The following is a 59,894-nucleotide window of genomic DNA, read 5'->3' as shown; positions in this document are numbered from 1 at the left end:
TGTGGGGTAGAGGGTTGGGGGGTACTAGGGCTTGAACCAGGGCCTCTACTGGCCTTTAGCTTTTTCACGCAAGGCTGACACTCTACCACTTGAGTCACAGCTCCACTTCCAGCGTTTTGGTGGCTAATTGGAGATAAGAGCTATGGACTTTCCTGCTTTGAGCCACATCTTCAGCTCTCAACCTCCTGAGTAGCAAGGATTATAGGTGTGAGTCACTGGTCTCAACTCTATACAACTATTTAAAGATAATAAAAAATTGCTGGTCACTGGTTGCTCATGTCTGTAATCCTACTTACTCAAAAGTCTTAGATCTGAGGATTGTAGTTTGAAGTGAGCCCAGGCAGGGAAGTCCACGAGTTTCTCATTAACCACCACCAAAAAAAAAAAAAAGTTTTAAGTGTAATTGAGGCTCCTCAAGAGGTAGAACGCTAGCCTTGAGCCAAAAAACTCAAGAACAGTGCTCAGGTCCTGAGTGCAAACCTCAGGACCAGCTAAATAAGTAATAAATTATTATTAATAACAGTAAAGATCCATCCCCAAAGGTTTTTTGGTGGGATAGACATGACATTTCTCATGAAAAACATAACACATAAACAGCACTCAAACACAAAGGAATTCTCCCAAAGCCAGACCAACAAAGGAGAACTTCCTACCAAATGGCAATTTCCCCAGCTTCTGTATTCTAGTTAATTTATGACTTCTACCCCAAACTGTGCCACAAATGGCCCTTGTGAGATGAGAATGTCCACAGGCAACTCCCCCAAATGGGTGGAATTAAGAGATCTTGACCAGATGCCTCACACCTGTAATCTTGGTGACTCAGGAGACTGAGATCTAAGGACCAAAGTCTGAAGCCAGTCAGGGCAGAAAAATCTGTGAAATCTTGTCTCCAATAACCAATAAAAAGCTGGAATTGGAGCTGTGGCTCAGTTGTAGAGTTCCAGCCTTGAGAAAAAAAAGCTTAGGGTCAGTGCCCAGGCCAAGTTCAAGCCCTAGTACCGACATGAGAGAGAGAGAGAGAGAGAGAGAGAGAGAGAGAGAGAGAGAGAGAGAGAGAGAGAGAGAGAGAGAGAGAGAGAGAGAGAGAGAGAGAGAGAGAGAGAGAGAGGGGAGAGAGAGAGAGAGAGAGAGAGAGAAAGTGAAAGAGAGACAGAGACAGAGACAGAGAGATAGAGAGAGAAATAGAGAATCTCATACCCATCAGAAGACTCCTAAATTTAACTAAATTGTCACTAATTTCAAAGCCTTTGTCCTTTCTCTCAGTCTTTCTCTTTGGTTCCTGAATTCCATGCCAATTTACAAATAATAGCAGTGAAAGACAAAATTAGTTAGGACCTAGGCCCACTGGACAGCATCTTAGCCTAGCAAACTGAAACCAGATGCAAAAGAGATACTGTTTCAGAATATCTTCCTCTACCCTTCCCTAGCCCCTTCTGTGGTTTCAAAACTTTCCTATGACCCTGGGGAGACGATTCGTAAAAGGGACCTGAGTAGGAATTAACAATCAATCACAATGTTGTGGGACCCGACCAATAAAACACCTAATTATAATAGAAGCAACCAATCAGAGTGCAGCCCAGAGTACAAGAACCCCTAGACTCAGAGATGTAGGAGACACACACAAGGCAAGAGAGAGCCACCTGAGGATGAATGAGGACAGAGGCAGCAACAAAAGACTTTTCTGAATAAAGTTCTTCACACTCACTCTCCAGCTGTTTGGCTTCATTCATGAAATTACTGAGACTCCCAAGAGGCTCGAGTTTGCAACACTGGCAGGCATTGCCTGCCACTGAACTGCAACACTAAACAGGCACTGTGTGCTACAGGACTGCACCTTTAGTGAGCCTTGTGGCTTATGCCGGAAAGGCAGTGTGGGCTGTGCACACCAATAGCAATAGCAGAAAATTCTGTATCAATGTCAGAGTTTGAAGGGAAAAATGAAATAGAGGTTATTAATAGGGACTGCTTGAGTTATTGTTTCAGAAATAAGCACAGTCTTAATGGGGGGGGGATAAAAATAGGGGGAGGAGGAGTATGGGCTTCTGGATGGTCTGATAGCTGATGGCCTTTGGCCTACTTATTTTTTTGATGTGCTGGAGTTTAGTCTCCAAAGTTGTATTTCTTCTTGTCCAAATGTTCTTTCATTCCTATGGTCAGCAAGATAAGGAGAAGAGTTCAGTGACCTTGGTTGGAACTGTGAAGACATTCTTCAACTCCCTCACATGGGGGAATGGGAATGGAGAGGAAGAGATAGGAAATGGAGAAAGAAAAAAACAAAACACCCTGTCTTGGGCTGGGAAGGTGGCTCAGTGGTAGAGCACTTGCCTTGCATGCCTGAGGCCCTGGGTTTGATTCTTCAGCACCACATAAGCAAAAAGAAACAAAGCCAGAAGTGGTGCTGTGGCTCAAGTGGTAGAGCGCTAGCCTTGAGCTGAAGAGCTGAGGGACAGCACCCAGGCCCAGAGTACAGGCTCCCCCCCCCAAAAAAAAACACCCTGTCTTTTTAAAACGTATATACCAAAAGCATCTTGGTTAGTTATAGAGCTGAAACTACAATTGTAAGCATATTTAGGTGTCTGATCCTGTCACTCTCTTAAATGATGCTGATGGGTTTCAAGGATCACCCAGCAGGTAACAAGGATGTCCAAGGTCCCACATACCACAAATACTGAAACATAAAGCTCCACTCCCCATTTCTTCCCTGGTGACAGTTTTTATTTTTATTTAAAAAATAATATTATTGGGGGCTGGGAAGGTGGCTCAGTGGTAGAGTGCTTGCCTTGCATGCCTGAGGCCCTGGGTTCGATTCCTCAGCACCACATTAAGCAAAAAGAAAAAAGCCGGAAGTGGCGCTGTGGCTCAAGTGGTAGAGCGCTAGCCTTGAGCTGAAGAGCTGAGGGACAGCGCCCAGGCCCAGAGTTCAGGCCCCACGACCGGACCCAAAAAAAAAAAAAATAATAATATTATTATTATTTTGGTGTCAGTCCTGGGGCTTGGACTCAGGGCCTGGGTGCTGTCCCTGAGCTTTTTTATTTAATGCTAGAACTCCACTACTTGAGCCATGGTTCCACTTCTGGCTTTTGGTGGTGAATTGGAGATAAGCATCTCATGGACATGCCTCCAACTGTGATTCTCAGATATCAGTCTCTTGAGTAACTGTGATTACAAGCATGAACTTGACCATTGAAAAAAACACACACACTCAGGGCTGGGAAGGTGGCTCAGTGATAGAGTGCTTGCCTCCATGCATGGCCCTGGGTTCGATTCCTCAGCACCATATAAACAGAAAAAGCTAGAAGTGGTGCTGTGGCTCAAATGGTAGAGTGCTAACCTTGAGCTGAAGAGCTGAGGGACAGCGCCCTGGCCCAGAGTTTAAGCCCTACAACACACACACACACACATACACACACACACACACACACACACACACACACACACATTTTGTATGTGCTGGCACTCGGGCTTGAACTCATGCTCTCACTTGGATTTTTCATTCAAGGCTGTTGCTCTACCACTTGAGTTACACTTCTATTTCTGGTTCCTTGCTGGGGTTAATTGTAGATCAGTCTCATGGACTTTTCTGTCTGAACTGGCTTCAAACCTTGATCCATATATCTCAGCCTGACAAGCAGCTAGGATTACAGGCATGAGCCACCAGTGCCCAAGTATGATACAATTTTTAAAAGTTCAAGAAGCAACTGAGCCAATGGGAGTGGCAGGAAAGAAGTATGTGAGCTGAGGAGGCAAGGTTCTACAGGGGTTGTGTGTAGATGAGATGCTGAAACTGGTCAACTCTACAGGCTGTGGCCCCAGCTCCTTCCATATTGTCTCTGTAGCCTAGACTGCTATTGGACTTGTTCTGGTTCATGGGAGAGTTTTGCTCAGTCAGCCTCTGGTAAGTGAGAACAATCCTTAGTGAGCAGGCTATAAGTGTCAATGTGGACCAGACTTTGGTCATAGTTCCAGATATATATGTGTATATATATATTTTTTCTCCCTAAAATGTGAGCATTTCTTTGTGCTGCTGTTCTGGGCCTTACAAACACTTGCAGTGAACCTGCCAGATACAATAATGATAACTAATATAATAATGGTTGACTGTATGCTGGGTTCTTTCTGAAGTGTTTTATCTATATTAAACTCTCATAATTTTCAAAACAAACCTATGAGGAAGTGGAATTATATTCATCCTTGTTCTGCAGATCAGGAAAGTGGAAGTGTCTGGTTTCAGATTCAGATAGATGATGCTCTGGGGCCTTCCATTGGAGATGGGAACATTGGAGGAGGAAGAAACCACAGATGAGTTAGACACAGAACTCCTGAGTTGCAGGAACAAAAGGCCATCAGAGGGGAAAAGTCCTTGCACTGAAGAACTAAAAAGAACTTAGCCAGGTGCCCGTGGCTCACACTTGTAATCCTAGCTACACAAGAGGCTGGGATCTGAGGATTGCGATTTGAAGACAACTCTGGGCAGAAAAGTCTCCATGAGATTTATTTTTTTTTTGGTCCAGTTGTGGGGTCTGAACTCTGGGCCTGGGCGCTGTCCCTCAGCTCTTCAGCTCAAGGCTAGCGCTCTACCACTTGAGCCACAGTGCCACTTCCAGCTTTTTTCCTTTTTGCTTATGTAGTGCTGAAGAATCGAACCCAGGGCCTCAGCCATGCAAGGCAAGCGCTCTACCACTGAGCCACCTTCCCAGCCCTCTATGAGACTTTTATCTCTAAGTAACCACTCAAAGACAAGAACTGGCACTGTGGCTCAAGTAGTAGAGTGCTAGCTTTAAGCACAAAGGGTAAGCTCAGGCCCTGAGTTCAAGCCCCAGAACCCCCCCCAAAACAAACCAAAAACATATTGACCTTTGAAAATATTAGAATCTTTAATCTCTAATCAAACAAAAGAAGGAAGAAGGGCTGAGCATCAGTGGCTATTGTCCAAACTACTCAGCAGGCTGAGACCTAGCAGTTTCAGGTCTGCCCAGACAAACTGTCTGTGAGACTCTATCTCCTATTAACAACAACAAAAAAAAACAAAAACAAAACAGTGCTGGATGACACCAGGAAGTGGAAAGATCTCCTATGTTCATACTGCCAAAAGTGATCTACAAATTCAGTGCAATTCCCATCAAAATCCTTATGATGTTGTTCACTGAGATAGAAAAACAATACAAAAATCCATATGGAATCATAGAAGACCCTGGATAGCCAAAGCTATTTTAGGCAAAAAAAAAAAAAAAAGCCATGTTGGAAGTATCACAATTCCAGACCTCAAATTTTACTACAGAGCTGTACCTACAAAAACACCTTGGTACTGAAGACCAATGGAATAGACTAAAAGACCCAAAAATAAACCCATATACTTACAAGCCACCTGGTATTGGACAAGGGAGACCAAAATATATGCTGGAAAAAAGACAGCTCTTCAATAATTGGTGTTGGGAAAAGTGGACATCCACATGTAGAAAACCAAAACTGGATCTTTGTTTATCACCTTGCACTAGTATCAACTTAGTATCAGGCCTACAACTTTGAAACGGTTACAGGATGGAGATGGAGAAACATCAGCACTTATTTGCAAGAAAAAATTTGAAGAGTCCCAGAGGCACAGCAAATAGGACATGTGACAAGTAGTATTACATCAAATAAAAATGTTTCCACAGGACTGGGAATGTGGCTTAGTGGTAGAGTGTTTGCCTAGCATGAAGCATTGGGTTTGATTTCTCAGTACCACATACACAGAAAAAGCCAGAGTAGTGTTGTGGCTCAAGTGGTAAAGTGCTAGCCTTGAGCAAAAGAAGCTCAGGGACAGTGCCCAGGCCCTGAGATCAAGCCCCAGAACTGGCAAAAAAGAAAAAAAAAGGAAAAAAAAGTTTCCACAGCCAGGTACTGGTGGCTCACACCTGTAATGCTGTAGCTACTCAGGTGGCTGAGATGTGAAGGCCATGGTTTAAAGCCAGCTTGGGCAGGAAAGTCTATGCAACTCTCATCTCCAATAAACTATTCAGAAAAAGCCAGAGGTGGTGGTCTGGTTTCAAGTGGTAGAGTGCTAGCCTTGAGCACAAAAAGGCTCACTGACAGTGCCCCAGGCCCTGAGTTCAAGCTCAAGAACCAGCAAAAAATTAAATTAAATTTTAAAAAGTTTCTACAGAGCAAAGGATATTGCTACTAAGTTAAAGAGACAGCCAATAGACTGGATGAAGATCTTTACCAGCTATATGTCTGACACTAATTTCCCCTAAAAATGAAAAAACCCAATTAATAAATAGGCAAAGAAGCTAAATAGAGACTTCTCAGGAGAAGTAAGAATGGTTAATAAACACATGAAGAAATGCTTAACATCCCTGGCCATAAGAAAATGCAAATCAAAACAATATTGAGATTCCATCTCACCCCAGTAAGACTAGCCAGTGTAGAGAATTTGCACAATAACAAATGCTGGCAGGGATGGAGGAAAGGGGAACGTAATCTAGTACAACTACTCTGGAAGGTGGTTTGGAGATTCCTCTAAAAACTAAGCCTAAAAGTCCCCTATGATCCAGCCATACCACTCTTAGGCATCTACCAAAGCATTACAAGTCAGGATATGATAAAGACACTTGCACATCCATGTTCACTGCTGCACTATTCACAATAGCCAAGTTATGGAAACAGCCCAGATACCTTACAATGCATGAGTAGATCAATGAAATGTGGTGCATATACACAAAAGAATTTGACTCATCCATTAGAAAAAACAATATGTTCTTTGCAGGGAAATGAATGGACCTAGAACCAATCATGTTAAACAAAGTAAGTCAGGCTCATATGTGGAAGCTAGAGCTAAAATACAACTAGGCATGATAACATACATAAGGCTCAATGCACTTACACACAAACATTTTTTTTTTTTTTTTTGTCGGTCGTGGGGCTTGAACTCTGGGCCTGGGCGCTGTCCCTCAGCTCTTCAGCTCAAGGCGAGCGCTCTACCACTTGAGCTACAGCGCCACTTCCGGTTTTCTGGTGGTTTATTGGAGATAGGAGTCTCACGGTCTCTCCTGCCCGGGCTGGCTTTGAACCACGATCCTCAGATCTCAGCCTCCTGAGTAGCTAGGATTACAAGCGTGAGCCACCAGCGCCCGGCTCATTTTTTTTTTTTTTTTTGCTAGTTGTGGGGCCTGAGCTCTGGGCCTGGGCACTGTCCCTCAGCTCTTCAGCTCAAGGCAAGCGCTCTACCACTTGAGTCACAGGGCCACTTCCGGCTTTTTCTGCTTATGTGGTGCTGAGGAATCGAACCCAGGGCCTCATGCATTGCAAGGCAAGCTCTCTACCACTGAGCCACCTTCCCAGCCCACACAAACTGATTAAAGGAGGGTAGACTAAAGTACTGTTTATCAAAGGAAATACATTTAGGGTGGGGGAAGAGAGGACAGGAATGGAGGGAGGAAGGATGAACAAATGCAGTCCTTGTATTCAAGGTACACTTAGTAAAAAATGAACTATATAACTTGGGGGTAAGGACAGGGAGGGAGAAAATGGGTGAGAACAAAGGAAGGGGTGACATTGTCCAAGAACTATTGTACTCATCCTGACTTATGGAACTGTAACCCCTTTATACAACTACTTAATAATAACAAATTTAAAAAAGAGAGAGAGAGTTAAAAAAAATACAGGCTGGACATGTTCAAGTGGTAGAGTGCCAGCTCTGAATAAGTAAACTAAAGGATTGCAAGGTCTCTGAGTTTGAGCCTTAGTACCAGGGGGAAAAAAGGAAGAAGGGACCAAAATAAAGTCAGAAAGAGAGGCAAGGGCTGCATCGTGTTGAGCCTTGTGAAGAGTTTGAAAGTTACTGGACTGTATCTTATTTACTTGGGAGGCTGAGAATGGAAAGATCATGGTTCAAGGCCAGCCTGGGCACAAAAGTTTGGGAGACTCCCTTCTTAACCCATAACTAGGCACAGTAGGATGTGATTGCCATTCTAAGCTACATGGGAGGCTGAAATTGGAGGATTATGGCTGTAGGCCAGCCTGAGCAGAAAAGTCCAAAGACTCTATCTCAGTGTAGGGTATAGGGAAGCTGGACACAGTGGCTGGGGGGGGGGGGGGGGAAGGAAGGGGGAGGGGAGGCTCCTGTCACCCAAACAATTACAAAAAGCCTAAAATCAGCAGATCAAGGTCCAGATGCCCATCTAGGCAGGAAGCAAGATTTTATCTAAAAAGCAACTAGCAAAAAGCAGGCCTGGAGGTATGACTCAGCAGTAGAGAGCTACTTACTAGCAAGCACAAACCCCAGTACTGCCAAAAAATAAAAATAAAGGAACTTACAGGAGATAGACACAATGAGAAGCCAGTAGAAAGATGAGGAAGTTCTCTTATGGTTGCTTCTCTTTTCTCTGCATGTTAAGAATTAAGATTACTAGCTGAGGATGGGGTGGTGGTATTGCTGTTTGTGGAGAGACAGGATATGAAATCATTTCAGAGTAGAAGAGAGAATTTAGAAGGTACACTGGGCAGTGCTGAGCCTACCTGTGATTTGTGATTATCATTTCAAAGTGAGATCAGTCAGCACAGTTATTTATCACCATCCATGTTGCTTAGAAAGTCTTGCTGGGTACTAGTAGCTCATACCTATAATCCTAGCTACTCAGGAGGCTGAGATCTGAGGATTGAGCTTTGGAGCCAGTCTAGGCAAAAAAGTCCATGAGACCCTTATCTCCAATTAACTACCAGAAAACCAGAAGTGGCGTTGTGGCTCAAAGTGGTAGAGCTCTAGCCTTGAACTGAAAAAGCTCAGAGATGGTGTCCAGGCCCTGAGTTCAAGACCCACAATTCACACACACACATGCATACACACACACGCACACACACACACATGTGCGCGAAGAGTTAGAGGATTGCTGGTTCAGGGGTATTAGAGACAGGGCTGGAGAAGAGAAGTCGTGGTAGAATGCTTGTATTGGGGAAACTGGAATGATACAGTTATTGATCATGACAGAGACTGTGGTTTGAGCATGGGAGTGAGGTGGAGTCGAGGAAAAGATTGAAATCGCAGAAGGCAAATAACTGACAGCTCCTGGCTTTGGATAGATTTGTCTAGAAAGATTCATGTTCCCCCCCAAAAGAAAACATGACTAATGAACAAGTAAATGTAAGCCCAAAGGCTTAAACCTTTTGTTGTTGTTGTTGCCAGTCCTGGGGCACTGTCCCTGAGCTTCTTGTTGCTCAAGGCTAGCATTCTACCACTTGAGCCACAGCACCACTTTTTCTGGATTTATATTCGGTACTGAACAATCGAACCAGGGTTTCAGGCATGCTAGGCAAGCATTCTATTACTAACCCATATTCCCGGCCTGACTTAAACCCTTAATGAAGATGGTAGAGATCAGAAGATTATTAACAACATGGAAGAGTCCAGGGAAGTAAAGTGTGTTGATATGCTTCAATGAAGCTTTACAGACAAGAGACATTTTTGTTATCATTTTTTGTTCTTCCGTCATCAGTTACAGGACTTGAACTCAGGGCCTAGCCTTGAACTTTTGTGTTCAAGGCTAGAGCTCTACCACTTTGAGCCACAGCTCCACTTTCCAGTTTTTGGTACTTAGTAGAGATAACAATCTCACAGACTTTCCTGCCCAGTCTGGCTTGCAACCAGAGATCCTCCTGAGCAGCTAGATTGTAGGTGTGAGTCACTGGTCTTGTCTATGTCTTAGATTTATTTATTTATTTATTTATTTATTTATTTGCCAGTCCTGGTGCTTGAAATCTGGGCCTGGGCACTGGGCACCAACTTTTGGCTTTTTCTGTTTATTTGGTACTAAAGAATTGAACTCAAGGCTTCATGCATGCTAGGTAAGCACTCTACCACAAGCCACATTCCCAGCCCCTTTAGATTTGTGTGAGTGTGTGTGTGTGCGTGTGTGTGTGTGTGTGTGTGTGTGTGTGTGTGTGTGTGTGTGTGTGTGCCAGTCCTGGGGCTTGAACTCAGGGCCTGTGAACTATCCCTGAGATTCTTTTTCTCAAAGCTAGCACTCTACCACTTGAGCCACAGTGCCACTTCTGGCTTTTTCTGAGTAGTTTATTGGAGATAAAGTTCTCTCAGATTTGTCTGCCTGGGCTGGCTTTGAACCATGATTCTTACATCTCAGCCTCCTGAGTAATTAGGATTACAGGCATGAGCCATTGGCACCTGGCTAACCTGATTTTTTAATATTATAGGATATTATAATCATTGCTCCATGGATGAGTGTATCCAAGTTTATGTGTCATTTAGTTTATAATGTAAGCAGTCTTAGTTTTAGAGATTTAGGCGTGTCCTATTTTTTCTCAATTATAAGTGAAGGAAAAGGTAGGAAGTGGCCCAGCTTGCTACCATGCCATGACCCTCAATAGTTTTGGCCTACTTGTGGGGTAAGGAGTGAATTTTCCTGAGGTATTCGGCATGGAGTGTCTGTCCAAGTATGGAAGACAACACTTCGTAGGTACCTGCATCCATAAGTGGGTTGGAGCTGGGGATAGGGCATGTATCATGGGTTCTAGTCCCAAACAGCCTCATGGCCTCAGGTCTGAGGCATACAAAAGGGAACCACAAACTGGGTGCCAACAGCTCACACCTGTAATCTTAGCTTCTCAGGAGGCTGAGATTTGAGGATCACAGCTTGAAGCCGGCCTGGGCAGACAAATCTCCAATTAATCAACAAGAAGCTGGAAGTAGAACTGTGATGCAAGTGGTAGAGTTCCATCCTTGAGTGGAAAAAGCCATGTAAGAGCACAAGGCCCTGAGTTTAATCCCAGAACCATCACAAAAAGAAAGTTGAAAAAAAATCTATATTCTGCTAAATGCTTTGGGCTGGGAAGGTGGCTCAGTGGTAGAGCGCTTGCCTTGCATGCCTGAGGCCCTGGGTTCCATTCCTCAGCACCACATAAGCAAAAAGAAAAAAAGCTGGAAGTGGTGCTGTGGCTCAAGTGGTAGAGCGCTAGCCTTGAGCTAAGAGCTGAGGGACAGCGCTCAGGCCCAGAGTTTAGACCCCACAACCAGACCCCAAAAACAAAACAAAAAAAAAATCTAAAAAAAAAAAAAAAGATTCTGCTGGCTAGCTAATCCTAGCTATTAAGGGGGCTAAGATCTGAGGATTGTGGTTCAAAGCCATGAGTAGGAAAATCCAAAAGACTCTTATGTCCAATTAACCACTAAAAAGCAAGAAGTGGAGAAATGGTTTAAGAGATAGAGTGCCAGCCTTGAGCAAAAAAGCCAATGGATAGTGCCCAGGCCCTTAATTCAAATTCCAGCATTGGCACAAAGAAAAAATTTCTGTTTATCCTCAATTGACTAAGAAACCAGATTTTCCCTTTGGGACTAAAGAAGCTGAAGTTTGAGAGGAAAGATAAGCTTGGCGGTGGAAATATGGCAGAGCAGATAAGCAATGCAATGAGTAAATAAGAAATGAGTAGATAATATCATGAGCTCCTACCCCAAGCCTGAGCAAAGCTAGTTTGTCCCCCTGACTCAGATATAGCCCACATGCTCTTTACATCTACAACTGAAAGGTACATAAGGGATGACAAGTGTGAATAGGGGAACTACAAGGTACTTTTAGGACTTAAAGGGGATCTGATTTCAATGTGGATCAGGAAATTACACCATCCCTAAGGAAATAAAGGCTAAATAGTTAATAGTTGAGCAAGGAAATGGGAAATTCCACACTGGAAGATCTTACCTATTTTTAGAGATGTCTGTCTGGAGAATTGTTAGATTGGACTTTGCCAGAAAACCACACCGACATCCAGGTACAGAGAACAAATAAACGTTTGTTGCTGGGAAAGGGGCCAGCCAGACCCCTTCTCACAAGGGAGAAGTAAGAAGAAGCATCAGATCTGAGGTGACCTACATAACCTAGGAGGTTTAGGAAAGGCTAGAAGGGGCTAGGAGGCAGAAACCGTGGTATGGATGTGAGGACCAGGGGCTTCATCATGGCGGACTAGGGTTTATGGCTTCTATCCAAATAGTAGATAAGGGGTCCTGCAGCTGCCCAGAGCTGAAGGGGCTCTTGTTGCCTTTTATGGTGGTAGCTGCCCCAGAGAAGTGCCATGCCAAGGTAAAGGGGGATTGGAGGTTGATTATTTACTGCCTTTACTAAATGGGCCTAGTGTTGCCTAGGAAGGGAGCATGCTCAGCTGTGGAGAAGGGAAGGAGTGTAATAAACTATGGGAAGGGAGCTCATTTTGCTAACAAGTGCAGAGAGGGACAACATATGGCCTGAGATCAGGCTCTGAGGTTGGCAGGCACCATATCCAAAGGGCATTGTTTGCCAGGGCACTAGTGGTTCATACCTGTAATCCTAGCTACTTAGAAGGCTGAGATCTGAAGATCACAGTTCTAAGTCAGCCTGGGCAGAAAAGTCCATGAGACTCTTATTTCCAATTAACTAGCAAAAAAGCTGAAGTGGAGGTATGGTTCAAGAGGCAGAGTGCTAGCCTTGAGCAAAAATGCTGAGAGGGGCTGGGAAGGTGGCTCAGTTGTAGAGTGCTTGCTTTGCATGCCTGAGGCCCTGGGTTCGATTCCTCAGCACCACATAAGCAAAAACAAAAAAGCCGGAAGTGGCGCTGTGGCTCAAGTGGTAGAGCGCTAGCCTTGAGCTGAAGAGGTGAGGGACAGCACCCAGGGCCAGAGTTCAAGCCCCACGACGGACCCCCCCAAAAAAATGCTGAGAGAGTGAGATTCTGAGTTCAAACCCCTGGTACTACCCCCCTTCCTCCCCCCATAAAAGAGCATTGCCATGTAGATCTAATTACTAATTTATAGAAACTAAAGGGAAAAAGAACTCCAAAAATTATGAGGATGCAATCAACTAGAATGAGAAGTTATCAGCACCTGAAAGAACAATGTCCTACAGAACAAATGATCCAGGCTCTCATCAAATCAGTAGCTGGTGGTTCATGCCTGTATTCCTAGATACTCAGGAGGCTGAGATCTGAGGATCATGGTTCAAAGCCAGCCGAGGTAGGAAAGTCTATGAGACTCTTATTTCCAATTAACCACCAGAAAACTGGAAGTAGCATTGTGGCTCAAAATGGAAGAGTGCTAGCCTTGAGCTGAAGAGCTCAGGGACAAGCATCCAGGCCCAGAGTTCAAGCCCCACGACTGACAAAAAAAAGTCCACCACTGACCAAAAAAAAGAAAGAAAGAAAGAAAGAAAGGGGGGAGGGAGGGAGGGAGAAAGGAAGGAAGGAGAGTCTATTACAGAATAAACAAGGAATAAGACATAGAACAGTCTATACAAGCAATGTATTGCTGAGTGCTAGTGGCTACTCAGGAGTCTGAGCTCTGAAGATCACATTTTAAAGCCAGCCTAGGCAAGAATCTGTGAAACTATCTACAACTAACAACCAAAGAACCATAAGTGGAGCTGTGGCCGAAGTGGTAAAGGGCCAGCCTTGAGCAGGAAGAAAAGCTAAGGATAGCACCCAGGCTCTGAGTTCAATCCCCAGCCCCAGTACCTACACACACACACACACACACACACACACACACACACACACACACACACACACACACACACACACACAGAGGCAATGTATAGATCCCATTTCTTAATTGGGACCTATTGTGAAAGGCATCTTTGAGGTAACTAAGAAATGTTAGTGTGAACTGGGCACTAGAAGATATTAAAGAATTACTGTAAGGCCAGGCACTAGTGGCTCATACCTATAATTCTAGCTACTCAGGAAGCTGAGATCTGAGGATCATAGTTCAAAGCCAGCCAGGGCAGGAAACTCTGTGAGACTCTTTTCTCCAATAAACCACTCAGAAAAATGGAAGTGGTGCTGTGGCTCAAGTGGTAGAGTACTAGCCTTGAGCTGAAGAGCTGGGGGACAGCACCTAGGCCCTGAGTTCAAGACCCATGACCGACAAAAAGAAAAAGACATAGATATAGAAAAAGAATTACTGTAAGTAGGCACTGGTGGCTCACTCTTATAATCCTAGCTACTCAGGAAGCTAAGATCTGAGGATCACGGTTCACAACCAGTCTGGGCAGAAAAGTCCCCATAAGACTCTTATCTCCGGGAGTGAAGCTGTGGCTCAAGTGGTAGAGCACTAGCCTTGAACAAAAGAGCTCAGAAATGGCTCCCAGGCTCTGAGTTCAAGCCCCACAACTGACCAAAAAGAAAAAAAAAGAATTACTGTTAACTTCACCAGATGTGATAGTGGTATTCATAATTGTGTTTTCAAAAAGTCCTATTTATAGGTGTATCTAAGTGACATGATGTCTGGGGTATGCTTTAATATGCTCTGGAAAAGATGGAGCCTAGCATGCATGAAGCCCTGGGATTGATTCCTCAGTACCACATAAACAGAAAAAGCCAGAAGTGGTGATAGTGGTAGAGTGTTAGTCTTGAGCAAAAGAAGCTCAGGGACAATGCCCAGGCCCTGAGTTCAAGCCTCAGGACTGGAGAAAGCAAGCAAGCAAGCAAGCAAGAGAAAGAAAGAAAGAAAGAAAGAAAGAAAGAAAGAAAGAAAGAAAGAAAGAAAGAAAGAAAGAAAGAAAGAAAGAAAGAAAGAAAGATATGGGAATATTGCAAGGTGCAAAATATTACCTGTTGTTGAAGCTGTCTTATGAGTTATTGTTCTCTGGGCTTTTTGTGTTTACTTCAAATCTCAGATAATACATTAAGAGAACGATAGGAAGAAAAGCATATTATAAGCTATTCTAGACAATCTAGTCCTGCTTTTTTTTTTTTTTTTTTGCCAGTCCTGGGGCTTGAACTCAGGACCTGTCCCTGAGCTTCTTTTGCTCAAGGCTAGCACTTGAGCCACAGTTCCACATCTGGCTTTTTCTTCCTTCTGTTTATGTGTATTGAGGAATTGAACCCAGTGCTTCATGCATGCTAGGCAAACACTCAATCACTAAGCCATATTCGTAGCCCTAATCTTGCTTTCTAACCTACTTTGAAATAATCTTAAATTCTGATTAATTGCAAAGACATAGAACGTTCCCATATGACATTTACCACCTTTCTCTACTATTGCCTCTCATACAACCCGTGGCATGTTCATCAAAAGGAAGAAATTAGCATTACTACAATACTATTGTAATCTGTAGAAAGCCTACGGATACTAAACTGTAGACTTTGCTCAGTTTTCTGCCAGTATCTCCAACCAAGATACCACATAGTATTTAGCTCTGTGTCTTCTTTAAATCTGTCACAGTTTTTGTGGTCTTTCTTTTTTGTGTGTGTATGTGCTAGTACTGGGGCTTGAACTCAGGCAGGGCTTGCATTTTTGCTTGGCTTTTTCACTCAAGGCTGGTTGGTGCACGACTATTTGAACCACAGCTCCAAATCTCACTTTTTGGTGGTTAACAAAGATAAGAATCTCACAAGCCAGGCACTGGTGGCTCATGTAATCCTAGCTACTTAGGAGACTAAGATCTAAGGAAGGCAGTTTGGGCAGGAAAGTCTGTGAGACTCTTATCTCCAATTAACCACCAGAAAACTGGAAGTGAAGTTGTGGGTCAAAGTGGTAGAGAGTGCTAGCTAGCCCTGAGCAAAAGAGCTTAGGGGCGATGCCCAGGCCCTGAGTTCAAGTCCCACAACCAACCCCCACCTCCCACCCCCCAAAAAAATCTCACAGATTTTCAAGGTTTTCATATCCAGTCTGATTTGTAATAATCATTCTCAGATGTTAGCCTCCTGAGCAGCTAGATTACAGGTTTGAGCGACTGGTGCCCAGCTTAGTCTTATCTATGTCTTTGATGTGTGTGTGTGTGTGTGTGTGTGTGTGTGTGTGTGTGTGTGTCCCTGAGATTCTTTTTCTCAGGGCTAGCACTCTACCACTTGAGCAACAGCACTACTCACAGACTTTCCTGCCTGGGCTAGCTTTGAACTGTGATTCTCCGATCTCAGCTTCCTGTGTAGCTAGCTAGATTCCAAACCTGAGCCACTGGCACCCAGCAAGAAGGAATGCTTTGGCTGCAATATGGAGATGAGCTAAGGCAGCACGTGCAGTGGGAGTGAAATGGATGGGGCTGTGATTTTAGGCAACTCTATGCAGTATATGTAAGGGAGGTGAGAAAGTGGAGTTAAATGACTGGGGTCTTTCATTGAATGCAAAAACAGAAATCAGTGTCCTTAGCTCTTTGTCTGCTTCCCCAATTCACTACTGAGAAAGCCACTCTTTGTTTGTGGCCTTCCTTTGTCTTGGGGTTGGACCCTACGGGTTATGGGGGTAAATGTGCTGATTTACTGACATATACATTGGGAGAGAAAACTGGGATTGTGAGGGAAGATTGGCACCCACCAAGCTGAGTTAGAGAGACTGCTCTGGGAGTACCAAGAAAGCCGTCCTTAAATTCTTTTCAATGACCCAGTCGTGAGCGCTGTCAGTGACTCCGTGGTTTCAAACAAGATATTTTATTTACCTTTTTGTGTTCCACCACCTATAGTAGTCCTCCTCCCGCTGGGCCCTGGGTGTTTTCCTATTTGCTTTTGGCGGGTATGTTTAGGGAGGAGAGGGGTGGGGCACCACATCCAAGCATCATTTCCGCCGGCGGGCCCCACGCCCAGCTTTCTTTTCAGCTCGACGCCTTCGGGTGGGAGCGGGAGGAGCCGCGGGAGTTGGGGCCGGGGGCGCGGGGCCTGGCGCCGGACGGGCCCAGTTGCCTTGCGGGGCCTTGTAGATCAGGTGGAAGATGAAGGCGTTGCAGTACCTGAAGGAGGAGGCGCGTGGGCAGGGGCGGGGCGGGGCCAGGCCGCTCGGAGGCGGGGCCAGGCTGCTCGGAGGCGGGGCCAGGACGCTCGGAGGCGGGGCTTGTAGGCCCTGAGCTCACGGGGGCGGGGCTAGTGTAAGGCTCCCCAGGCTGGAGGGCCTTAGCCATTGGATCAGGAGTTGTGACCTGGTGACCTGCATCTACAGGGAATGGGTTGCAGGTGGTTGAGACCAGCCAGGGGTCTAGTGAGTAGTGAAGACCGAGAAGGCAGGTTGTAGGGCTGGGGCAGGGAGGGGCAGTCCCGGGTTGGGGAGACCTTTTAGATGCAGAGAGTAAAAGAAATAAATGGGTCAAGGAGAGAAATAAGGAGGGTCTTCGGGGCTTACCAGGGCATGCAGTTATCGGCCGCTCGGAGGCGAAACGGGGAGCGGAAGGGGTTGGGCTGTGGCGAGCTAGTGCCCCCTCCTGTGGCCACCGCCATGATCTGGTCATCCATCACACAGCCATACTCACTGCTCTCGGTGAAGAAAGCTGGGACTCGGAGGGACTGGAGGTGGAAGAAGCGGGTCCTCAGAGACTCTCGGGAGGCCCCAGGTCCAGACACAGTCTGAGGGCTTAGCCGCGCCCCCCATTTCACCACCTCCCAGGGCAGACAAGGTTGAAAAGTGAGGTCCAAGGACAGACCAGGATGCTAGAGAGTCATAAAACAGGTAGCAGGTGACTAGAGGACCTGTGGAGGCTCCCTAGATCAACTGGTGGAGAAGAGGAGAGACCAAAGTCTTTCAAGAAAGAAGGGGCTAAGCTGGTGAGATTCCTTACCTGTAGCCGGGGCAGAGAGCTTAGCCAGGTATCCTTGAGACCAAAGCCAGAATTAAATCCTGCCGAGGGAGAGTATGAATGGAGATGCTGGCTCCCATGGTACCTCCTCTTTTCCTACATGCAACCTCCAAGCCCTACCCAAGCTCTTACCAATAACTAGATCAGGCTTGGGTCCCTGGAGCATGTGGTAGGGTCTAGCCGACACCTTGATCTGCAAGTCCCTGCGGCCTCCCTTCTCCTTAATCCCAGAGCAGAGTCGTGAGGATATCCCAGAACCAGAACGGACAGACACCTCATGGCCATCCTGTGGGACCAGGAATAAAGTGGGGAAGCCACTAGAAATCAGTATTAGAGGATGTGCCCACAAGATAGAAGAAAATTTTGAGGAAAGGTAGAGCCCCATCAGGAAGCCACTAGAGAGATTAGGGCTGAAGAGCAGGACCCTCCTTAAGTCCTTACCCTCTGCAGGGTAAAATGCTGCTGGTCACTCTCAAGGGGCAGACCATCACCCACAAATTGTAACTCCAAAGCCACATGGGGGAGCAGGACCAAAAGCTCCTGAAGGACAGAGAGGAAGACAGATCTGAGTCCTGCCCTCTGTCCACTCCTACCCCCAGTGCCCAGTCTTCAGGATGGGAGAGACTTACCCAAAATACCATGATGAGGTCAAACTCCTTCCCAGCCTCCACCACATGGATCTTCAACGACTGCTTGTTCTGGATGTTGAGCTCAGGGACTGATGGGAAGTGAAGTCAACTCACTTAAGGATATGATCTCCCTCATTGCTTTCCTTCCCCTTCCATCCCCTCATCATGTATGTTGCACTTCTTACAGGACTGAGGCACCAGATGGGTGATGACGTAGTACACAGTCAGTGGGTAGGTGAGAAGCACAGCCAGGGGGGAGTCAAGGCTGAGGCCCCGCCATGCATAGTAATCCTGCCATGACCCTGGAGAGAGTAAGTTCATGGGGAACCTGGCTGTAGAACTAGACCCCACCCCCAACCTTACTGGTCTAATAGCACCACCACCCCTTTTCTCAGCCACCAAAGCTGCTGGCCCTCTGATTCATGTCTCAAGCCCTCACTCACCAAAAAGGCCCCTGGGTGGATCTAGGGGCACTGGAGGCATCAGGGCAGGCCCTTCTCCCTGGAGAAGTTGGTAGGGATCTCCTAAGAGGATGAAAGGGATGAACAGACTTGAGGTCAGGAAAGCTCTCACTTCCCCATCACTTTCTCTCTCCCATAGGGTTATTGCCTGAGAAAGGTCCTAGACATGCTCTAAAAGGGATGGGGTATACCTTGGGCTGCGGTGGCTATTTTGAGGGCTGAGAAAAGCTTGTAATGGCCTTGACAGTGTTAGATAAGAGGCTGGTATTTATAGGGAGGAGTTAACTGAGACCTGGACAGCTTTTGCTCCCCTATCCTTCTCCCTAGAGTAAGGGACCCACACCTGACCAAAAAAAATGGCCACTCACCACTGAGAAGAAGGTTGAGGGATGGTGTGCTGTCCCAGGGGTGACTGGAGGTACCAGGCCCTGGAATCAGCATGCTGAGCTGGGTCCAGTAGCCACGAGTCAGGCCTCGCGAGGCCAGGAAGGCTTCCTTGTTAAAGGTTTCACTGGTTACCTCTGTAGGAAGAGGAGAATAGTTAAGGATCTTAAACTCTGCTCTGCTTTCCTCCAAGGACCCTGGGTCCAGTTCTGGTTAGGGAGGAGGGAAGTATTATTTCTAAGCATCTACAATGTACCAGGGACTGTGTATCAATTCCTGTGGGATTTTCTACTTGTTAGTCTCCTTTCGTAGATGAGAAGCCTAAGTTAGGCTCCAACAAGTAAAGTGATGTGTTGTTTTTGTGTGTGTGTGCTGGTACTGGGGCTTCAACTCAGGGCCTCACACTCTTATTTGACTTTTTCACTCAAGGCTGGCTTTCTACCACTTAAGCCATATCTCTACTTTTGGCTTTTTGCTAGTTAATTGCAAATAAGAGTCTTGCAGATTTTTCTCCCTGGATTGGCTTCAAACTATGATCCTCAGATCTCAGTCTCCTGAGTAGCTACAATTACAGGAATGATCCACAAGTGCCTGGGTCACGCTGCCAGTTAGAGGTGCAAGTGGGAAGCAAGCATTTGAATTCCTGCCCCCAAATCCTCTATGTTCTCTCAGAGACCCAGACACCCAGTCTCTGGTTCAGATACTCTGTCTCCAGCTCCAAATACACTTCAGCTTTTATCCTAGGGATTTCTTTTCTTTTTCTTTTTTTGGGGGGGGTCCGGTCGTGGGGCCTGAACTCTGGGCCTGGGCACTGTCCCTCAGCTCTTCAGCTCAAGGCTAGCGCTCTACCACTTAAGCCACAGCACCACTTCCGGCTTTTTTCTTTTTGCTTATGTGGTGCTGAGGAATCGAACCCAGGGCCTCAGGCATGCAAGGCAAGTGCTCTACCACTGAGCCACCTTCCCAGCCCTGTCCTAGGGATTTCTACTTCAGCCAGACATCCCAGCCTTCAACCCCGTTATCTTGTTCCCAGGGCCCTCAGGTATCAGTCTCAAAGTCACAGACACAGTGTCTCTTCTCCCTCACTTTGACAACCCCATGGTACCTGCGGTGTAGGTGAAAGGCAGAGTTGCCAGTTCCCCTGCTCGTTCCATAAAAGCTGCAAGCCTTGGGCACCAAAACCGGTGGCTCACATCATCTGGACATCGCCGCCAATCAGCCTGGAGACAAGCCTCTCCACAGTACAAGACGGCACTGCACTGGGGGCTGGGGACACAGGTGGTTACAAGTACCTAGTGTTAGTCTCTCTTGGTCCTGCCAGCTGTGCACCTGCCCTACAGCTGCCCTTGTGTCATTTGGCCTGTCCATCTTACTCCCTCTAACGGCCGATAACAGCTTGTGTTTTTGTCTTTTCCATGTTTTCTTATCTCCCCCTGGCCCTCCCTCTCTCCACTGGAACTCCCACTGGCTTGGCTTGTTTTATCACTGTTTGGCTGATGATTAGGTTTTTCCTCAGACTCCACCCTTGTATACAGGCTGCTTACTTACCAGGGTGTCAACTTCACTTCAAAGCTGTGCCTGTGACAAACATGGCAGGTTCGAGCCCGAAGGGAGGCAAAAGTGAAGCCTGGCCGAGGACCCCAGGTCCGCATAGGGGTCTTGGCTAACTTCACGCCCAGCCTTGGGACCAGGGTTTCCAGCTCTCTGAATGGGGTGAAGATGGCATTGGGCTGAGGGGCTCAGGAATGCAGGTCCCAGGCCTCCCCACCCTCTGATACCAGAGTTGTGTACCGATGCAGCTTGGCGTCTCCCACAGTCAACTGTCTGGGCTTCCGAGGGTCCCCAGAGCCCATGGGGCAGGCCATGCTGTGGCAGAGGAGCACATAGGCCCGAGGAGCCAGGTTCTCAGTTCCTGAGCCCCGGCCTGTGCTCCCCTGACCTCCATCTATTAGCAGATCAATGCCCAAAATGGTGCCATGCTCATCTGTCACCAGTAAGAGGCAGGAAAGGTGCAGAGGGGCAGCCTCTGGGGAAAGAGAGTACAAAGATGGTCATGGTCAGCGGTGCCAAACTCAGATGCCTGCAAGGGCTAGACAAATAACTGCAGTGAGTAAAGAAGTCTAGGAAGAAGAGGGCATGCCTCATCTAAAGCGACAGCTGATACAAAGTGCCAGGATTGGCTGCATATAGAAAGGCAGGCATCCTATGAACAACTTCAGGTTTGGGGGAGTGAAATGGTAGAATGCCTGCCTAGCAAGCCCAAGGACCTGAGTTCAAATTCTAATAGCAAATGCCCTCCCACCCCGAAAAAAAACTTTCATAAAAAAATCTTTAGACTTTTCTTTTTTTTTTTTTGCCGGTCATGGGGCCTGAACTCTGGGTCTGGGCGCTGTCCCTCAGCTCTTCAGCTCAAGACTAGCGCTCTACCACTGCAGCCACAGTGCCACTTCCGGCTTTTTCTGTTTATGTGGTGCTGAGGAATCGAACCCAGGGCCTCATGATTGCAAGGCATGCACTCTACCGCTGAGCTACCTTCCCAGCCCTAGACTTTTCTTGATAAGGTAAAAATCTAGACTTCTGGATTTTTATTCCAGATTAAAATAAAAACATTGTGGTTGCTGGGTACTGGTGGCTCATGTGTCTGTAATCCTAGTGACTCAGGAGGCTTAGATGTGAAGACTGCAGTTCTAAGCCAGCCCAAGCAGAAAATCTGTGAGTCTCATCTGCAATTAAACAGCAAAAAGCTGAAGTGGAAGTGTGGCTCAAGTGGTAGAGCAATATGGCCTTGAGCAAAAAAAGCCAGGTGACAGCATGAAACCCTAAGTTCAAGCCCCAGTACCAGAACATACCAACCTCCCCCCCCCCAAAAAAAAACCCCACAGTGAATAATGTAGATTTTTTTTTTTTTTTAGGCCAGATCTACCCACCAGTTTATGACTCCTGACTGGCAGGGGATGGATTCAGAAGGAAAAGATAACTGGTCAGGGGCTAAAGCCTGGGACAAACTTAGTTTCTTACCACTTCTCTGTCCCTTCCTCTTCTGGGATGCATTTTCATTGTCCCCTCTGTCCTCTCTGCAGCCATCATCACCACCTGCCTCCTGCTCAGCCACCTCTGGCTCCCCTGGAAACTTTGCCTCCGGAGGGAATTCCTTGCTGATAGGGGCTGGTTCCCCATTTTCCAGAAGTTCCACCTTCTCTGTCCCAGCACGGTCTTCCTGTCCAATCATGTCTTCATCTTCTTCCTCCTCCCCCTCCCCTTCCTCTCCTTCCTCTAGGCTGACAAAGCTGACATAGGGGCTCAGGTCTTGCAGGTGGAGTGGAGGCTCATCTCCCAGGAGTCTGGCAGCTCCAAAGCCTGGTCCAGGACCTGGCTCTGCCCCTTGTCCCAGGCTGATGCCCACACTACGGTTGGGCAAGACATGGAGCACCCAGAGGGCAGGGTCTTGAGGCAGCCTTCTGATCTGAGCCTCCAGCTGTCGCCAACGGCCCTCGAGGCTGGTACCCACGGTCCCCCTCTCTGCCACGAATTTGCGAAACCAGCCAAAAAGGAGAGCAGCGAAATCAAGGAACTCATCCCGGTATCCAGATACAAATTCCATGTCATCAGGTGCACAGGGCCTGGGCCCAAACTAAGCAGAGGAAGAGATATGTGGTGAGGGACAGGATAATGGTGAGAACTTGTTTTGGAGGGGGAAGGTCACCAAACGAGGGAGGGTGTAGATTCAAGGGTCACTTAGGGTGGGATCTATGGATGAGTCTTACGGAGCTAAAAATAAGTTTTCAGGGACAAAGGTGAGGCGTTCAAGGATGAGAATGGGGGAGCTAAGTGACATGGGTGAATAGGGTTGGGGACAGATACTCAGGGATGAGACATTATTTGGGGCTCAGATACTCTTAACAAAAGGTTTTGACTGAAGGCTAACCCCATGGGGGAGGACTTGTGGAGAAGGGAATGGGAGCTGGGGCATCTCTTGGGCTTGGATTGGGTTTGGCATGAGCCGCAGTAGATCTCTATCCCTTTCCCTGACGCCCCACACCTTTCTCCGGTACCTGCAGCCGCCACCACTTTTCGAAGGTAAATACCTCGTGGTAAGGGGTGGTGGCGTCGTGACGTCAGGGCTGCCCGAGCCCACCGCCCGCCCAGAGGTCCGCAGCGCAGAGGCCACGCCCCCGCAGGCAGCCACGCCCCATATGGCAGGCCACGCCCCCGGCGGCCACGCTCTGTCCCGCAGCCCACGCGTGGTGGGGCGCAGGCCTGGAGACTCTGCGGACCGACTCACGGGATGCCGTGGGGACGAAGCCGGGCCCGGAGAAGGGAAGACATCCTGGAACAGGTGGCCAGGTGCGGAGAGCCTTCATTTCACAGGTGGGCAGCATCTTCCCCCGGCAAAAGGAGACTGGCATCCGTGACCCCGTGACCCCGTCGCGCGTTCTGCCTCGGTCCGGCTGACCTCGGTCTCTTCTCGAATCGTCTTTCACTTTCGTCTGCCTCCCCATGCGCAGCGGCCCCCTCATCCATCCCGGGCCGGCGCGGGGCGAGGCAGCTCCGCCTCCAGGGGCTCCCCCGTTGTGGGTGACGGGAGGCGGGCAGGGCACCCGCGGTCTGTTCCGTTCGGGACGCGGGACGCCGCGAGCGTGGGGCTGGCGGGCGCCCCGCGCCCCCCTCCCTCCTCGGCCGAGTTTGCACTCAGCGCCGCCGGCCCATCTAGGAACTCAGGCCAGGAGCGGGCGGGGAACAAAAGCCATCGAGCGATCCGTGGGACCTCGTACTCCCGAGCCTCTCGGGGAGCTCAGTCTGGGCGAGGTGGTCCAGGGCCACTCCTTCCCCCGCCACCATGAAGCTGGACTGGACGCCCCGGCCCCGCGCGCTCCTCGTCTTCTTGCTGTCACAGCTGACTCTGCCAGGTTAGTCCGATCAAGGCTCCCCGGAAGGAGCCGAGCCAGGGAGAGGAGGGCATTAAGGCCGCGGGGTTCAGAGGGGAGCGGGGCGCTGCGAGGACAGCGGCAGGGAAAAGCCAGGCGCCTGGGGATGAGAAGAAGCTGAGGACACCTGCGTCCAGGTGGGATTATGGGGGGGGGGAGGAGACGGGGTTTGAGGGTTGAGGCCGAGATCTAGAGGAAAGGCTTGGAGCTTCGGTAGATTAGGGGACGGTGGAAGAAGATTCGGGGCTGACCGCCTACCCCCCCCACGCGCCCCCCTTTCAGGAGATGGCAACGAGGGCAGCGTCGCTGGAAGTTGTCTCTGTGATAAGATAATCCCCTCCGGCCCCCGACCAGAGGTTAAGTTAATGGATCATATGCGAAAATATCTGAAAGCCTTCGACCGCTGTCCATTCTACATCAGGTAACCTCCCTGACCCGCAAGGCCCACCGGTTCGTGATTGACAGGTGTCTCAAGACCTTCTCTGGGGACGAACCTCCCTTTCTCTTTCTCCACTGGGGATTTCCAGTTCCTGCAGAACTTAATTTCTTGGGGATGATTTAACCCCTTTGGAATGAGGAAAAGTGGGGAAGTGAAGGTGGAGCCACATAGTCCAGATTGTGCTTTCTTATAGGTTCCACCTACATTCCCGCAAAGTTTGTGGGGGCAGCAAAGAGCCCTGGGTTCAAGAATTGGTGAGCTGCTTTGAGCACAAAGGTGAGAGTTTCTCTGCTTCTCAAGGGGGACTCTAAGGAAGAGGGGCTTCCACCTGCCAACCTCCTTGGCTATCATAGCCCTTTCTGCTCTGACACTGCATATTTCTAGAACTTTCTGACGCTGCCCAAAGTACTTTTATTGTTAAGTCCTTCTCCAACCCAACAGCATTCCTGATTTCTGCCAGATTATTCTACCACATGTGCCATGATTTACTTTTTATTTCCTTGAAATCACTATTGTTTATATATATAAAGTATATAATTTTAACAAACATATTTATATATAACATTATTATAGTTTAAATCACTTGAAGGCATTATTTTTGTTTTCCAGTATTTACTAATGAAAATTTAGGCATATATGTGTTAAAAGAACTGTACAGTGAAAAAATTTGGACTTACCATCTAGATTCCGATCTGCCTTTTTATATAGTAAAACAAATGTTATAATGTGTAATATTTATATTGATTTTCACAGCATTTTGCTATATTTGTTGCATGACCATTTCTCTATACAATATAAAGAGTTCAATGTTTTATAGTTTTGTGTGTATATGCTGGTACTGGAGTTTGGACTAAAATCTAGTGCTGTTGCAGAGCTTTTTCACTGACAGCTGGCACTCTGCCTCTTGAGCCACAGCTTCACTCCTGGATTTTTGGTGATTAATTGGAGATAAGTGTCTCATGGACTTTCTTGACTGGACTGGCTTTAAACTTTGATCCTCAGATCCTCCTGAGTAGCTTAGGTTTACAGGCATGAACCAACAGCAACTATTTCTTTTGGTGTGTGCCGGTACTGAGGTTTGAACTTGTCTCATGCTCTTGTTTAGCTTTTTCACCCAAGGCTGGTGCTCTACCATTTGGGTCATATGTCCACTTCTGGCTTTTTGGTGGTTACTTGGAGATAATAATCTCATGCAGCCAGGTGCCAGTGGTTCATGCCTGTAATCCTGAGTACTCAGGAGGTTGAGATCTGAGGATCATGGTTTGAAGTCAGCCCAAGCAGAAAAGCAGTTGAGACTCTTATCTCCACTAAACTTCCTTTAAAAAGCTGGAAGTGGAGCTATGGTTCAAGTGGTAGAGCACAGGCCTTGAGCAAAAGAAGCTCAGGGGGGCTGGGAAGGTGGCTCAGTGGTAGAGCACTTGCCTTGCATGCATGAGGCCCTGGGTTCGATTCCTCAGCACCACATAAGCAAAAAGAAAAAAGCCGGAAGTGGGGCTGTGGCTCAAATGGTAGAGTGCTAGCCTTGAGCTGAAGAGCTGAGGGACAGCGCCCAGGCCCAGAGTTCAGGCCCACGACTGGACCAAAAAAAAAAAAAAAAGAAGCTCAGGGGATGGTACCCAGGCCCTGAATTCAAGCTCCAGGACTGGCACCAAAAAAAAGAAACAAAGAAAGGAAGGAAGGAAGGAAGGAAGGAAGGAAGGAAGGAAGGAAGGAAGGAAGGAAGGAAGCAAGGAAGGAAGGAAGGAAGGAAGCAAGGAAGGAAGGAAGGAAGGAAGCAAGGAAGGAAGGAAGGAAGGAAGCAAGGAAGGAAGGAAGGAAGGAAGCAAGGAAGGAAGGAAGGTAGGCAGGCAGGCAGGCAGGCAGGCAGGCAGGTAGAGATCTGAGGATCACGGTTCAAAGCCAGCCCAGGCAGGAAAGTCTGTGAAACTCTTATCTCCAATAAACCACTAGAAAACCGGAAGTGGCGCTGTGACTCAAGTGGTAGAGAGCTAGCCTTGAGCTGAAGAGCTGAGGGATAGCGCCCAGGCTCAGAGTTCAAGTCCCACGACTGACAAAAATAAAAAAGAAGGAAGGAAGGAAAGAAAGGAAAAAGAAGAAAGACATCTCATGTTTTTTACTGCTCTGCTGGCTTAGAATTGCAATCCTCAGATACTGACCGCCCGAGGAGGATTACAGGTGTTAGCAACCAGCTGCTGGCTGCATTTTGCTTTTGAGGTTAAAAAAAGACACCCCAACCCCCCCAAAAAAACCCTACATACAAGGAAATGAATTTTAGTGCACAAGCCAATTTTGTAAAAAGTTATTTCACAACTTGTCCTTAGCAATGAAATCTGTGCAGTCACAAATTTGATGTGCTGATTCTCTTTTCTCCTAAAATAAGTACACAGCTATGAACACAAAATGGTCTTTGATAGTCTACTGAAGTTTCTTGCATATTGTCAGTGGTACTCATACTGTCTCCAGAACAGAAATCTATTTACTTCCTTTGATTCTTCCTGCTACCCTTGCCCTTGTTTCTACATTGCCTTCAGCAGGTGCTGCTCTCTCCTCTGCCACGGTGAGAGAGAGAGAGACAGAGAGAGAGAGAGGGGGGGGGGGAGAGAGAGAGAGAGAGAGAGAGAGAGAGAGAGAGAGAGAGAGAGAGAGAGAGAGAGTTTTCTTCATTGAGGAAGAAACCCAAGCCTCACACATATAAGAACTCTGCCACTGAGTTCCACCCCAGCCCTCTAGCTGTCCCCTCAAAATTCTCCCTGACCTACTACTTTCCCTTCTGTTGGACTGAGAACTTCATACCCTCAAATATCATACCTTAGCAATTGGGAAAACTGAAGATGCAAGAAATTCATTCTACACCCCCCTTTCTGTGTGACAGGTGGCCACAAGGAATTCTATAACCTACCTCACCTGAAAGGCCTAACACACTCATTTCATAAGGGTCTTGTCTTATATCCAAGGGCCAAGAAGAATCTAGACAGGGCTTGCTGGTGCCTCCCATTTTTGTTTCCAATTTTGTTTTTCCAATGTGGGAGAATGTACTAGGGATCAAAACTAAGGCCTTGCAAATGCTAGGCAAGGGCACTAGCACTGAACTACATCCCAGATCCCTCCCTGTTTATTACTACTAAATCATACCCTTCTTACACAATCATACTTCTATACAACTGCCATTCTTCATATCTAAGCATAAAAATATAGTTTTCAGTTGGGTGCAAGTAGCACATTCCTGTAATCCTAGCTCCTCAGGAGGCTGATCTGAGGGCTCACAGTTCAAAGCCAGCCTGTGCAGTAAAGCCTGTGAGACTCCAACTAACCTCCAGAAAACTGCAAGTGGTGCTGTGCTTCAAAGTGGTAGAGCCCTAACCTTGAGCAAAAGGAGCTCAGGGACAGCACCCAGGCCCAGAGTAAAAGCCTCAGGACTGGCAGAGAAACAGCAACAACAATGACCAATACACACACACACACACACACACACACACACACACACACACACACACACACACACAATAGATAGATATAGATAGATAGATAGATAGATAAATAGATAGATAGATAGATAGAAATAATATAGTTTTCCCTGGGTCACTGGACTCTTCTGAAGTCTGCCATGTCCCATAAAACATTTAGGTTTCCTTATGGCGTATCAGCCATGACTCAAGCCATGGATGATACCACTTTTTTTCCCCTACACTTGCAGGGTTGTTTTTTTTTTTTTTCCTTTTGTGCCAGTACTGGGGCTTAAACTCAGGGCTGAGAAGCTTTCCCTTAGTTTTTTTTCACTCAAAGTTAGCACCAAAAGGTGGCTAATTCTAGAGATGAGGATTGCTTCAATTTGAGGATTGAAATATGATCTTCAGATTTCAGCCTCTCAGTAGCCAGGATTATAGGCGTGAGCCACTAGCACCTGCTCACTGGTTTTGTTGTTGTTGGTTTTGTTTACACCTGTTCTGAGAGCCCTAAGTCCTTACATCTCTCCTCTCCAGAATGTGGAAGTGTTCATTGGAAGAAACTGATTGACCAGAAGCATTTGCCTCCCCCCAGCACCCTGATTCCCAAGCCCACAGAGGCAGCACCTCCAGACAAGAGCACTCTTGCCCAGCTGTGGCCTACCCAGCAGTCCACCCTCCCACCGGGGCCACTGCCTTCAGACAACCAGTTCACCCTCCTCAGTGAAACCACTACTCCCACTTCAGCCTATAGTGTTGGAGCTGGGCCTGAAGCTGCAGGGAACCATAAGCAGCAGGGAGAAAACAGAGCTGCTACAGCTAGCAGCACATCAGCTGTGGTGCCAGTGCTGTCCCTTTTGGCCATCACCTTCATCCTCACTGGAATCCTCCTCTTTATGCTATGCAAGAGGAAGAGGAAGAAGTCAGAAAAGTACTCCTCAGGTAACTGGACTTCTGAACCCCTCCTGGAGGGACTTACAGCCTTCTTGGTGCCCCTTGAGGTGGAGATTCTGCCCCTAGCAGGAAACCTAACATAGACACACTTATATTAAGGCTTTTTACATTATGGACTATGGGCTGTGAGGGAAGTCAGCCAGATCTCCTGAGTGGAGGCAAGAGGGTAGCTGCCATGAGCCTAGAGATGAGCGGACAGTACTTGGAACAACATGAAGAAAGATGAAGGCTGTTGATGCAGTCACAAGTCTATCCCTAAGCACTTACTGTGTACCATATCCTAGAGTTCGTATCTCAAGAGTCTCCAGCTTAAGCTCTTACCCCCTCCCCGATTCCTCTTGATCTCAGATCTTACCTCTGCATTTCTTTATTCTTTCCAGATTTGCAGCTCCAATGTACACTTGTGACACCAGACCCCAACACACCTGAGCCACAAATGGAAGCCTATAAGAGTACAGACTGAGCTGCTGTGGAAGCTAGGGAAGATGGGCATACAAGTGACCTACCACTAGGGTGTACTCCAGACCCTTTTTTGTTGTTGTTGTTGGTTGTGGGGCTTGAACTCTAGTGCCGTCCGTCAGTTCTTCAGCTCAAGATTAGCACTTTACCACTTAAGCCATAGCATTACCTCCGGTTTTCTGGTGGTTAATTGGAGATAACAATCTCATGGATGTTCCTGCCCAGGCTGGCTTTGACCTGTGTTCCTCAGAAATCAGGTGTGTCACAGGAACACCCCCACGCCGCCCCCCCCCCAAAAAAAAACCTCTTGATCCTCCTGGGTGCTAGGATTTTTGCTGTGTGACACCATACCTGGCAACTTATTTTTGGAAAACTGTGTCATACAATTCCTGGCTTATACTAGGCACCCTCTAATGATTAATATATGATTAACCTCACTGTCTTTTAGTACATTCTTAATGTTTAAAAAAAAAATCCAGGGGGGGAGGCTGAGAAGGGATGGGAAGGGTAAACAAAGGAGGAGGCTAAAATGCTTGATAAGAAATGTACTTACTATCTTGCCCATGTAATTGTAACCCCTCTGTACAGTATTTTCACAATAAAAAATAAAAAAAAGAAAAGAAAAAAAATCCAGTATTACAAAGATCTGTGGTTTGAAGGTGTAACTCTGTGACAAATACATGCCAGAAAAATTATCTTCTGGTTGTGCAGATAGGTTGGACAAAATTTGGTGGTACTAGGATTTGAACTCAAGTTTCATACTTAGTACCAATTACGCCATGCCTCCAATCTACTATTATTTTTCAGTAGGGTTTGAGCTTTTTTTGCCCAGGCCAACCTAAATTGAAATCCTACTTAAGCTTCCCAGGTAGCTAGGATGATAGGCACACACCACTATGCCAGCTTTTCTATTGAGATAGGGTCTCACTAACTTTTTGCTGGGCTTGCCTTGAACCACGATCCTCCAGATATCTACCTTCCTGAATACCTGCAATTACAGGCATGAGTCACTGCATCTGATTCTCTACATGCAGTTTTTTTTAACTATTAAAAATTATTTTTGGGACCAATGATTCTTCTTTCCACAGACATTGATTTCAAGTCCTTGTCCCCTTTCCCATAACGGCTGGCTTCAACTTCTCTGATGGTTCCCCAACACAAGGGTCCCTTTACACCAGCTGTTCCTCCACACTGACAGCTTTTCCAGGCCTCCCTCCTCAGTGGTTGCTGTACTGATACTGATATTTACACCCTTAATCTCTTGTATAACCCAGTGAGAATCTCTTCTATAAAATTGTTACTGCTGGGGCTGGGAAGGTGGCTCAGTGGTAGAGCACTTGCCTTGCATGCTCGAGGCCCTGGGTTCGATTCCTCAGCACCACATAAGAAAAAAAAAGCCGGAAGTGGCACTGTGGCTCAAGTGGTAGAGCGCTAGCCTTGAGCTGAAGAGCTGAGGGACAGCGCCCAGGCCCAGAGTTCAGGCCCCACGACTGGACCAAAAAAAAAAAAAAAATTGTTACTGCTTTTATTACTGAAACCAGTAGTTCTTGTTTTTGTGTCTTGCAACAATGAAGAAATTGTTCATTGGACCAAATCTTCAGGAAGCCTGGGGCTGGAGCATGATGTTCATAAGGAAGTGGGTTGGTCCAACCCACTGAGTCACCAACTCCAGTCTGAGCTTGTGTAGTGGAAAGCAGGAGCAATCTGCTGGAGGAGCCAAGGCACAAGTGTAGGCAGGCTTGGGCTTTCGTTTCTCCATTTCCATGTTCCCCCTTGTCCTAATCTCCTCTGCACATGAGGGCACGTTTGTATGTCAGTCTGTAGTCCCCATCCTGTGGGTCCTGTGGGTCTCCAACTGCCTCTGGGCACAGGTCACAGCCTCCCTCCATGTTCTGGGTTCTCCTCATTGCCTCAGTTCTCCAGCATCTGCTCACAGGTTCGGGCCACATCACCAAGCTTGAGGCGGGCATAATCTACACGTTTCAGAGCCATTTGACAGTCCTTCCTGGAAGAGTAACTGGAGCCTTCATGGGGTTGTCCTGTAGCCACCTACAGGACAGTTAAATATATTAATGGAGGACTGTCTACCTTACCTACCCTTAACTAGACTTTTGTGTGTGTGTGTGTGTGTGTGTGTGCGCGCGCGCGCGCGCACCAATACTGGAGCTTGAACTCAGGGCCTCAAGCTCTTGCTTGGCTTGTTTTGTTCAAGGCTGGTGCTCTACAACTTGAGCCACAGCTCTACTTCTGGCTCTTGCTGGTTAACTGAAGATAAGGGTCTAAAGGACTTGCTTGCCTGGGCTGGCTTATAACTGTGATCCTCAGATTTCAGCCTCTTCAGTAGTGAAGATTACAGGTGTGAACTACCAGCACTCAGCTCTTGTCTTTCTGTTCTGAGTTTTATTTATTATTCTGGTACCTTGGCAATCTAAGCAAACCACTTAATGTCTGTTAAACTCTTCTGTTAAATGAGGTGCCAGTAACTCCTTCCTAGAGTTGTAGGATAAAATAATGCAGAGTGCTTAGAATACTATTAATCTTAGTCAATTACAATAACAGTCATAAAGACTTTCTTTAGCCGGGCACTGGTGGCTCACGCCTGTAATCCTAGCTACTCAGGAGGCTGAGATCTGAGGATCACGGTTCAAAGCCAGCCTGGGCAGGAGAGACCGTGAGACTCCTATCTCCAATAAAGCACCAGAAAACCGAAAGTGGCGCTGTAGCTCAAGTGGTAGAGCGCTTGCCTTGAGCTGAAGAGCTGAGGGACAGCGCCCAGGCCCAGAGTTCAAGCCCCATGACCGAAAAAAAAAGACTTTCTTTACTTCTTTTTTTTTTTTTTTGACAGTCATGGGATGTGAACTCTAGGTTTGAGCACTGTCCCTCAGCTCTTCAACTCAAGGCTAGTGCTCTACCCCTTGAGCCACAGTGCCACTGCTGGCTTTTTCTGCTTATGTGGTGCTGAGGAATCGAACCTAGGGCCTCATGCATGCAAGGCAAGCACTCTACCCCTGAGCCACCTTCCCAGCCCCCCTATTTTTTTAGTAATTGAGTTTGAACTCAACACCTCCTGCTTGCTCTACCACTTAAGACAGGCCACCAGCCCTTCCTTATTTTCTAAACTGGGTCTAGCTTTTTGTCAAGAAGGCCTGAACCACGATACACCTAATGTAGTTGGGGTGACAGGCTGATATACTGGCACCCAGCTATTTTATTGGCGGAGATGTGGTCTGGTCTGGAACCTAGCTCCTCCAAGTCTCACCCTGCTAAGTAGCTAGGATTCCAGGATTCCAGCCCAGATGTAATCATCTGGAGTCTCGTGACCTGGAGTCAAGCAAAGTTTCTAGAAACAAAGTTCTGAGTCTTTGGTAATGTTTACATCCCATCTCCCACACTTCCCTATCCAGAAGCACAGGGGCCCTCTTTCTTTTCTTTCTTGTCAGGGGTGGAGTTTGAACTCTTGGTCTGGGCGCTATCCCTGAGCTCTTCAACTCTAGGCTAGCGCTCAACCTTGATCCGCAGCGCCCCCTTCTGTTTCCTGGTGGTTAACTGGAGATAAGAGTCTCGGGGACTTTCCTGCTAGAGCTGGCTTTGAACCGCAATCCTCAGATCTCAGCCTCCTGAGTAGCTAGGATTACAGGCGGCTCGTTATTTTCTTTTAGAGGAATAAACCCGCCATGGAAGGAGGGGGTCCTCCTGGCCGGGGTGGTGCCAGCTTCACAGGTCCGATCCTGCCCGGCTGGGGTTCGGGGGCCCGGGTTCCACGCGGCGCCTCGGACGACACCCACCTGGGTGAGGTAGCGGATCTGGGCCGACAGCTCGGCCTCCACGTGCTGCACCGAGGCGGTGAAGGCTGCCGCCTGCCGGTCGAGAAGTCGCTCGTTGGTTTTCTCCTTCGACAGCTCTAGGATCACGGTCCCTGACGGCAGAGAGGGAGGGGCTAGCCGGAGAAGGGCAAGGAAGCTCCAAACTAAGACAGCGGCTCCCCACCTTCCGCGCACGCGCCTACGACCTCCTCCCCCCCCCGCCCCGCCCCCACCCTGCCGCCTCCACGGCCCGGCGGACTCTCTGCGGTCAGCGCATGTGCGATGGCCACAGGCTCTGGCTTTCGCGCCCTGCCGTCCACCAGTCGCCTCCCGAACCTGCATTTTGGAGGATGGCTCCGATTTCCCGTTCTATGTCCTCCAGGGCGCGTAGTCGCTCGTTCGCCAGGCTGTAGGTAGCCATTGCTCTTCGGGAAAACCACGAGGTTTTGTCCTTTTGAGAAATGCGACGCTGGCGCCCGGAAATGGATATCGGTCCGCGCCTGCGTAGAAAGCACTCTAGAAAAACACTACAACTCCCAAGATACACGGTGCGGCCACACCCTTTTCAAAAGCTGCCCGGTGAACTACAACTCCCAGAGCATCCTGCGCCCGGCCAGGTCCACACCTCCACCAACAGTCCTTTTGTGGTCTAATGGCTTCTGGCTTGAGGCTATCAAACCTGTCCACTTTCGCTGACAGTGTCTTATTCTGCAAGAATTTCTAAGTGATGGCGATGGCATATGGGTGAAGGGTATTCCTCCGGACCAGTCTTGACCATGGGAGCTTGACTTGGTGAGTGTTATGTTTTCCAGAAGGCTTCTGGGACCAGGAGACCAGCTGAAACAGGAGATTATCCGTATGTTCTTGCATGCTAGATCCTTGCAGCCTTTTCCCCTTTTCTTTTCTGGTTACCTAGTGGCTTGGGGGATAAAGATGAATGACATGAAGCCAGGTGCTAGTGGCTCACTCCTGTAATCCTAGCTACTCAGGAGGCTGAGATCTGAGGATCATAGCTTGAAGCCAACCCTGGGCAGTCTGCGAGACTCCTTATTCACAATTAACCACCAAAGAGCCAGAAGTGGAGCTGTGGCTCCAGTGGTAGATTCCCAACCTTGAATGAAAAGGCTAAAGGCCAGCACCTAGGCCTGGAGTTCAAGGCCCAGTGTGTACACACACACACACACTAGCGTCTCACATGTCAGTGGAGTGGATGTCCAGGTGTATGTCAGGGAGCACCCAGTGTGTACACACACACACTAGCGTCTCACATGTCAGTGGAGTGGATGTCCAGGTGTATGTCAGGGAGCACAGAGAAAGGATTCTCAAAAGCTGCCTCTGTATCCCAAAGGGCTAACTAGATGAGAGCTTGGAGTAGAAAAGTGAACTAGCATTGGCAAATGAGTGGTTTTGAGACGAGAGCTAGCACATTTGGACTCTAGCAAAGGTTCAGGATTTTTCTTTTTCTTTTTCTTTTTTTTTTGCCAGTCCTGGGGATTGTTCTGGGCCTGGGCACTGTCCCAGAGCTTCTTTTGCTAAAAAATGGCACTCTACCACTTGAGCCACAGTGCCACTTGAGCCACAGTGCCACTTCTGGCTTTTTTCTATGTGGTACTGAGGACTCGAATCCAGGGCTTCATGCATGTAAGGCAAGCACTCTACCACTAAGCCCCATTACCAGCCCCAAAGGTTCAGTTTAAATGGAGTGTGGTGGTGGTTAGGTGTGGCAATAGGAAAAATGGAGTGGGGAGCTGAATCAGGAAAAGGATTACAAGTTGTCATTTGGATTTTCTTTTCTTTTTTTTTTTTGAGTCCGGTTGTGGGCCTGAACTCTGGGCCTGGGTGCTGTCCCTCAGCTCTTCAGCTCAAGGCTACCACTTGAGCCACAGTGCCACTTCTGGCTTTTTTCTTTTTGCTTATGTGGTGCTGAGGAATCAAACTCAGGGCCTCAGGCATGCAAGGCAAGCGCTCTACCACTGAGCCATCTTCCTAGCCCCCTGGATTTTAATTTCAAGGACAAAAATTATTCAAAGGATTTTTTTAGTAATTATATTGTGATCGGATTTACCTTTAAAAAATGTGTGTGTGTGTGTGTGTGTGTGTGTGTGTGTGTGTGTGTGTGTGTGTGTGTGTGTGTGTGTGTGTGTGTGTGTGTGTGTGTGTGTGTGTGTGTGTGTGTGTGTGTGTGTGTGTGTGTGTGTGTACTGGGGATTGAACTCAGGGTTTAGGTGCTGTCCTTTAGCCTTTTCATTCAAGGCTGGGGCTCTACCACTGGAGCCACAGCTCCACTTCTGGCTTTTTGGTGGTTAACTAGAGATGTGTCTCATGGGACTTTTGTACCTGGCTGACTTCAAATGAAGATCCTTAGACCTCAGCCTCCTGAATAGCTAGGATTACAGGCATGAACCACCAGCACTTGATAGAAGATACTCTTGCGAACCTAACAGAAAAATGAAACCAGGGTTGGGGTTGTAGCTCAGTGGTGGAGTGCTTGCCTACCAAGCAGGACACTTAGTTGGACACTTTATGGATCTGGCATTGAGCTTCATAGTTCCCCAGATCCTAATGATATATATCTGTGACTTGAATGCAAGGCCTGGGCACTATCCCTGAGCTTTTTTTTTTTTTTTTTTAAGTAGCTCACAGGAAGGCAATTTATTAACAAAATAATTTGAGGAGTCCAGTTCACCGACAATGACCACGGTGACCGCCCTTCCTGTGGGTGTTGTTGGAGGGGATGGGGGTCACATCCTCAGTCCTCCCAATCTTCATACCTGAGCAAGCAAGGACCCTGAGGGCTGACTGGGCTCCAGGTCCAGGTGTCTTGGTCCTGTTTCCACCTGTGGCCCGAAGTTTGATATGTAGGGCAGTGATTCCCAACTCCTTGCAACTCTGGGCCACATCCTGAGCAGCCAACATGGCAGTATATGGTGAGGACTCGTCTTGATCACCCTTCACCTTCATTCCACCAGTCACCCTGCAGATGGTTTCTTTGCCAGAGAGATCAGTGACATGGACATTGAAGGATGCAGATGTGGCAGATACCAAACACATTCTCTCCTTCAGCCACCTATTCCAAGGCTGATAACCAGTTCTTCCTTCTTTTCCTTCCCCTTATGAGGTGCTATTTCTGCAGGCTGTCGCTACCAGATTCTGCCACTAGAAAGAGCTGTTTGTACTCAAGGCTAGCACTTTACCACTTAAGCCACAGCTCCACTTCTGGTTTTGTTGTTGTTGTTGTTTAGTGGAGATAGGAGTCTTATGGACTTATCTGCCCTGGCTGGCTTTGAACTGCAAATCCTCAGATCTCAGCCTCCTAAGTAGGATTACAGGTTTGAGCCACCAATGCCAGGCAAAAGTTTTTTTTTGTTTTGTTTTGTTTTTTGTTTTGACAGCTATAGGGCTTGAACACAGTTTATGGGGTCTAACCCTGTTCCCTTTTGTTCAAGGCTAGTGCTCTGCCACTTTGAGCCACAGCTCCACTTCTGGTTTTTGAGTGGTTAATTGGAGATAAGAGTTTCATGGGGGCTTTTCGGCCTGGGCTGGCTCTGAACTCAGGAGGCTGAGATCTGAACTGTGATCCTCAGATCTCAGCTTCTTGAGTAGCTAGGATTACAGGTGTGAACTACTGGTACTGGCTATAAGATATTTTTCTTAAAAGTGGTCAAAGAAAGGGACAGAGTTAATAACCAGACTTCAGGAAGAAGCCAGCGAAAAGTGGCTGCATGGTAGCTGATTTATCAGTGTAGCTGTAAACTAAGCCAACAGTGAAGAAAGTTTGGGTTTACCCTTAAGTTAGTGGCCCTGCATACAGCTTGGGTGAAGGCGGTATTGAAATTGGGTTATTTGACACTGTCAGACTACCAGATCTCCTGGATCTTATGTATTTTGGTAAGGACTCTCCCTGCAATCCATTAGAATACTGGATATTTTTTTAATGTTGAAAGTGGGAAATAAAAGTATTTTATTTTTAGCTCGGAACAGAACCCAGGTCCCTTTCGATCAGTGAATTAAAAACAGATTAAATGAGAGTTTATCTACCAATGGTTTCTATAACTGACAATGAAAATTATATTTTCCATGTTAGAGACTGGAAGATACTCCTCAAGGGAATTTGATTAGTCAGAGAAAATACCTAATGAACATCGTGTATTCTCCAACAAAGCAGTTAGTTAGATCACACCATGGTGATCGTATCCACAGTGAGTAAGTCCCAGCTGTGTACATGGAATTTCTAGTCAATTTCTTAGCACCTCAGTCTTCCCTAGAGCTTGTGTTTATCCTGCCTCAGCTTTCTGAGAGCTAGGATTCTAGGTGCAAACAGCTCATTCTTAAATATGAGTATACAGAAAAAGGATTTCTAGATATTTGAAAAAACTTTCTAACATAGCCTGTTAACAGAGCTCTTAGGGTAGAGATACTAAAAAAAAGAAGAAGAAGAAGAAGTTAAATGGCTGGACACTGGTGGCTTTTGCTTTTAATCCTAGCTACTCAGGAGGCTGAGATCTGAGGATTGTGACCCAAGTCAGCCAGGGCAGGGAAGTCTGTGAGACTCTTATATCCAATTAACCACTAGAAAACTAGAAGTAGAGCTGTGGGTCAAAGTGGTAGAACACTAACCTTGAACAAAAGAGCTCAGGGACAGTGCCCAGACCCTGAGTTCAAGCCACACCGTCAACCAGAAACAAACAACCAAAAATAGAAGTGGAGCGGTGGCTCAAGTGGTACTAGCTTTGAGAAAATACTTAGGCACAGCAAGGGTCTAGGCCCTGAACTGGTACACATATACACACAGAAGTTAGGGGGTCATGGGCCTGCCTGTAGTCACAGAGGCTGAAGTGAGAGGGTGACTTAAATCCAGGAGTTTAGCTAGTCTGGACAATATATCAAGTCTCTCTGTCTCACTCCCTCTTTTTGAGACAAGATCTTATAGTGCAGGCTGGCTTTGAACTCACAACCCTCCTGGCCCATCCTCCTGAGTGCTGAGATTATAGGTGTGTTACCATACCAGATCCCTAGCTGTATTTTTTAAAGAGTGGGAGATGAGGAGGTGGGACTGAATACCAAAAATCACACTTGAAAAATCAAACCTGATGAAAGGAATGAAAAGTCCATTATGAGTTGGAAGAGAAATTGAGACACTGTCTCAGCAAATAAAGCAAAATGAAGCCAGGCTGTGGTTCAAGTGGTAGAGTGCTAGCCTTGAGTTGAAGAGCTGAGGGACAACAGTGCCCAGGCCCAGAGTTCCGGCCCCACAACCGACAGAAAGTAAGAAAGAAAGAAAGAGAGAGAGAGAGAGAGAGAGAGAGAGAGAGGGAGGGAGGGAGGGAGGGAGGGAGGGAGGGAGGGAAGGAAGGAAGGAAGGAAGGAAGGAAGGAAAAGAAAAAGAAGGAAAGGAAGGAAGGTAGGTACTCTCGCTAGGCACCCGTGGCTCACGCCGGTAATCCTAGTTTCTCAGGAGGCTGAGATCTGAGGATCACTGTTGAAAGCCAACCTAGGCAGGCAAGTCCCTGAGACTCTTATCTCCAATTAACCACGAGAAATGGAAGTGGAGCTGTGGCTCAAAATGGTAGAGCACTGGCCTTGAGCAAAAGAGCTCAGGAAAACTCTACAAGCCCTGAGCTCAAGTCCCATGACTGACAAAAAGAAAGAAAGAAATGTACTCTTTACCTGATTTATTGTTCACTGTATCCCCTTTGTACATCACCTTCATGATAACAATAAAAAGACTAAATTAAAAACAGAAAAAAAGCTTTTATGAGAAAACACCACATACTAAGGATCAGCAATCAGAATGGTACAGATCTTAATAGTAACACTCTAAGCCAGGTGTGGTAGTATTTGCCTATAATCCTAGCACTCCTATAATCCTAGCAATCCTATTGTCTATAGATCTAGGCATGATGATTGAAAGTTTTTGGCCAATCTGAGACTCTTATGTCCAGTTAGCCAGCAAAAAGCTGTAAGTGGAGCCATGGTTCAATTGGTAGAGTGCTAGCATTGAACAAAAAAGGTCAGGGACAATGTTCAGGTCCTGATTTTAAACCAGAGGTCTAGCACCAGAAAAAAATCAAACGTAAAAAGTAATTCTAGAGGTGTGACCTAAGTGGAAGAGTGCCAGCCTAGTAAGCTCAAGGTCCTGCAGTCAGACTCCAATACTGAATAAGAAATGGGAGGAAATGGCTTCCCACCTGGCTGTGTCAGGGTGAAAGCTAACGATGCAGTGTCTGTTTTTCTCAGTGATTCAGTTAACTTAATTATCACTAATACTATTTTTTTTGTACTGGTCCTGCGGCAGTCTAGCACTCTACCACCTGAACCACAGCTCCACCCTGGCTTTTTCTGTTATTAATTGGAGATAAGAGTCTTGTATACTTTTCTTCGACCAGGCTGGCTTCGAACCACAATTCTCAGATTTCAGCCTTCTGAGTAGCTAGGATTATAGGCATAAGCCACTGGTACCCAGCTTCACTTAATTTATTTTAAAGCATAAAACAGTTGAGTATGAGCAGTTCATTTTGTTCCATGAATCACACAAGGATCAAGGCTTGTAGTGTAGAATCTACATTCAAAAGTATCTACTCCAGCATCATTGGCATTACCTAGAAACTTAGCAGGAATGTAGAACTTCAGTGCCTATCCAAAACTGACTTACTATCTGTGTTTTACGATTCCCAATATTTGTATGTGCAATAAAACTTGAGCACTACTGTAATGTATTATTGCTTATTATTGTAAGGAGAAAAGTATGCATTACCTGAATTGTGGAAAGGCAACTCCTCTGTACAACACCTTAAAAATAACAGTAAAATTGTATATTTAAAAAATATATGAGTTGGGGCTGGGAAGGTGGCTCAGTGGTAGAGTGCATGCCTTGCATGCCAGAGGCCCTGGGTTCGATTCCTCAGCACCACATAAGCAAAAAGAAAAAAGCCGGAAGTGGCGCTGTGGCTCAAGTGGTAGAGCGCTAGCCTTGAGCTGAAGAGCTGAGGGACAGTGCCCAGGCCCAGAATTCAGGCCCCATGACCGAACCCCCCCCCCCCAAAAAAAATATATATATGAGTTGCTAATCTGGGATGGGTGGCTCAAACCCATCCTGTAACACACACACACCTGTAACTCTAGGTACTCAAGACATTGAGATCTGAGAATCACAGTTCAAAGCCAGCCTGAGCAAGGAAGTCCATGAGACTCTTATCTCCAATTAACCACCACAAAGCCAGAGAGTGGAGGTATGGCTCAAGTGGTAGAGTGCCAAACTGGAGTGAAAAAGAGCTGAGGGACAACACCCAGATCCTTGGTTCAAGCCCCTAGTTCCGACACATGTAAATAAATAACAAAACAACAAAAAATAGAGTTGCTCCTGTCTCTGGGCTGCAGCTGGAAGAAAGGGGAAAGAAAAATGTGGAGGAGGCACACCTGTGTCCAGTCCACAAGGACGTGGCCCAAATCATTTACATTTTTACTCACTGCATAGAAGAAAGATTAGTACATGGTTTCATGTGCCTCTAGGGTTCTGGGAAATACAATCCTTTCCTAGCCAGTTTAACTAGTATATCCTCAGAAAAGAATAGATTTTAGAGGGTAACTAGAATTTCTCACAGCCAAATTCTCACTCAAGAATATAAAACAAAGACATTGGAATGCAAAAATTTTCAAAAATTTTCTTTTATGTTCATCTTTTCTCAGGAAGTTATTGGAGTTAGACCAGGACGAGAAAGATACACGACCCAGGAACTATGGCCTTAACTCATGAAAGGGACCAGGAGCCTCAGGAACATGGCAAAGGGAACCCAGGGCAACAGGCCAGAAGAATATCCACTCCTAATAGAAGGTTTCTGGAGAGATTTTTTTCAAGGAATTGAAAGAGATGAACGTGTGTGTGTGTGTGTGTGTGTGTGTGTGTGTGTGTGTGTGTGTGTGTGTGTGTGTGTGTGTGTGTGTGTGTGTGTGTGTGTGTGTGTGTGTGTGTGTGTGTGTGTGTGTGTGTGTGTGTGTGTGTGTACACACTAGGGTTTGAACTCAGGACCTTATGCTCTTGCTTACCTTTTAGCTTTTTCACTCAAGGCTGGTGCTCTACCACTTGAGCCTTTTGCTACTTAAGTGGAGATAAGAGTCTTTTGGGTCTCTCAGTTTATTTCCCCTTGGCTGACTTTCAACCTCGGTCCTCAATCTCAGTCTCCTGAATAGGATTACAGGTGTCAGCTACCAGTACCTGTTTTTATGGAGTGAATTGAGATGACAGGTAACTGCCTCCCCTCTTCCCCTCATTACTAAGGTTTAACATAAGGCCTTGTGTTTACTTGGTAAGTGCTCTACCACTTATGCCTGCAGTCCTAGATAGACTTTTAGGAGACAGAGCTCAATTAGTGATAAATTAAGAGAATAAGCACATTTTAAAAAGACCATGATTCAGAGAAAAAAACAAAATTGTTTAAGAAGAGAAAGGCAATTATAAGATAGTACATGACTCAACTGTAAATAATCTTTGCATAGGCATAATTAGATACTACATATTGATCCAATCTCAAATGACAGGATTCTCTTGGGAAGAATAGGGGCAGGATGGAAATCATTTCATGATAGAAGAGAAGGCAAAAAGGGCTCCATTGTCATCTCCAGAGGTAGAAAGTCAGTAGACGATTCTTAAAACAAAAATCAAGAAGATGCAAAATAAGTATGTTTAGAAATCCAGGCACTGGTGGTTCAGGCCTGTAATCCTAGCTACTCAGAAGACTGAGATCTGAGGATCACAATTTGAAGCCAGCCTTGACTCTTGGTGCCAGTCCTGGGGATCGGGTGCTGTCCCTGAGCTTTTGTGCTCAATGTTAGTGTTCTGGGACTTGAGCCATAGCTCCATTTCTGGATTTTTGGTGATTAATTAGAGATAAGAGTCTTATGGACCTCCCTGCTTGGGCTGGCTCTGAATCACAATCCTCAGATCTCAGCCCTCTGAGTAAGTAGGATTATAGGTTTGAGTTGCCTGAGCCCAGCTCTAGAGGAGAGGTTTTGCCTTTAGTTTCCTTCCTCCTCTTTTCCTCCATTTCTCCCTTCAATGGAAGAGAGTTAGATGGGCTTATTTACCATAGAGGAAAAGCCCAAAGAGATAGAGGCTGAAGAGAAGTGAGTGGTTTGATTAATCAAGGCCTTTGAGTGGAAGGAGAAACATGAGCACTGGAAAAGTGTCTTGAACCTTGATAGTACAAAATTGGTATAGATGTCAGTGTTTGTCAGTGGGAGGCAAAAGAGGAAATCATTCATCCCTCCTTGCCTCATCTCTGTCAAAGTGGGGGAGTAGTTATGAGAAGGTAGAAAATTAGTAGGGTGGGAACAGGAGGGGAAGTAATGGACATAGTGAAGGCAAGAAGATATCAAGTACGGGAGGCCTCGCTTAAGTTAGAGATTGAGTAAGTATGTATATACGTGTGCATTTGCTGGTCCTGGGCTTGAACTCCACCTGAGGACTGTCCCTGAGCTTTTCTGTTTAAGGCTACTACTCTGCCACTTGAGCTGCAGCTCCACTTCTGGTCTTTTTGCTAATTAATTAGAGATAAGAGTCTCTTAGGGCTGGGAAGGTAGCTCAGCGGTAGAGTGCATGCCTTGCAAGCATGAGGCCCTGGGTTCGATTCCTCAGCACCACATAAACAGAAAAAGCCGGAAGTGGCGCTGTGGCTCCAGTGGTAGAGCGCTAGCCTTGAGCTAAAGAGCTGAGGGACAGTGCCCAGGCCCAGAGTTAATGCCCATGACCAGCAAAAAAAAAAAAAGTCTCTTAGACTTTTCTGCCCAGGCTGGCTTTGAACCATGGTCCTCAGAACTCAGCCTCCTGAGTAAACTAGGATTACAGGCATGAGCTACCAGTGCCCAGCATTTATTTTTTGATGATACTGGGCCTTGCTAGGCAGGAGCTCCACCACTTGAGCCATGCTCCAATTCTTTGTGCTTTAATTATTATTTTTTTTTTCGGGGGGGGAGTCCAGTCGTGGGGCCTGAACTCTGGGCCTGGGCACTGTCCCTCAGCTCTTCAGCTCAAGGCTAGCGCTCTACAACTTGAGCCACAGCGCCACTTGCAGCTTTTTTCTTTTTGCTTATGTGGTGCTGAGGAATCGAACCCAGGGCCTCAGGCATGCCAGCCCCAACAGAAGACTAGAAGGGTTTTTTTGTTTGTTTGTTTTTTGAATTGTCGGCCATGGGGCTTGAACTCTAGGCCTGGGTGCTGTCCCTCACCTCTTTACCTCAAGGCTAGTGCTCTACCACTTGAGCCATAGCACTACTTCTGGCTGAAGAATCTAACCCAGGTCCTCATGCATGCAAAGCAAGCACTCTAACCACTGAGCCACCTTCCCAGCCCGCTTTAATTATATTTTTCAGGTTAGGTTGTGAGTTTTTGCCTGGGCTTAGTCTCAGGCTGCAACCTTCCTATCTTCAGCTACCTTGTACCTCCTTGAAGAGGAGTATACCACCACACCTGGCTTATTGTTTGAGATTGGGTCTTGCTAACTTTTTTTTTTGTGGGGGGGGTCCAGTTATGGGGCCTGAACTCTGGGCCTGGGCGCTGTCCCTCAGCTCTTCAGCTCAAGGCTAACTAGCACTCTACCACTTGAGCCACAGCACCACTCCCGGCTTTTTTCTTTTTGCTTATGCTGAGGAATTGAACCCAGGGCCTTATACATGCAAGGCAAGCGCTCTACCACTGAGCCACCTTCCCAGCCCCAGTTGCTAACTTTTTTTGCCCAGGCTAAGATTGAACTGTCATCTTTCACCTCCCAAGCAACTGTGATTACACCTGGGGCTTGAACTCAGGCTGTGGGTGCCATCTCTGAGATTCTTTTTGTACAAGGTTAGTGCTCCATCACTTGAGCCACAGCTCTACTTATGGCTTTTCCCCCTTTCCTTCCCTTTCATTTTCTCTTTTTCTAGTTTCCTTTCCCTGTCTTTCTTTTTTTGATTAGTTGATTGTAGATAAGAGTCTCATAGACTTTCCTTCCAGGGCTGGCTTTGATCACAATCTTTAGATCTCCGCCTCCTGAGTAGCTAGAATTACAGGCATGAGCCTCCAGCACTGGTCAGACTAAATTTTTCATGGCCTCAAATCCACAGCTAGTGCCTAACACAGTATTGATATCTAGAATGTGTTAAAAAATATTTGTTAAGGGGCTGGGAAGGTGGCTCAGTGGTAGAGCGCATGCCTTGCATGCCTGAGGCCCTGGGTTCGATTCCTCAGTACCACATAAGCAAAAAGAAAAAAGCCGGAAGTGGCGCTGTGGCTCAAGTGGTAGAGCGCTAGCCTTGAGCTGAAGAGCTGAGGGACAAGCGCCCAGGCCCAGAGTTCAGGCCCCATGACCGGACCCAAAAAAAAATATTTGTTAAGCTGGGTGCTGGTGGCTCACATCTGTAATCCTAGCTACTCAAGAGGCTGAGATCTGAGGATCATGGTTCAAGGCCAGCCTGGGCAGGAAAGTCTTCAAGACTCTTATCTCCAAATAATCACCAGAAAACTGGAAGTGATGCTGTGGCTCAAGTAGTAGAGTGCTCACCTTGAGCTGAAGAGTGCAGGGATATCGCCCAAGTTCAGAGTTCAAGCCCCACCACCACCACCACCAAAACAAAATAATTTGTTGATGCCAGCTGTGGTGGCTCATGCCTATAATCATAGCTCCTCAGGAGGCTGAGATCTGAAGATAGTGAGTCAGAGCCAGCCCCGATAAGAAAGTCTAGGAGACTCTTTATGTCCATTTAACCACCAAAAAGCTGGTAGTGTAGCTGTGACTCATGTGGTAGAGCACTAGCCTACCCCTGAGTGAAGAAGCTCAGAGACAGCACCCAGAGAGTTGAGCTCAAGCCCCAGTACCAGCACACACACATATACAAATAGACATATTTATTGAATTAGTTGAGTGCCAGTGAGTCAGGACTGTAATTGATTTGAGAGCACCCAGAGCAAAACCCTTTGTACCTCCACCTATCTCCACTAGTAGCTGGAATCACTGGGTGTGGTGGCATGCCACTATCATCCTCATTAAGTGGGAGGCTGAGATCAGGAGGATTGTGGTTCCAGGACAGCCTAGGCTAAAATGTCTTGAGATCTCATCTCAGCAGCAAAAGCTGGGCATGGTGGTGCATTCTAGCTTGCAATCCCAGATATAAAGTGGTGGAATCATGGTCTTAACTGGCCTGGACAAAAAAAAAAAAGTCCCTATCTCAAAAATAACTAGAAGCCGGGCGCTGGTGGCTCACGCCTGTAATCCTAGCTACTCAGGAGGCTGAGATCTGAGGATCGCGGTTCAAAGCCAGCCAGGGCAGGAGAGACCGTGACACTCCTATCTCCAATAAACCACCAGAAAACCGGAAGTGGCGCTGTAGCTCAAGTGGTAGAGCGCTCGCCTTGAGCTGAAGAGCTGAAGGACAGCGCCCAGGCCCAGAGTTCAAGCCCCACGACCGACAAAAAAAAAAAAAAAAAACTAGAATAAAAATGGATAGAGGAACTGGGTGCCACTGACTCATGCCTGTAATCTATCTACTCAGGAAGCTGAGATCTGAAGATAGAAGTTCCCAGCCAGCCAGGGTAGGAAGTTCTATAAGATCAAGAAATTCCCTGACATTCTTATCTCCAATTACCCACCAAACAAGCCAGAAGTGAAGCTGTTGCTCAAGTGGTAGAGGGCTAGCCTTGAGCAAAAAATAAAAGCTCAGGGATGATTCAAGCTGTAGGACCCTAAGTTCAAACCCTAGTACCTCAAAAAAAAAAAAAAAAAAAAGAAGTCTTGTTTTATTTTGTCCCCTGCCTCCTTTGGCAGCACACATTAACCCCCAATTTAGAGTGAAGAGGTGCTGGATAGGTTTGAGAGCATGTAAAGCAAAGGAGGAAAAACTGACCATCAGATAGTGGTTGATAAGATCTTGAAAAAAAGCAAAGTGTTAAAATTGTGCAAGTTTCAAATTGTGAAGAAACTGTAATGCCAAAGGCTAGTGACAAAAAAAAAACCAAAAAACCAAAAACCTAAGACAAAAAAATAAAAACCTAAGACACTGACTACCTTAAAATAAAATAAATGTATATATATAAATAATAAAATAAATGTATATATATATATATATATATATTTAAAAAATGCAAGGGACTGGGAAGGTGACTCAATGGCAGAGTGCTTGCCTTGCAGGCATGAGGCCCTGGGTTGGATTCCTCAGCACCACATAAGCAGAAAAAAAAAAGCCGGAAGTGGCACTGTGGCTCAAGTGATAGCGCACTAGCCTTGAGCTGAAGAGCTGAGGGACAGCGCCCAGGCCCAGAGTTCAGGCCTACTACCGGGACCAAAAAAAAAAAAAATGTGGGCTGGGAAGGTGGCTCAGTGGTAGAGAGCTTGCCTTGCAATGCATGAGGCCCTGGGTTCGATTCCTTAGCACCACATAAGCAGAAAAAGCCGGAAGTGGCCCTGTGACTCAAGTGGTAGAGCTCTTGCCTTGAGCTGAAGAGCTGAGGGACAGCGCCCAGGCCCAGAGCTCAGGCCCCACAACCGGCGGAAAAAAAAAAAAATGTGACAAACCAGAAAAAATATTTACCAAGTTTTTGACAAAGGACTAATTTCTTTTTCTTTTTTTTTTTTTTTTTGTGGTGCTGGAGATTGAAACTAGGGCCTTGGGCATGCTAGGCAAGCACTGTATGACTGAACTACATCTCTAATGAATTTTTTAATACATAAAGGACTATTGAAAGTACATTAAGAAAAAAGAGGGGTGAGCTGTAGCTCATTGTGAGAGCACTTGCCTAGAGTGTGTGAAGCTCTAGGTTTGATCTCCAGCACTTTACACTCCCACAAAGGAAGAAAGGAAGGAAGGAAGGAAGGAAATCAACCTGAAAACTTGGCTTCATTCTCACTCATAATCAAAGAAATGTAAATTAAAACTCAAGTAATACCGTATTTCACCTACTCAACTGAACCAGCAATTCTGGTTTTTTTCTTTTTTTTGGGTCAGTAGTGGGGCATGATCTCTGGGCCTGGGCACTGTCCCTTAGCTCTTCAGAGCGAGCACTCTACCACTTGAGCCACAGCACCACTTCCAGTTTTCTGGTGGTTAATTGGAGATAAGAGTCTACTAGACTTGCACCAGGCAGGCACTGGTGGCTCACGCCTGTAATCATAACTACTGAGGAGGCTGAGATCTGAGGATCACGGTTCAAAGCCATCTTGGGCAGGAAAAATCCATGAGACTCTTAGCTTCAGTAAACCACCAGAAAACCGAAAGTGGTGCTGTGGCTCAAGTAGAGTGCTCTCCTTGAGCTGAAGAGCTGAGGGACCGCGCCCAACCCCAGAGTTAAAGTCTGACAACCACAAAAACAAAACAAAACAAAACAAAAAAAGTGGATCTGTCTGTACTACTTAAGGAATGCTATTCTAGATAACACTATTAAGGGAAAAAACCTAGGTGTAGAGGAGTTTATAATCTGCTGTCCTGTTTTTAAGGTAAGATAGTGAATGCCAGAAACTCAGTTATGTTTGAGGATTAGAAAGAATGGATCTCAGGGAGGATAACTCAGGGACTGATAGTGGTTGTCTCTGGGAAAGAGAAATGGGGAGCTGGGATGGTGGGTTGTTGACTGCTTGTCTTTCTTTTTCTTTTTCTATTTTTTAACAATGTGTATTACCTTCATAAAAAACAATAAAAATATGAAAAGCTTTTTTTAAAAAGGCAGTATTCTCATCATGTGTGTTAATGCTACATCCAGATCCATAGATGGTTCTTGCAACCCTCTGACTTGCTATCCAGGTAGTGGAGAGCAGAATCTGGATCTGTATTGCCTCGTTGGGGGTTCTGATTCATCTAGAGAAGTTTGAGTCTGTCAGCTCAGAGGACAAGGAGTGGGGCCATGGGCGTCAAGGCTGCTAGAGGGGAAGGTTCTAGAAAGGATGGTTGTTCCATTTCACCAAGCCAGCATGGTCAGGGCACATTGCCCTGTGGCAGGGTAAGCAAGGTCATTGGTATTTTGGAAGCATTTAAAGTGTGGATAAGTCATGAATAAATTAAATTTCAGGAGCCTTGGTGTAGACTAAGTGCCCATATGAGCTGTCCCCCTACCTTGCCTCTGCTTAGCTGTCCCAGGCTCTGGTCTCCATTTTAGAGTTCCTAGAATGTGCTATTCCTCTTGGCCTTCATGTGCGGTGTTGCCATTGTCCAGAATGTTCATCCCTGTAAAAAGGTTTTACTCATCTTTCAGTTCCCTGGTTAAAGGTCATTTCCTCCATGGAAATTGTCCCCAAACTGCAACCTCGTCACATTCCCTCTCTCACATTCTCATAGCTCCTATACTTCTGGGGACATAGGGAACATAATTCAATAACTAGGGAATGACTCAATGTTTATTTCTGTTCCCTATGGCACATCATAGGCTCAAACCAAGATTGCTCATGGAATGAGCAATAAATGGAACCTTAAGAAAAATGGAGAACAGGAGAGTTAAGAAAGGGTAATTGAGTTGGGCATGGATGGCTCACTCCTAAATCCTAGCTACTCAGGAGGCTGAGATCTGAGGACCAAGGTTCCAAGCCAGCTGCTAGAGACGTATCTCTTCTCAGCAATTAACCACCAAAAAGGTACGAAGGTTGGGGCTGGGAAGGTGGCTCAGTGGTAGAGCACTTGCCTTGCATGCATGAGGCCTTGGGTTCGATTCCTCAGCACCACATAAGCAGTAAAAAAAAAGCCGGAAGTGGTGCTGTGGCTCAAGTGGTAGAGCGCTAGCCTTGAGCTGAAGAGCTGAGGGACAGCGCCCAGGCCCAGAGTTGAGGCCCCACGACCGGACCCCCCCCCCCCAAAAAAAAAAAAAAAAAAAGATGTGAAGGTGTAGCTCAAATGGTAGAGGGGGTAAATACCTGATAAAATCCCTTGGCACAATTAAAAAAGAGATCACCTGTAGGCCCAACAGGGCCTGACTAAAGTGTTGCCAACTCCTTCCTGTCCAGTCTGGAGCTTTGGTCAGGCCTGTATTTTTTTTCTTTAAATTATTATTATCAGTTCTGGAGCTTGAACTAATGGCATGGGTGCTGTCCTGGAGCTCTTGCTCAAGGCTAGTGCTCTACCACTTTGAGTTTCAACACCATTTCCGGTTTTCTGGTGGATTACAGCTAACTCTCATGGATTTTCCTACCTGGGCTGGTTTTGAACCACAATTCTCAGATCTCAGCCTTCTGAGTAGCTAGGATTACAGGCATGAGCCACCAGTGCCTGGCCTCAGTCTTAATACAAGTCATGGGAACATCTTTAAGATACTGGTCCTAGGACTTGGGCCTACTGCAGCATGACAACGCATGACTCCTGGCTACCCATGGCCTGGGCTTCTGGCAGCGTCTGCCTAGTGAGGCATGCAAATATGGTTCCATTGAGTCCCAACAGTGCACTGCTTGAGCAATCATAAAGAACAGTAGAAACAAACCCAAGTGGGTCAAGCCACAGTGAGGTTATGTGTGAGAACCTGCTTTGCCCAACTCCAGGGATCACCTCGTGTGCAGGAAAGTTAGTTATTCCTCCTGCCGATGGCTTACATTTACTTTGTGGTTGTACCCTTGAGTGTGGACTGACTAAATCAAGTTTCAGTGTTTACCTTGGAACACAGCAACTGTACAATCATTCAATAAGCATTTATTGATAGTCAGTGTCAGGTGCCCTGTGGTACAGAAAAGCCCCAATGAACACTATACACATCTTAAATGCTACAGAAACACACCAACACACACTCATACCTATTAAAAGGTTTATTTTCTGTATGTTCAGAAACAAAGAAATGGCCTTGTCCCCACCGGGCCTCATGTTGAAGGAATAGCAGGCAGAGATGGTGTCAGGAGGGGGTGTGCTGGCATGAGGGTGAATATAGGGGTTCTTTCTCCCCCATTTCCTATCCTTGTTTTCAGTGGCCCCCTGTAAAACATTTAGGTGTAAACCCAGCCTGCCACCCTATCCTGTGTAAGGGGGAAACAGAGCTGTGTGTAGTCAAAAGATGAATGCCCAGTTTGAATGAGCGATCAGTCCAGTGTGTATCTTGGGGAGGGAGCCCAGGGGTTAGCTGAGGAACCTGCTGGATGGAGAGGAAGGAGGGGAAAAAAAATGGGACAACTTCCCACCCCTCTCACAGTGGGATCTTGGTCCTGCCCCTACCTCTCCCAGCACCATCTTCTCCCTTCTTCTAGCCCCCCTTCCTAGCAGAACTGGTCATCATAGTCGTCATCCTTCATCCCCTTCAGCCGAAGCCGGGCAAAGTCCTCAAACACAATGTCGTCATCTGTGGCATAGCTTGGTGGTAGAAAAGATGGGAGGTGAAGGCAGCTGATACTTCTGTTCAGCCTCCCACTCCACCCTCATCCCGAGGACAGAGGAGTGTGGTCAAAAAAGCATCGGGGGGGGGGGGGGTTTGCAAGCAGACAAAAAGAACAGGAGTGAGTCGTCTCATAAAGCTAGGTCTGACCTTACACATCACCACCCTGCCCCCGACCCGTCAAAGAAACAAAACTCTCCAGGAAGTAGCAGAGTGGATTTGAATGTTACTGGAATCTATCCAAAGAGGGTCAAAGTAGGAAGGTAGGGTGTGCTTTCTTACTTGGTGTCAAATTCAATGAGGTTGGTATCCACAGGGACGTCTGTCTCCAGAGCGGCTGGGGGAAGGGAAGAGGGTGGGTGGGCAGGCACTGGAAGGACCAGAGTTATTTATTTATTTATTTTTTCCCCCTAGCCCTGCTTCAGGCCTCCCCTGCAGGGCTGGGGGTGGGTAGAAAGCTCACCTGTCTGGGGTCTGACAAGGGTGATGTGGTCATGAGGCTTTGGGTGCATTAGAACAAAAGGCAGCTCCACTGAGACATCCCTGGGGAGGGGGAGAGGCTGCGTGAAGATGACAAGGACTAGGTGGAATCAGAACCACTGTGGTTCCCCCCACCCCCACACAGCTGGCTCTCCCATCACACTTACCCGCCTCGAGACACCACCAGTTTCACTTTGACCCTATAGGACACCAGGATCCCCAGCACCTCCTTGTTGGCACCCTCCTTCACACTGCAATTGGGGGCAGGGGGACCTGAATCAGCTCCCTCTGTCCACCAGCTCTCCCCTGGGACTCCCATCAGGATTCTGAGCAAGATGACTACCTCACCTAGGCACTGGTGGCTTAAGCCTGTAATCTTAGCTACTCGGGAGGCTGCAATATGAGGACTATGGTTCAAAGCCAGACAAGGCAAATAAAGTCCATGAGATTATCTCCAATTACCCAGCAAAAAGCCAGAAACAGATATGGCTCAAGTGGTAAAGCACCAGCCTTGATTGGAAAAAACTAAGCTAGAGCGCTTTAGTCCTGAGTTCAAAATCTAGAACTAGCAAAAAGAAAAAACAACAACAACTACAAACTCTCACTAGACCCTGGAGCTCTAAAACAGCAGCAATGCAGCCCTGCCAGTAGCAGTCACCTTGGGGTTCCCCTGTTCAGAACCTCCTGGAGCCTCATCTGTAGCAGCATCACTTGAGTCCTGACCAGACAGCCATGTACGTGCTGTTCCATCACCTCCTACTTCTCTGTGGTTCCTGCTCACCAACGCTGGCCTCCAGGCCTGCTTTGCAATTGTGTAGTTATTTCCAGTATCATGGCATCAGATGAGGAGGGGCGAGAGCCAGCCCTTGTGAAGGTCTGGACCTCTGGGGCTGCTCATGCCTAATTGCACAATAGCACCTTGCAATTCCTCAGCCCCTCAGGGGTTTATCCTGTCTGTCTTCCTGGAACCTTCTTCCCCTACACATCCCTACTGACTTCATCATTCACCTTCCCTGGCTACCCAGGGAAATCAACATCCCCCCACTCCTCTGCCCTCTGTATGTTTTACCACTTTTATCTGATTGTCTAGCCTCCCTCCTCTACAATGTGTGAGTCTGTCCCTTCTGTTCACTGATATGTCCCTGGCACTTCAGCCGCCTCAGCCCCAGGCTCACATAGTGCTGGAAGCCAGGTTGGTATCTTCATGCTTGAGCTTCCCATCCAGCGCGAGGCCACGCTTCTCCCGATTGTCGCTGAGCAGCGGAGTGATAGTGTACACCTTACAGAATGTGGAGCTGGGGGATACCTGGTCACTGAGAGGTTGGGGACAAGTTAGACAAGACTTTTGGAGGGGCTGGGCTGAGTGAGGGGGTAGCCTACCACATGGAAACAATATTACCTCCCTCAATGGCCCCTGGGGCAGAGATTACAAGGGTTTGGCTCTGCCTACTCAAGGATACTTAGTAGCTCAGAGCCAACTGGTTTTAAGGGAGACATCTTTGGAAGGGAAATCACTCAGGGAGGAATCTAGCCACCACCTCACATTCTCTCCCCTTAGCTTGGGACCCGCAATTGTCCCAAGTTCTGGGAATACTCACTCCTGCTCAAGCTGTGCCACAGGACATTTGTACTGTGCAGTACTGAAGAGGCAGATGTCGGCATACTGTCTCACTGTGGGGCAGGGGCATCAAAGAGCTCTAGATGGAGCACAGACTACACAGGACTAACTCTAGGTCATATAGTTATATGATACGAGCCTTGACACCCTCACACATACCCCGCATACCCCTCCCTCCTACCCCTGACACACAGCCTTCCCCACAGTAATTGCCAGGGCCTGCATATCATTCTTGAACAGTCTTAAATGCTCTCGGTAGGTTTTACATACTGGGTTATGGTCTGAGTTGAGACTGCAGTGGTAGTCACTTATGTAAAGGTCCCTCCCTCTCCCTCCCCTATCCTTCTCCCCCACCTCCTACCAGAGACTCTGATCTTCTTGACGGTCTTGGCAGAGTTGTTAGTGACGTGGACATTGACATTGAGGGGCTCCCCGTGGTAGTACAGCTTTTGAAGGGAGGGGAGGGGTCACTGTTGGAACTGTTTTTTTTAAACTGGTCCCATTCTTGGGGTGCTCCATTCCACTAGCTTAAGCCCATAGTAATTCCACACCCACCAAGGCAAACTATCATCTTGCTTGAGGCTTTCCCCTCCCCCTGGGATCTGGCCTGCTTGTGGCATTGGTGTCACCCATTGGGTCCCCACCTCCTTGTCCAGGGAGGCCTCAAGGTGCAGGGATCGGTCAGACATGAGGAAGTGGCGTGTGGTTTCAGCTGAAGGTTGGGGGCCGGGTTTCTCTGGGGCAAACTGCACCTTTCGGATCACTAGTCGGACAGAGTTCCTAGGAGAGAGGTTGGGGGTAGAGGTAGGGCTCAATTCCTAGGCATTCTGACTTCAACTCCCACCAGGACCTAAGATTCTAGCAAGTAGGGAGGAAATGGCGAAATCAGAGGAAGTTATTTCCCTCACCTTTTGTGGCTTTTCTCTTCTAGTGATTTGGCACAGAAGGCTCGAATCTCAAAGTCTACCCCGCAGGCCTCAGGAAGGGGGAAGAAAGGTCACATCTTACCCAATGCTTGGGCTTCCAACTCCACCACTCCCCTTCCTTCCTCTCTCCTTCCCTCCACTCAGGCTGGGACAGAGAATTACTCATGGCAGTGCATGGGGGAGCCCCTCAGGTGCTTGCAGGTGACATGCAGTGACCCCACCCACAGATCACACCTCACTGTCTCCAGCCCACCCCCTGCAGTTCACTCTCCAGCTCAGCTGAGCTTTAGGCTTCTGCTGAACCCTATTCTGCTTCTGTGACTTCAAAATTCTTCCTCCCCATACCTTTCCTGTGTCCTCTGGTCCTGGCTGCAGTGTGACCGAGCAGGGCAGATTCTGGGGTATCTGTGGCAGAAGAAAAGGGAGGTTTGAGTCCCTTCAGAAAATCCCAAATCCTCCTCCCAATTTCAGCTTAAGGAGCTGGAAGAAGGGCACTTGGAAATGAGGCAGGAAGAAGCCAGGGGAGGAATCCTAGGGAAGAGGCTGCCTTGAAGGGACATTTAGGGACATTTCCTCACTTTCTCCCAGGTCTGTCCATAACAAGTATCTCATACCCTTCAACCCAACCCAGCCCCAGACTTCATGCACTGTGGTGGGTGGGAGACATCCTCACTGTGAAAAAAAAGGGATGGGCATGCTGGCCCAGTTTCCTCAGCAGCCGGTCCTGTAGGCGGGTAGGGGGCCGGGGTGGATTAGGCATTGGGGGGAAGGCCTGGTAGGTAGCGATGAACAGGTCTTTGCGGAAGGACAAGCCCAGCACATCCAGGTCTTCTCGGCCATAGCGGAAGGCGCAGGTGAGGGTCACAAATACTGGCAAAAGAGGTCAAGAGTAGTGCCTTCTTAACCAAGTGCTAGTTACTCATGCCTGTAATCCTAGCTACTCAGGAAGCTGAGATCTGAGGATCACAGTTTGAGGCCAGCCACGCTAGGCAAGTCCATAGGATCCTTATTTCCGATTAACCACTGAACAGTGGAGCTGTAGCTCAAGTGGCAGAGTGCCTAGAGTGAAAAAACCCAGGATTGGCATGAAGGAAGAAGAAAGAAGGAAGGAAGAGGGGGAAGGAGGGAGGAAAGAAGGAAGATAGAGAAGGAGGAAGGAAGAAGAAGGCAAGCAAGAGTAACCTTATTCCAGATCCCTCCCCTCCCTTAAGCAACACAAGACATTCCTGAGTCTTTCTGCCTCAGTACCCCATCTCTCTGGGGCACCTGGTCCATGTCACTTCCCCCCTCCCCTCAGGTTCTTGGACTAGAAGCCAGTACCTTTTCGGTCCTTCAAGTAGTCAGGATCCACCAGCACCACACCATCTAGGGAAGGGGCATATGGGCTCATTTCCCCAATCCCGGGCCCAGGAACCTCATCCCCCATCCCCACCCCCACCCCCACCCTGTCCCATAGGAGATGAGCTGTTCCTTTCTGGGCAAACTTACCTACAGGATCCACTTTATCCAGATGATCTACAAAATCCCGCTTGCCCAAGTACACAGTGAGCTGAGGGTGTCAAAAGTTAACAGGGAAGATTGGGGAGGATGGTGACCAGGGATCAGAGCCCTCGTAAGCGGCTATCTTGCTTTGGGTTCCCTAGATTGGACTAAGGGAAAGGGTGATGGGGTTTTCCAGAACACCCAGCCAAATTTAGGCTTTTTAGCTGCTCCCTTAATGTTCTTCACACCTCAACTCACCAATTGGGTGTGTGGATGTGTGTGTCCTCAGGGAGGACTCTGCTGGACCAGCTGGTTAGCAGCTGCCAGCCTTACTAAGTCCCCTCAGGGGCTCATGTATGAACAGGCCATGGCCTAGGGGAGAGGGAAGGGGCTGTTAACTTTTCCCAGCCCCAGGCTGCTAAGAAAGTTATAAGGAACAGGGTTTGCTTCTAGTCCCTTCCCTCCAGTCAAGGATCTAGCCCTTTCCCCATCTGTGGCTGGCTCAGATGGAGCAGCTTCTGCAGCAAGGGGCTTGAGGAGGGAAGGAAGTGAGATCTTAGCTGTCACAGGAAGTGGGGAGCTAGGGTTTGGAGACTGTCTCATCTGGGGGCAGGCTGAGCTTTGGTAGGGCCTAGGGAGGATCAAAGGGTAAGCCCCATGGGTGACTCACCTTGCAGTTAGGGCTCGACTTCTTGAAGACCCTAACAAAACAGAAAGGGAGACCCCACTGCCTCCCTCAGACTCAGTAGGGTACCCCACACCAGGACTTTACCCCCTCCCACTTTAGAAGCAGAAGCAGAACTCATCCTGGATCCCTGGTTTGAAGCTTTACACCCTCCCAGCTTCTTTCCAGAAGGTCCCTTACATTCCTTCTTTTTCTTCGTGCGTGCGTGCGTGCGTGCGTGCGTGCGTGCGTGCGTGCGTGTGTGTGTGTGTGTGTGTGTGTGTGTACTGGAGCCTGAACTTAGGGCCTGGGTGCTTTCCCTGAACTTCTTTGCTCAAAGCTAGTGCTCAATCACTTGAGCCACACAACTCCACTTCTGGCTTTTTGCTGATTAACTGGAGATAAAGAGTTTTACAGACTTTCCTGCCCAGATTGTCTTTGAACTGTGATCCTCAGATTTCAGCCTCCTGAGTAACTAAGATTACAGGCATAAACCTCCAGGACCTGGCCTCCTTCACTATCACTAAGCCCCATTCCTAGCCCTCCCTCACATTTCATATACAACACTTCCTGAAGTCAGTTGTCAGGGCAAATGCCTCTCTTGTTCTTGGTCCACCCAAACTAGTCCCCCTCCACAGTAATGGCCACCTGTTGCCCCAGGAACCATGCAAGTTCCTCCACCTCCCAGAGCAGACCTAAATGGGGTGGTTGCAATGTCTAGGTCAGATCTAACTATCTTTCCACCTGACCTCCAGTTTCAATGACAGCTGGGGTACAAGGAAGAGCAATGGCCTTGACTTTTACCCCTCAAATAATTTCTTTCTTTCTTTTTTTTTTTTTTTTGTCGTGGGGCTTGAACTCTGGGCTTGGGTGCTGTCCTTGTGCTCTTCAGCTCAAGGCGAGCGCTCTACCGCCTGAGCCACAGCGCCACTTCCGGTTTTCTAGAGGTTTATTGGAGGTAAGAGTCTCATGAACTTTCCTGCCAGGGCTGGCTTTGAACCTCAATCCTCAGACCTCAGCCTCCTGAGTAGCTAGGATTACAGGCGTGAGCCACCGGCACCCAGCTCCCTCAAATAATTTCTGTCATAAGTACTACCCAAGTTTGATCTCAATCTATTAACCTCCAATAACCTCAGCATCAAATATCTCCTGCTTTTGGATGCAGAGCCAACCTAGATTCTAGTCACTCCTTTTTTTTTTTTTTTAAGGGAGTGGGTGTTCCTGTCATATCATGTTTATATTTTACTTGAGATTTGATAGCTGAAAGGGCAGTTATGTTTCATTTGTCTCCCTCTGTAGACAGCCCTGGTGGACCTTGTACATTGAGGTAGCTTTGAAAAATGACAAAGCTGATAATGCTGACTTAACATTTACTGGTACACGATCAATGTCCAGCACTGTTCCAAGTGTTTCAAGTGAGTTACCTTATTTAATACTCAACAATCCAATGATGGTTGTCCTAATACTCATATTTTAGGTGTGGAAACTGAAGCATGCAGAAATCAAGAATATTGTCTAAGGTCACAGAGATTGAAACTGGTGGAACTCAAGATACAAACTGAGGCAGTCTGGCTCTAAGTTCCTGCTCTTAATCACTAAATGTACACACTGTCCTCTGCAATGGCTATCAACATGGTTATCCAGTTGATTTTCTACCCACGTGTTAAAAACAATCTAAGGCTAGACTCTACCAGTTTGTAAGAGGGTAAGGAAATATCTCTTCTCTGAAGCACCCATTCTATTCCTTCCAATACTGGAAAGGATCCACAGGTAACAGAACCCAAAATCACTAACTGTCCAACTCTATCACCCTGGATTCTGCTACAACTCTACTTGTCCCTTCGTTCCTGGAGTCTGTCTGCTAAAAGATCAGGCAACCTCCTGAATATCCCCAACCAATAGATGTGTGGATGTGGGCATGGTGGCAGCTGGAATAAATGCTCAACCTTTTGTCCCATCTTTTGCATAATTGCCAGGCTCTAACCTCTACTTCTGGTTTTCTTTTTCTTTTCTTTTTGTAAGTCATGGGGCTTGAACTCGGCCTGAACACTGTCCCTCAGCTATATCAAGGTTAGTGCTCTACCACTTGAGCCACTGCCACTTCGGGTTTTCTGAGTGGTTTATTGGAGATAAAAATCTCACCGAGTTTCCTGCCGGGCTAGCTTTGAATTGAGATCCTCAGATCTCAACTTCCTGAGTAGCTAGGTTTACAGGCGTGAGCCACTGGCGCCTAACATGGTTTCTTTTTTGTCCAAGTGTTGCCTTCCCTTAGGAGCCCTGGAAGAGGGCTTTGACAGTCACAGTGAATTGGCCAAGGATAGTGTAGCCTGGAACTACAGGGCACCTGTCCTCTGGATCCTAACCCAAGCACCTCTTGCTAGTGTAAGGAGGAGAAGCAGGGTACACATATTCAGACTGAACACAGAAGCAAAATATAGGAATGACCAGGGTGAGGCCCAGTGGGTGTGGGGGGTGAGGGTGTCAACTGAAACAGATACCCTTTGCACTTCCTGCTATTCTCTCCATTTCCTGTGGCCCAGAATTTGATGAGGTGGAGAGAATTATGCCAAGTCAGCAGGCCCTCTTTGGTCCATCTGTCCCCCCTCCCTGACCCACAGAACGGAAATTGGGGGCCTTCCTCAAGTCAGTTACTTCGCCTTTTTCTGGGGTGTTTAAATCCTCATCCAGGATGCCACTCTTCCCTCTATTTTTCTTACATACTGGTTATTTTGAAGCTTAAAAAACCTGGGTTCTCATACTCATGCATTTGGGGGGGGAGAGTAGGATGGATAATGATGTTCAGCTGAACAAGGGAACACTGAAGACCAGGCCGCTAGTCCTGATCACCTCTGGGTTGAGGTATACAACCTTTTCTTCTTTTGCTCTAATTCCCCTAGAACTCAAGGCATTCACCCCCTTTCCCCTAAGGGGTGTTGGGTCACAACAGGAAACTGAGCTTGCTGGAGACCAAAAAAGAGAACTCGGGGTGTCAGTGGAAGGAAAGCGCCTCGATTGCACAGAAAACATCCGGGGAGTGGAGGCGTGCTCAGGGCAGATATTGTCTCCTCCCCCACCCCCAGCCCCCCAGGAGGGGTATATGGACCAATTTCAGAGAGGGTCGCTATGCACTGTACTCTCTTCAAGATGAGGCTGTTGCTCCTAGCAACCCCAAAGGAAGGCAGAAGTTTGGAAGCCAGAGCCACCTGGCCCTCGGGACAGGTGGGGGCACCAGGCCTGCCTGTGGGGTACTGGGCAGGAGGCTTTCTATTGGTTAGGCACGGATCTGAGGGACTGCCCTCCCAGCATCCAGTCTCCCCGTACACAGTCCCTCGGGTCAGCCACCTGCTCCTTCCTCCGCCCCTGCATCGCAGCCTGCAAGGGAGAACCCAGCTGTCTGACCCTTCTATTCCTACGAGAACCCCCAACGCCGGCTTCCAGATCCCCTTCGGGCCTCGCCTTCTGCAGGAGTCCGAGCACGCGCCCCCACCACCCATTATCCTCAAGGACCTGGGCTGGCGGCCCTGGATGGCTGCCCCCTAAGGATCCGGGCGTCCAGCCCCCCGATTCCCCAGTGCCCTTGCCTGGGCATCACCCCAGCGCCCGCAGTGGCCTGCCGCTGCCCGCGCCCCGCGGCGTGGTTCCACCTCCCTTACCTGGTCCCGGGTTTCTCCCCCATGGTGCGCGCGCGCCCGCCGCCCGCCCGGATCGCGGCTGGCTCGCAAGCCTCCCAGCCCGCTGCCAGGTCCCTGCTCCTCCCCACGCCACTGCGCACGCGCACCCTCGCTCTTTCTCCCCCCCCGCCCCCCCCACCCCCCGCGGCGTCCTCCTCTCTCAGCTCGGGGGAGCCGAGACCAGATGCGTCAGCCCGCTCGCTCGCGCGCCGCGGCGGCCGGCCGGCCCTCCGCTCTCAGACACGCACGGCGGCGACTCCGCCCCCACGCCTCCGCCCTCGATCTCCCCGGGGGAGCCCTTCCTGCGCGCGCCAGCCTCGCTCCAGCCCTTCCTGCCCAGCTCTCCGCCCCGCCGCAGCCCTTTAGAAGTCGATTGGATCCCTTGAAACGAAGGCGTCAGCCTTCACGGGACCAGGGTCCACTGATTGGCCACGGCGTCCGGAGCGCCAGGGCCCCGCCCCTTTGTTTGCTTATCTCTGTGGCGGTCCAGGCCCGGGGGGGGAGAGGAGGGAGGAGGGAGGGGGGGCGGAGAACGCAGACCCGGTCTGGGGAGTGGGTGAGCGGTTCCAATGCGTGATACTTGCTTCCGTGCGCACTGTCTTCCATGGGGTTGCTGCCTGGCTTAGCCCGCCTTCACACTTAATATATGTGGTGTTTAAGCTCCCCCTGGTGTCTTCGATTTTCACAGGGTCCCTTTAAAATTTTCCTCATCGTCCCTCCCATCCATCCATCCATCCATCTATCCATCCA

The 59,894-nt window shown here is 47.7% G+C and overlaps 4 protein-coding genes and 1 pseudogene across 9 annotated transcripts; 1 reads left to right on the top strand and 4 right to left on the bottom strand.

Annotated features, from left to right (window-relative positions):
• Positions 1-16,358: 16,358 nt before the first annotated feature.
• Zmynd15 (zinc finger MYND-type containing 15) lies at positions 16,359-23,402 on the bottom strand. Of its 4 annotated transcripts, none has more exons than XM_070001625.1 (14): positions 23,267-23,402; positions 22,003-22,615; positions 20,776-21,010; positions 20,533-20,688; positions 20,090-20,250; positions 18,969-19,121; positions 18,583-18,663; positions 18,325-18,441; positions 18,140-18,228; positions 17,952-18,050; positions 17,643-17,796; positions 17,493-17,551; positions 17,060-17,220; positions 16,359-16,673 (listed from the first exon to the last, which is right to left on the bottom strand). In XM_070001625.1, the coding sequence occupies exons 2-14, from the start codon at positions 22,583-22,585 to the stop codon at positions 16,502-16,504; spliced, it is 2,220 nt and encodes a 739-aa protein (XP_069857726.1). In that variant the 5' UTR covers positions 22,586-22,615; positions 23,267-23,402; the 3' UTR covers positions 16,359-16,501. The 4 variants fall into 4 exon arrangements, with proteins under 4 accessions (XP_069857726.1, XP_069857727.1, XP_069857725.1 ...); XM_070001626.1 differs by lacking the exon at positions 23,267-23,402 and adding an exon at positions 23,070-23,089; XM_070001624.1 differs by lacking the exon at positions 23,267-23,402 and adding an exon at positions 23,024-23,080.
• Positions 23,403-23,688: 286 nt separating this feature from the next.
• On the top strand, positions 23,689-29,660 carry Cxcl16 (C-X-C motif chemokine ligand 16). 2 transcript variants are annotated; one of them, XM_070001627.1, is made up of 5 exons: positions 23,689-23,891; positions 24,192-24,330; positions 24,542-24,624; positions 28,329-28,733; positions 29,126-29,660. In XM_070001627.1, the coding sequence occupies exons 1-5, from the start codon at positions 23,822-23,824 to the stop codon at positions 29,206-29,208; spliced, it is 780 nt and encodes a 259-aa protein (XP_069857728.1). In that variant the 5' UTR covers positions 23,689-23,821; the 3' UTR covers positions 29,209-29,660. The 2 variants fall into 2 exon arrangements, with proteins under 2 accessions (XP_069857728.1, XP_069857729.1); XM_070001628.1 differs by lacking the exon at positions 23,689-23,891 and adding an exon at positions 23,947-24,046.
• Positions 29,661-29,734: 74 nt separating this feature from the next.
• On the bottom strand, positions 29,735-33,496 carry Med11 (mediator complex subunit 11). The gene is made up of 3 exons (XM_070001629.1): positions 33,344-33,496; positions 32,990-33,120; positions 29,735-31,253 (listed from the first exon to the last, which is right to left on the bottom strand). The coding sequence occupies exons 1-3, from the start codon at positions 33,426-33,428 to the stop codon at positions 31,116-31,118; spliced, it is 354 nt and encodes a 117-aa protein (XP_069857730.1). The 5' UTR covers positions 33,429-33,496; the 3' UTR covers positions 29,735-31,115.
• Positions 33,497-35,689: 2,193 nt separating this feature from the next.
• Positions 35,690-38,717, bottom strand: LOC138813189 (small ribosomal subunit protein uS11-like; annotated as a pseudogene).
• An 11,014-nt stretch (positions 38,718-49,731) lies between these two features.
• On the bottom strand, positions 49,732-59,230 carry Arrb2 (arrestin beta 2). 2 transcript variants are annotated; one of them, XM_070001621.1, is made up of 15 exons: positions 59,127-59,230; positions 55,480-55,510; positions 54,816-54,876; positions 54,648-54,692; positions 54,001-54,197; positions 53,673-53,732; positions 53,310-53,377; positions 53,046-53,181; positions 52,763-52,847; positions 52,382-52,454; positions 51,959-52,096; positions 50,951-51,034; positions 50,767-50,846; positions 50,586-50,640; positions 49,732-50,281 (listed from the first exon to the last, which is right to left on the bottom strand). In XM_070001621.1, exons 1-15 carry the CDS (start codon positions 59,147-59,149, stop codon positions 50,188-50,190), a joined length of 1,230 nt encoding a protein of 409 aa, XP_069857722.1. In that variant the 5' UTR covers positions 59,150-59,230; the 3' UTR covers positions 49,732-50,187. The 2 variants fall into 2 exon arrangements, with proteins under 2 accessions (XP_069857722.1, XP_069857721.1); XM_070001620.1 differs by having other exon boundaries at positions 50,586-50,673; positions 59,127-59,228.
• Between the last annotated feature and the right edge of the window lie 664 nt (positions 59,231-59,894).

The sequence above is a fragment of the Dipodomys merriami genome, unplaced genomic scaffold, assembly GCF_024711535.1.
Source record: "Dipodomys merriami isolate MVZ:Mamm:240054 unplaced genomic scaffold, mDipMer1.0.p SCAF_59, whole genome shotgun sequence".
In the NCBI taxonomy this organism is placed as follows: domain Eukaryota; kingdom Metazoa; phylum Chordata; class Mammalia; order Rodentia; family Heteromyidae; genus Dipodomys; species Dipodomys merriami.
Note: the sequence above shows the minus strand (reverse complement) of the source record. Positions and strands in the feature narration are given on the sequence as shown.

Bases quoted from the DNA above. Each gene is read 5' to 3' on its own strand.
- Med11 (XM_070001629.1), bottom strand. From the start codon at position 33,428: ATGGCTACCTACAGCCTGGCGAACGAGCGACTACGCGCCCTGGAGGAC. The intron at 33,121-33,343 runs GTTCGGGAGGCG...CTCTGCCGTCAG, and splicing joins AGCCATCCTCCAAAATGCAG to GGACCGTGATCCTAGAGCTG. The intron at 31,254-32,989 runs GTGGGTGTCGTC...ACTGTCCTGTAG, and splicing joins AGATCCGCTACCTCACCCAG to GTGGCTACAGGACAACCCCA.
- Cxcl16 (XM_070001627.1), top strand. From the start codon at position 23,822: ATGAAGCTGGACTGGACGCCCCGGCCCCGCGCGCTCCTCGTCTTCTTG. The intron at 23,892-24,191 runs GTTAGTCCGATC...CCCCCCTTTCAG, and splicing joins GTCACAGCTGACTCTGCCAG to GAGATGGCAACGAGGGCAGC. The intron at 24,331-24,541 runs GTAACCTCCCTG...GCTTTCTTATAG, and splicing joins CGCTGTCCATTCTACATCAG to GTTCCACCTACATTCCCGCA.
- Zmynd15 (XM_070001625.1), bottom strand. From the start codon at position 22,585: ATGGAATTTGTATCTGGATACCGGGATGAGTTCCTTGATTTCGCTGCT. The intron at 21,011-22,002 runs GTAAGAAACTAA...CTCTTTCCCCAG, and splicing joins GAGGAAGGGACAGAGAAGTG to AGGCTGCCCCTCTGCACCTT. The intron at 17,797-17,951 runs GTAAGGACTTAA...CTGGTCCCACAG, and splicing joins AGCATTTTACCCTGCAGAGG to GATGGCCATGAGGTGTCTGT.
- Arrb2 (XM_070001620.1), bottom strand. From the start codon at position 59,149: ATGGGGGAGAAACCCGGGACCAG. The intron at 52,097-52,381 runs GTGAGTATTCCC...CCAACCTCTCAG, and splicing joins GTGGCACAGCTTGAGCAGGA to TGACCAGGTATCCCCCAGCT. The intron at 51,035-51,958 runs GTGAGCCTGGGG...CCCCAATTGCAG, and splicing joins AACCTGGCTTCCAGCACTAT to TGTGAAGGAGGGTGCCAACA.